The 60,948-nt window shown below is 36.4% G+C and overlaps 3 protein-coding genes across 7 annotated transcripts; all 3 read left to right on the top strand.

The window, feature by feature from the left end:
- The first annotated feature begins 240 nt into the window (after positions 1 to 240).
- LOC127643466 (bifunctional UDP-N-acetylglucosamine 2-epimerase/N-acetylmannosamine kinase-like) lies at positions 241 to 33,136 on the top strand. Of its 3 annotated transcripts, XM_052126250.1 has the most exons (13): positions 6,105 to 6,206; positions 9,024 to 9,047; positions 9,802 to 10,010; positions 18,490 to 18,944; positions 20,244 to 20,396; positions 24,447 to 24,659; positions 25,519 to 25,606; positions 25,730 to 25,940; positions 26,820 to 26,949; positions 27,328 to 27,549; positions 29,826 to 30,008; positions 31,391 to 31,507; positions 31,612 to 33,136. In XM_052126250.1, the coding sequence occupies exons 1-13, from the start codon at positions 6,177 to 6,179 to the stop codon at positions 31,845 to 31,847; spliced, it is 2,271 nt and encodes a 756-aa protein (XP_051982210.1). In that variant the 5' UTR covers positions 6,105 to 6,176; the 3' UTR covers positions 31,848 to 33,136. The 3 variants fall into 3 exon arrangements, with proteins under 3 accessions (XP_051982212.1, XP_051982211.1, XP_051982210.1); XM_052126252.1 differs by lacking the exons at positions 6,105 to 6,206; positions 9,024 to 9,047 and adding an exon at positions 241 to 389; XM_052126251.1 differs by lacking the exon at positions 9,024 to 9,047 and having other exon boundaries at positions 6,064 to 6,206.
- Positions 33,137 to 34,890: 1,754 nt separating this feature from the next.
- Positions 34,891 to 40,411, top strand: LOC127643471 (sialic acid synthase-like). Its single transcript, XM_052126259.1, has 6 exons — positions 34,891 to 35,124; positions 35,677 to 35,892; positions 36,275 to 36,374; positions 38,774 to 38,928; positions 39,259 to 39,525; positions 39,934 to 40,411. Exons 1-6 carry the CDS (start codon positions 34,993 to 34,995, stop codon positions 40,141 to 40,143), a joined length of 1,080 nt encoding a protein of 359 aa, XP_051982219.1. The 5' UTR covers positions 34,891 to 34,992; the 3' UTR covers positions 40,144 to 40,411.
- Positions 40,412 to 41,683: 1,272 nt separating this feature from the next.
- Positions 41,684 to 55,291, top strand: LOC127643472 (clathrin light chain A-like). 3 transcript variants are annotated; one of them, XM_052126260.1, is made up of 7 exons: positions 41,684 to 41,967; positions 43,957 to 43,985; positions 45,937 to 46,054; positions 46,402 to 46,513; positions 50,009 to 50,062; positions 51,862 to 51,897; positions 54,452 to 55,291. In XM_052126260.1, the coding sequence occupies exons 1-7, from the start codon at positions 41,784 to 41,786 to the stop codon at positions 54,621 to 54,623; spliced, it is 705 nt and encodes a 234-aa protein (XP_051982220.1). In that variant the 5' UTR covers positions 41,684 to 41,783; the 3' UTR covers positions 54,624 to 55,291. The 3 variants fall into 3 exon arrangements, with proteins under 3 accessions (XP_051982220.1, XP_051982221.1, XP_051982222.1); XM_052126261.1 differs by lacking the exon at positions 51,862 to 51,897; XM_052126262.1 differs by lacking the exons at positions 50,009 to 50,062; positions 51,862 to 51,897 and having other exon boundaries at positions 41,687 to 41,967; positions 54,452 to 55,289.
- Positions 55,292 to 60,948: the final 5,657 nt, after the last annotated feature.

Raw genomic sequence — 60,948 nt, 5'->3', positions numbered from 1 at the left:
CACTGGATCTTTGCCATGTGAGGGGGGGAGGGACATATCATTTGATATAATTTGATTCTGTGTGTGTATGTTCTGTTTCTTCAATCCTGTTTATGAATCAATAAAATTCTAATATGAAAAAAGAAACGTTCAATCAGAAACGAGGCCGATACAAGCGTTGTCAGTGGGTGGCAGCAGTGAGCTGTGACGCGTCTGCCTCTCCACCAATAGAAACTGAGAAAAAAGATTATCTCTGTAGCATTAGCATTGGTAAGCATTGACACCTGGCTGATCTGCAACTGGCTCCGAACGAATAAATAAATCAGTATATCAACATTTTATGTATTCGATGTAATAAACACCAGTCTGATTTAACTCAAGGGAATGGACTGCAGATAATCACGTGAAACGTAAGTAATGTGTTGACATAGTTTGATAGCATTTTTTGGAACAGCAGCGGGGTGTGTGTGTGCACAAACTCTCACACTCACTCACACAAAGTTTTCGTCAAGTTACCTTACAGATTACTCATATGCTGCCGTTTATCTATAGCTTGATCTTTATCTAGGCACCTTTCTTTTATGTCAGTCAGTAGTGAAATAAGGAATATAGAAATAGAAAGTAATTATTCGTATGATTCTTGTATTCTATTATTATTGTAAACACATGTGGAGGCTTTTAGCTCTTAAAACAAGTATCAAAATCAGCTCATTTTCTTCCCCTCATAAAAAGTACTGTGACGGTGCCGTGTTACAGCGATGGTATCAGATGGTAATGCCATTGTACTAGGAAGTAGGTCATATACCACTGAATGATCACCATTTTATATTTTATGTTATGATAGTACATGTCCGAAACTACACTAGTATTATGGTGCCATGTCCAAAACAAACAAACTAGCAACCAGTGTTGGGTGTAATGCATTATTAAGTAATTAATTACTGTAATTAAGTTACTTTAAATTGAAAAAGTAAAGGATTACTCTTAATTTTCAGTAATTTAATTACAGTTACTTCTGAGGTAGTTGCATTAAATAATGTATAGAATTTAGAAACAATTCTATATAAAACAATAGTGAATTTAAAAAAAAAATTGAACGTCTATTGTTAAAATGTATGTTTTCTAATTTAATGCTGCCCCCTTAAATTCTTTGGCTTGTTCATGAATAATTTATTTGATTTTATATGATTTATTTGAAAGAATTAAAAGAACAGTTTCATGTCTATCCTTGCATTTATCATCTGGTCAAGGTTGATAAGGGTATTAGAAGTAATTTGTAATAAGTAATGCAATTGCTTTTCTGTTATTTGTACAGTAATCTAATTTCACTGAAGATGTAATCAGTAGTTTGTAATTAATTACTTTTTGAGAGTAACTTACCCAACACTGCAAGCACCCAGTATGGTTATTCTACTTCTAGAGAGTTTGAATTATTGCAATGAATACACACCTTTAGGCCAGGTATCGTTTAGAACGTATCTGTCACCTTTGAGTGAATGCTGGCTTATGCTCTTTTGCCTGAAGTTCATCATAACTATAAAGGAGCATTCGCAAACAAATGCGAAGTGAGCGATTCGCATGGCGCAATTACATACAAAGACAATGCAAAGATGTGAATAGACGCAAATTTGCACCGGGCGACGCGAATGAAGTGAATGCCGCGACACGATCACGCAAAATCACTTAATTTGCGTATTTGCATTTTAAACACGAGTGAGAAATCCGCATGACGCGTTGTTGCGAAAGACTATTAGCATTGAGATGGTCCGGTTGTCACTGTAGTAGCAGAAGAAATCTGGAAAAATGGATTAAAAAAAATTTGTAGCTGTGTGTGGGCACCCGGAATTGTATGACACAACGTCATACATGTACAGAGACCGGATGAAAAAGACATCGCTTGGAGGAAATTGAGTGAGGAAGTTGGACTACCTGGTAAATTCGGAAAATATGTGCGTCCACTTGATTTCAGCTATTGGTTGTACTTTACTATGAACCAAGTCGTAGAAGCCCCTAATCCTGTCCTTTTCCGGAAAAGAATGGGAATACTCACTCGCGCGTATGCGAGTTTAAATACAAATTTATAATCCAGCGGTCACACTCGCATGAGCAATGCGAGGTGAAATGTTTCTTCGCGTTGTATATGTGAATGCAGAACTAGTGTGGTTCTTTTACTTATTTGGCGGGTATATCCTATTTAAATAGTATTGAAATTCATGCTTAAAGTAAAGGAATATTATGTGTTCGTTACAATTTATTTAAGCTCAGTCAACAGCATTTGTCGCATAATGTTGTTTACCACAAAAATACATTTTGACTCGTCCCTCCTTTTCTTTAAATAAAGCATGCAAATTTAGGTTACAATGAGGCACTTACTATGGAAGTGAATGGGGCCAATATTTGGAGGGTTTAAAGGCAGAAATGTGAAGTGAGTATGAGTTTTTCGGTGTGTTTTTGATTTTATGTTTTGTGAAGCACCTTGTGCTTGATCGTGAAAAGGTGCTATATAAATATAATAATTATTAGTATTTTTCTCATACAGCTGCTGAGTGTGTGACTGAAAATTTCTGACTGCTGTAATCCACCACTTTATTTATTTCTTCTTTTGGAAAGAGTGTCATAGTGGATTTTTTTTTTTTTTTTTCTGTTGGAGCAAACGGATAAGCAAAAATTTGTTTCACCGCTATACAAGTTTATCCTGCTTTTATTTACTACTGCATTCCATATGTGAGAAGGGCACATTCAACAGCATTCTCATGCTTTGTACAATTCCTTGCTTTGACCTTAACAAAGAGTTTATTGATGAGATGAAATCCTTTCTGGCAGGTCAGAAGTGTCAAATTGCACATGAGCGTTTACTCATCCAGTGCTGTTGTATATGCGTGTCCACTGTCCAGTGTGTTGAGGTGGCACTTTGTTTTGTGCTTGTCTCTTTCTACCTGGAGACTGCACAATTTCTCTGTTTTGATCTAGGCCTAGTTAAAATCTTCTCTGTTCCTCTGAGTGGTTTCAAAGAGGTACTATATTTTATGCTCAAGTTGGTTGTTTCTTACTGCTTTTCTCAAAACAGTTGTCATTCAGATGGGAAGATGCTCTTTCATATAGTGAGGATTATTAGCAGTGTCTTTATCTCTGTGTTTTGTTGCATTATTAACCTTCAATTGAAACTCTTATTAAGCAAATTCTAAATTTGACTATTGTTTACCTCTTCCCTTGTTTACCTTTTCAAAACTATGTATTCATTGTAATTCACTTGCTCCTAAAGATTTACATTATAGCACCATTTCAGATTAATATAAAAGACTGCTTAATATAGTTAGTCTGCAAAATGACTAAATGTCAATATTTTTAAACCTTAACTAGTTAACAAAGATGGATTTCTGTAGTTTTTTTTTTCAAGTTAGTTTACCAAATTAATTTATTTTATTTGGAACTTCCCTGTAGTTGATTTCTTTGTACCTAAGGCATCATCTCTTTGAACAGTATGTAATAAAGCAATAATGTTTATGCAGAGCTAATTTAGCACACATCACTGTAATTTCGGATGCTTAAATTGAATCTTGTAGTTTAGGATGTGACAGTTGAAATGCAAACAGTGACAGATCCTCACCCACCACACCTGAGGCTTGCCACGTAACACTCGGCACACAACCACACCCTTACAGATGAAAAGAGACATGCCTGAATAAAGAGAGAATGCAGACACTTGCATGCACACAAGCCATTCAATCACAGACAGATTCAAGCTTTATCTGCTCATCACTTGTGTGTTGAGGTCATAGAATATGAGGACGTGGCTCTTTTTCTAGAGACCACAAAAAATCTCATCAAAGACATATTCAATCAGATTTTTTTTCTTAGTTTGATTTGCTTATTTGGATTGTTTCAAAGCAAAATAACTCAGAAGTTCAGAGAAATTAATCATTAATCAAGATTAAATCATATTTAAATCATATTTGGCATTAAGATCTTGTAGTAATCTTTTATTTCATTTCAACTGTTTGAGGACAGCTGCATAAGTTTGTCATTAAGCCACAATATTTAGGCTTATTATATTAATAATTAATATTATCAATAAACATCAATAGTTGCAAACATATAGGCTCCAAATAGGTTTATGGGCATTTTGCAGTAATTTTGTAGTCATGTACTCCAGCCCACAAAACACAATAATTGATTACTCGTGATGACTAAATTCAAATGTAAGTTTAAAATAGCAAATATGACATGCACATAAAATTTATATTTTGTTTAATTCAAAAACATTAACGGTTTTAAAATAAGCAAACTATGCTTTTCTTTTGTGGGAAAAATGTAATGAACAATATGCATAAAATAAAATGGCAGCGAGATTTAAAGCCAAAACATATGGCATTAGGGTAGTGCACATATATAAACTCTGAGTCTACATAAAGGCTATAACATTTAAAAAATTTCATGTATTATTCAGAAATTTTTGGAAGTGGTGAAAGATTGCTTTTTATAAAATGCACTCTAAGTTTCCAAGTTTCTCGTACCGCTTCTCATTTTCTTTCCACCATAGAAGCAGTTCCTCACCCGTTGGTTTGCATGACTCCAACAAGAACCGAATACAAATAAGAGTAGAATTCAGTAAGAATTCTAACAAGTATTGCCACACTTGGGCTGCATCTGAAAGCTTGCTGATTAATCGGTCAATGGTTTAACCAACAGCATTTTGAATAAATGGAACTTTTGAAAAAACTGGTTTCAGAATGGTTCGAAAGGCACATTATTTTCATCCTATCTCGGTTGATTTTGCTTAAAAGCACAGACGCAATGATATTTCCTTCTCTCATCCAACACCTCTACGATACACATCCACAGCGCCCTCCAGTGGACTCAGTTGTAACTTCGAGATTTGCTGAGAGATTCAGAGGGACAGTAGTGTAATTGAGATACACTGGAGAAAATTGGTCTTATTCAGTGTTGCCTACAAATCAATTTGCGACATTCGAATAGAGTTTTTATTGTCCACTAGCTGGTGGAGTATGAGTACTCGATTAGTCAATTACTCATGCACATCCCTAACTCCAGAGTTAATACATTTATAAATAATGTTAATATGAGTGATTAGTAATAATAAAAAAAACGACATGTTCAGATATTTAGATGATCAATCATGGTCTTTTGTTGTTACACTTCAGGTCAAGAAATTAATAGGAGTATTGGGTAAAAATGCCACCGAAATTCTAAATGTGAGGGCCAGAAAATGCCCTATAATTGCTCTTTTTATTTAAAATTAGGGATGCATTGATATGACATTTTTGGGCTCATATTGATATTTAAAAAATTTTGTCAGAAAAGGTGCAGTTTTACTGTTCTAACAATACATCATTTCAATTTGGATTGGCTCTTTTGAATGCATTACAGGCCAAAAATTTTAAGAGACCCACAATGAAAGATAAATAATAGGATAAGATGACTATTACTGTCTTCACTTCGAAAACATTTTTGCACTTCTGTTTTTGTAGTTTTAAACACTAGAAATCAAACTTTACAAATTAGGTTTGAACATTACAATTCATACTCCGCATTTTTTGGATTTAATTTATTTTGCTAGGTGTTTCTTTTGTATTACACATTGAATTTATTTTTTATAAACTTATAATAAATAAACCATCTTTGTTACATATCACCGCTTTCGTGATTATGACCGATATGCAGATGGTTTTAATTTGGTCAATAATTATTCTAATTGATCATATTAAAATAGATTTTACTTAATTTATTAAAGTAAATAAAAAATGCATTTAATATGATTAAAAATAAAAGCGATACAGTAAATTTATGGAGAAATGCACATTTCAATGTTCAAAGCGTGTTTTTGTATCACAGCTCTGTAAAAAGTCTTATCACATCCTCTTGATTCTTGTGGTATAAGGAAATTAGATTAAGATTAAAAGTGCACATGCTTTTCATTTTGTGTGTATGTGTATTTTGCTCCGCTCCTCCTCCCCCTTTAAAAACCCAGGCAGCCAATAGGTGCACAAGACCTGTTCTGGCCCCACCCCTTGGGCTGGTTCAGCCTGAGCGGCTTTGTGTGAAGCATGGAGTGGGCCCTTCTCCTCCTCCCTTTTTCTTTAATGGCTGTCAGAGACGGCAAATAGAGGGAAAGCAGACAGAAAGGGGTTGCGTTTGACTCAGAAATAAGCCGAAAAAAGATAACACTGCACAACACCATGCTGCCGGGACATCCTAGAAACCCACACGTGAGTCCTGTGCCATTTTGTTATTTTCTTTTGCTCGTTCTCTCTGCCTTTTTCCTTACTTCCACTGGTTGTTGTGATTATGAGCAGCCAAGAGGGAGAGTCTTGTGATGCCTTTTAGCAGGGATGATGTGTGTGTGTGTGCGTGTGCGTGTGCACGCTGGAAACATGGAGGATTTCATATGAGTTCGATGCACTTGCAATAGCATGGTGTAAGCAACGTGGCGTCTGTTATTTATTTTTATCTAGGGAAAAGTGTAGACATTTGGGCAGGTGGGCTGTGCTCTAGAATCCCTATAGTACATTGCAGGACAACTGTGAGAATGGTGTAGATTTCTCAAAAGGCCTAGCACTGCCTTATACTATGCCTCATGCTGTTGTAACCTCATTTGTGATGGGCATGTGGGAGTTGGCCCTGTGAATGAGCTCTTGATAATAGAGCACAGACACAATGCTGTCATAGAGATAATATTCATGTCATATTAAATGAGTAACTTTGTGTGCGAGTAGTCTTGTTCCTGCCCACTTTTATAATTCTTATATTGAATATCTCTGAATACTAAAAAAATAGTTGAATGTAAATATTGATACATGAATCTAAATTATCATTAGAATATGGTGAGGAAAGTCACAATATATAGATATTTGATTGTATCGACACAGGTTCAAGCATTCACGCATTCATATGTACAGTCTTGCACAATATAACCAGCTTGTGTCATTGTGACACGTCAGATGCTCAAGAGTGACAGATAAACCGGTGCAATAAAGTAAAATTCAAGATGGTGTATAAATTAGAAATATGCTGTTTGTCATAACTAATCAATCATTTATCAATTCGAGAGCACATAATTCTGCATGCCACTTTAAATTAGATTATAAGATTGTTATACACCCACTGAGCACATTATTAGGAACACTATGGTCCTAATAAAGTGCCTGACATTGTCTTCTGCTGTTGTAGCCCTCAAGGTTCGACCTGTTGTGCATTCTGAGATGCTCTTCTGCTCACCACAATTGTACAGAGCAGTTATCTGAGTAACCATAGCATTCCTGTCAGCTCAAATCAGTCTGGTCATTCTCCGTTGAACTCTCTCATCAACAAGGCTTTTGAACCGCTCACTGGACGTTTTTTGTTTTTGGCACCATTCTCAGTAAACTCTAGAGACTGTTGTGCGAGAACATTCCAGGAGATCAGCAGTTACAGAAATACTCAAACCAGCCCAACTGGCACCAAAAATAATGCAATGGTCTGAATCACTGAGATCACCTTTTCCCCCATTCGGATGGTTGAGGTGAACTTTAACTGAAGCTCCTGACCCGTATCTGAATGATAATTTATGCATTGCACTGCTGCCACATAGTGACTGATTAGAAAATCGTATGAATAAGTAGGTGTACAAGTGATCCTAATAAAGTGCTAAGCGAGTGTATTTATATTAATTAAATCTTTAAAATGTAAATTTTACTTTTGGTTTTTTATAAATTAAACAGTGCAATAATACCAGTAAGTACAGTCAGACAATACATTAAAAATACTCAAATATACAGTCATTAAATACACCTATTATGAACATGTTTTTAGATTTTGAAATAGAATTAATTTTGACATTTTATTTGGTTTTTTTGTGGTGCATAAAGTAAAAACATTCTTGGATGTACAGCTCTAACATTGTAACGAAGAAAAAAAAAACTTAATTAAAAAGCTGTATTAATGATAATATTTATGAAACCATAAAACAGAAAATATCACATATGTTGACCCTCATGACAGTGTGTCAAGATCTCCAAGTCTCTGAAATATATCATCAGTAAGTTTGACCTTTTTCTGACACAGCAACTTAAGTTCAATTGAAATACTTTTTACATTGAAAATGTATTTGAAGACTTATGTTTGGAAGTAATGATTAAGATGTGTACCCAGAAAATGCAATTACTTTTTACTTGGTTTCAACATTTTGATTTAAAATAATTAAATCAAGATTTACAGATTAGGATTTTTAAGAATGAGCGTTTTAAACTAGATTTTTAAAAGATTTTTCTTTTTTATAATCTTTGACATTATTTGTCATTGACACAGTTCAGGCCTCACATTTTCCATTTCAATAAGTCTTTAGCAAGAGCTCTCTGGTACGAATGGTTTGTCATACCATTTAGTTGAGCCTCTTATATGACATGACCAGATTTTCCAGTCATCCCCCACTTTGTGTTCTTAAGAAACCATGAATTTGCATGTAACATTCCTGCTTCTTTTAATTAGGTTGTTAGTGTTCTTATGAGTCATGTTTCATAAATATGGTATGCATAAATTACATCAAAAAATGTCTTGCTACAATGTGTACCACATATAGGCCGATGTTTAGTAATTATGATTTATACTTCATACTTAAGGCATATAACATTGGGATACATTTGCCTTAATTATTTCTTAAGGAACTACATTTTATTCCGATACAATCTCTGTGTTGCATCATGTAGGTCTACTTACTGAATAAAGAAGGACATGTAAATATTGTTTGACTTTGGCTGGTTTGGTCATTTCCCTTAATGCAATTGGACTTTGACAACCATAGTCAGTTGCATTGTTTGCTCTTTGTCTGTTTAAGCAAATTCTAAGTATTTGAATAGTCAATAATTGTCCAAATACTGTGCAGAATCAAGTGTCATGAAGTATACACTGGGTTTGAATGAGCGTATTCTAGTCACTAGTCAGGCAATTTGCTCTCTTTCCAGATTCATAGTTTTACTTTACTTTTTAAAGTGACGTAGCTACATCTGCCTCTTCTTTCTTTTCTTTCTTATTCTGCTTTCATGCCTCAGAGTGTTCAGGTCAGGAATACTCATGTAAGTACAATCCTCTCAATTTGGCAACCCTGGCATGAAAGTTATAATCTGATTTAGCCTACTACAAATCTGTTTTTATTGTTTTCATTTTGTTCAACATTAAAATAAATGTTACTGGTCTTGGATGCCTTTTTTGTCAATGCAGACTTCTGGCTGTGATAAAATATGCAATATAGTTATAGCTATGCATAAGAATGGCACTTAATGAATTTCCTTAATATAATGTTTGGAAATTTTTTATTATCATGTACTAACCATTTTATACAAGCAATAAGACACTCCACTGTGTGTCGTCCATGACCGCATTCGCAGTATAGCATGTCTTTGAGTACCTTATTGCTTATGTATAGCACACTTCAAATCAGATACCCTAGTCATAATCCAACAACAGTGAATGTTACTGTGTTGGATTATTTTATTTGGTTGATTCGGTCCACTGCCAAGGTGTGAATGATGATCATTATCTTTGTAGTTTGTGTTTGCCTATCCATATAAATAACCTCTCGTACCTTTTAGACCTCATCTAAAGGACTTTATAACACTTTGTAGGTGTGTTCCAGAGAGATGGGTGAAAATAAATGGATATAACAACCACTTGCAAGTGTTTATACTGTCTAAGTTTTATCAATTGATTTTTTTAAATAAATTAAAGGTGTCGGCAAGCATGTTGTGGGCTCTGAATAGAGTTATACTGAAAGCTGATCTTTCAGAATATTGTACACACATGCTAAAAGTTGCTATTTTCCTCACATAGGAGTTGTACTATCTGAAGACCCGACGTGCACAGGAGAAGATGGATCGACAGGAGAATGGGCTGAAACGTCAGCTACGCGTTTGTGTAGCTACCTGTAACAGAGCGGACTACTCCAAACTCGCCCCCATCATGTTCGGCATCAAGGCACGCTCTGATATCTTTGACCTGGAGGTGGTGGTGCTGGGTTCACATCTCATTGACGATTACGGGTAAGACCTGCAACTGGTTACATGGGGCATGATGTCTTTATTTTAGAATCAAAGTTGAAGTGTCATTTTATTCGAGGTTAACATCCATCCATCCTAGTTTAAAATGCAGAGACCACCATTAGTAAGCCATTCGTGGGTTGATTTTAGAGGTTTGACCGATAGTGGATTTTGCCAATAAGTCAACCGGCAGATAGCTTAAAAATAAATAAATAAATAATTATGGAATGATAAAACGTTTCTTAGTCTCTCCTTACTATAACGGGCACAGACATTTCGGCTACAAAAGTGAAAATGAATGAAATCCCAAAAGCAGTTTATTGTGCAAACAAAATTCCAATAATAACCAGAAAAAATAAGATTTGGTGCCTAACACTGGGCTTTTAACCGTAAACAAGCCCAAAATGACTGAGACTTGGCTCTGTTACAATGCTCTATATGTAGCCTATAGCCAAAAGTACATTTCCCTGGTCAAAAATAAAGTCACATACTCTTAATATTTAGTTGGACCGCCTTTAGTTTTGATTACAGCATGCATTCATCTTGGCATTGTTTTGACAACCTTATGCAACATCACAACATTTATTTCCATCCAGAGTTGCATACATTTTTGGCTGAGATCTTCATGACGTATTTACAATGGGAGAGTCAAACCACTTCGTAAAGTGTTCTCCAGCACATCCCAAAGACTTTCAATGGGGTTAAGGTTAGGACTCTGTGGTGGCAAATTCATGTGTGAAAGTTATTCTTCATGCTCCCTGAACCACTCTCTCACAATTTGAACCCGATGAATCTCGGCATTGTCATTCTTTTCCACGACCACGGGATACGTCTTCAAACATGGTTGTTTAAGAAATGAGAAGCTACACACTGCATCAGTTAGGGTTTAAAGAATTGTTGCCAGCTGAAAGATATTAATCACTGCAAAAATGATCCAATCATAGGCTCTTAATTATCTGGTTATTTTAACTCTTTCCGCCAAACACGGAATTTTCCGTGTTTTATGAAAAAACGCTTCCCCGCCAAACACGGAATTTTCCGTGTTTTATGAAAAAACGCTTCCCCGCCAAACACAGAATTTTCCGTGTTTTAGGTGTTATACGGTAAGGAAGACCCCTGCGCATGTTTTGAAAGAGTATGCAACTCTTTGATCAAAGAAACAGACTGCGATCGTCTCAAACATGAAGAAGTGGAGTATTGAGAAGCTCAAAATATCAGACATAAACATGCCTTTTTATCAGCTTTTTGTCTGAAATGTTGTTTTTTTGACAAAACCTACCTCTGTTCAAGTCGCAATAAAAAAAGAACAAATGAAGATAAAATAAAATCTTTTTTTTTTTGCCTAAAAGCAGAGGCTCAGATCTTTATTGTGATATATAGCATCTTCATATATTCATGGAAGAAAATATTCTGCGGGCCATTAAAATTTAGCGAAAATCGTCAAAAATCCTGGCGGTGGCTGGCAACTTTTTTTAAAAAACGCTGGCGGGGAAAGAGTTAATCCAAATGTTTTTTTTTGGCCAGACAGTGTATACTTCGGTTTTCAGGGTCAGCATAGAGTCAAACGCTAGCCTTTCAGTGTACTTAATTTAACTGTGCACATAATCATGCATGCTACGACTGCTGTGAGATACTGGACTATTCATCTTCAAGAGTTTAGACCCATAAAGATGTCTTTATATTCCTTGAGTAATACAAATGCAGGTATCTCCTCACACACGCGCTCTTGATGTTCATATCCACTGTTGTTGTTTCCACATTCGAGACGAATGTTCTTTACTGGCAAATACATCTTCTTGCAATTCTTCGTGTCAGTAACAGCTCAACTGTGCGTGTTTACACCTTGTAGACCCACTATGTAGTGCAAATAAGAGCACAACTGTGCCCACCCACTTTCTCTGCTGTGTCGGTTCAGAAGTATATTTCACATAAACTTTCCCCATTGACTTTTCATAAAATCCTTCATAAAAGAGTTCTAAACTAGGGATGCACCGATGCCACTTTTCTCTTCTGATTCCGATATATAAAATCTCAGTATCGGCCGATACCGAAGTGATACCAGTGTTGTTGTTTTTTTTTTTGCATAATCAGTTTAGAATATCGTTACATATTACAGAGTATATATATAAATGTATAGCTTATTAAGAAACACTTTATTATTAACTAGTCTACTGAACAGTGGGGCAGCAAAATTAAGAGTAATTCTAGTCTTAAGTATTTATTTTTTTTTTTTTTTTATGTAATTTTAAAATTGTGTCTGGGTTTTAAAGGAATCTGATTTATTTTTTGTTCAGTTTAGTTGTAAGATATCAGTTCACTTTTCATTCAGTTATTTTTATAATAACTAAACAAAATAACTAAATATTGTTATATATTTTTAAACTAATAATAATAATAATAATAAATGATTATTATTGACTAAGAATTTTAAATACAACCGTAATATTTCTAAATCGTGCACCTTTAACTTTGAAACCCTCTGGCTGTTAATTTGACATTCTGAACTCTCCAGGAAGTCCTTTTTGTGTCTGTTTGTTGGCAATTTCACAGTAGTTTAATTGGCTTCTTATTAAAATTTGTTAAAGTCCACCTCCGGTGCATTCTAAATGCATATTATAAGTGAACCGGACTATTGCGCATCTACATCTGAGATGCTGTTCTTGAGTAGCTCTGAAATATTGTGTACCGCTTGAAGGATAAAAATAGCCTTGTGTGTGTGTGTGAAAACGTGCTGGTGCTGCGAGTGCATTTTATATATTTACTTATTAAACAGCCTTTTGAGATTCACAGAGCTATCACACGTCGTTATGTGGCTTTGAATAAAATGCACAAGTCATATGAACTACTTGTTTTTATGGTTCTTTTATGTCATTTTTGGAGCTTTACAGTAACGATCTTGACCAACACACAGTATTGGACTTGGATCGTTCTCGTCGGACCATATAAAAACGTCAGTATCGGAGCCTATACCGATCCAGGTATTGGATTGATCATCCCTATTCTAAACCATGAACCAAATCAAGCAGCTCTGAGTTGATTCGCAACATTAAAACTTTCATTTGTAGCAAAAAAGTATTTGAAAATCGGATTAAAAGACATAAGTTCTCTGTGTACATATCATCTTTCACAAGTGCACAAGCTACAGTTCCATAAAGCATTGCGAATTACTTAATCGGATTAAAAAAAACAAAAAAAATGGATGGAAGCATATAAAACTAAAATTTTAGGTTGTTGATTATAAGTAAAGAAACAATATATATTATGTTTATTGCAAAATATTCCAAAATATGGCCATTCTACCAAATTGGTGCAAACTGCGGTCCCACAATAAAAATAATTATTAAAATAAAATATATGAATGCCATAAGAATATGTGTGACAGGGCGGAGGGTGGGGCCGGGTCGTGATTATACACACCCGGTCCCTTATCAGGCTAATCAAGCCTCCGAGAGGGATAAAGGCCGACTGCGGAGGATGGTGCGGGAGAGAGAGATCGTTTACGGACATGTCCCTCATGTGTGTGTTTGTGTCTTTTGTTTTATTGTTTTTAATGATAAACTGTCTTTTAAGTTTATCATTAAAATATAATTTATTTTGACAAGCCGGTTCTTGCCTCCTCCTTTCCATTGAACTGCTTTACACTGGTGCTGAAACCCGGGAAGGAGGAGGGATACGCCATAGTAGAGTTCTCGCCACTACCGTCCACCCCAAAGGAGCAGCCGCGTCCATCTACCAGGGGGCGAGGAGCACGGCCGCCTGAAAGTGGAGGACAGGCCGCCGACCGCGAGGGGAGAAGGGGCTCCTAACCGACCGCCTGGAGCGGTCAAGGCCGCTGCCAGGGCGGAGGAGTCCCCTACCAGCCGCTGAAACGCACGGGGTCTGAGACTGCCGACCGCGAGCAGGTAGGGGCTCGCTGCCGACCGCCTGGAGCGGGAGAACCACTGCCAGGGCGGGGAGATCCCTTCTGTTCCCCGAGATCGCGGCGGGGCGTTCCGTCCGCCAGGGGCTGTAGTACTGCCTCTGATCTGCACGGCTGTTGTCTGTTAGAGGGTGGAGGAGTGGCAGAGGAACAAGCCATGGTGTATTGGAGAACTGACGAGTAAGGTGTTTTTTTTTTCTCTCTCTCTCTCTCGTTCTCATTTAAATTTTACAGTGTTTTTTGGGGGGTACTACACTGTTACAGGAAGTACCCCCCCAGTTTTATTATTTCTGTTTCCCTCCCCTTCTCCCCACCCTCATCCAGGTAGACAGGAATGACCTGCCGGTAGACGGGGCAAAAGGCATGCCCCTCATCAGGGAAAGAGGAGGGGGTGGGGTGTACGTCATGCCAGGGGCTCCCCAGCCTGTGAGAACGAGGGAGGGATGTGACGGGGCAGAGGGCGGGGCCGTGTCGTGATTATACACAACCCGGTCCCTTATCAGGCTAATCAAGCCTCTGAGAGGGATAAAGGCTGACTGCGAAGGATGGTGCGGGAGAGAGAGAGATTGTTTACGGACATGTCCGTCATGTGTGTGTTTGTCTCTTTTGTTTAAGTTTATCATTAAAATATTATTTATATTGACAAGCCGGTTCTTGCCTCCTCCTTTCCATTGAACTGCTTTACAATGTTATGATCTATTAAAACCAAAGGCATAAGATGATAATAATAATAATCTAAATATTTACAAAATCATAATTCATACAGTAGTTGCTATTAGGAGGTTGCTGTCCAAACCATCATCCTTAAATTTAAACATATCAAAATAATATGTAAACATTTTTTTAATTTTTTTCAATGTTGTTTTTTAAAAGATTTATTTTATTTTAAAGGAAATTATTTGGATTCTATTGATGGTTTAATTTTAAATTAATAAAAAAAAAAAAAATGACATTTATTTAAAAATGTCTGAGTAGTTCAATCCCATAATTTAAGAAAATGTGCTCTAAAGTCACAAGTCACAAGATCAACTTTTTGGGGTTTTCTGTTTTTATGTAGGTACAGCTGTTTAAAACACATGACTATTTCCTAATAATCATAAACTAAAATTAACATGAGCTAAAATTATATGATTATTTTAAGCAGTGACAATGTTTTCTTCAACATCTCATTTTAAGGAAATTATTGCAAACAGCAGGAAACCGATGGAGTGCATACTCCAGGTAGGGAAGGAGGTATTGCCCCAAGTGAAGGAGTTCAAGTACCTCGGGGTCTTGTTCACGAGTGAGGGGACAATGGAGCGGGAGGTTGGCCAGAGAATCGGGGCAGCGGGGGCGGTATTGCATTCGCTCTATCGCACCGTTGTCACGAAAAGAGAGTTGAGCCGAAAGGCAAAGCTCTCGATCTACCGGTCAATTTTTGTTCCTACCCTCACCTATGGTCATGAAGGCTGGGTCATGACCGAAAGAACTAGGTCGTGAGTACAAGCGGCCGAAATGGGCTTCCTCAGAAGGGTGGCGGGCTTCTCCCTTAGAGATGGGGTGAGGAGCTCAGTCATCCGTGAGGAGCTCGGAGTAGAGCCGCTGCTCCTTTGCGTCGAAAGGATTCATTTTAGGTGGTTTGGGCATCTGGTAAGGATGCCCCCTGGCCGCCTCCCTAGGGAGGTGTTTCAGGCACGTCCAGCTGGGAGGAGGCCTCGGAAGACCCAGGACTAGGTGGAGAGATTACATCTCCACACTGGCCTGGGAACGCCTCTGGGTCCCCCAGTCAGAGCTGGTTAATGTGGCTCGGGATAGGGAAGTTTGGGGCCCCCTGCTGGAGCAGCTGCCCCCGCGACCCGACTTCGGATAAGCGGTTGAAGATGGATGGATATTGCAAACTTTGAACAGTTGCACATGCATAAAATATAACAAGTGGGATTAAAACCCCAAAAACCCAATTTTTTTTAAATTTATGCTCAAAATAAGCTAAGTTTGTTATAGACTTTGTGGGATACATTTGTGAACAAAGTACTCCAAGTCAGACAGCTAAGGTTTAATACTAATATATTGGTTGAGCTTTAATATTTTTTTTTACTAAAACCACTTGATTTATTATTTTAAAATACTTTTCATGTGTATGGAATACAAGATGTATGACTATGCAGTCCTTAACTTCAATGACAATTCAAGAGTACTGTTTGTCCTTCCAAATACGAATGATAGAAACAATTGTTATGTCTTTAATAATTAATCACTACATTATATCAAATTTTGTCACGTTTGTGTTTGTAATATTTTCAACATTAAGATTATGCAAAATATTTTAGGGAATATGGCACAACCTTTCAAACAAAATGTCATGTGCCGAAACCGTGAATTTGCCACCGAAAGACCTAATGTCATTTCATAAATGAAGGGAAATTTAGTTATTAACTAAATGTTTATGATAATGATTAATTAAATATATATTTAGTTTCATGAATCATTAACTCAAATCAGTATAATTTTTTTTTTTATGTTTACATTTTTTACAAATATAATATTTTTATTATTTGGCTGTAAAAATATTTTATAAACATTCATAAAAATAATGTTTATAGGGGGAATGGAAACAAATTCTTAATAGATAAATATAATGCTTTTTATTTTGGTGTATTTCTATGTTTTGGTAGTAAAATATTTTGGGAAAAGAAAAACATAACATAAAGTCTGAAACTCTAATATGAAACCTAATTTTTCCTTTACTAGATATTTGTTCCTAAGATATGGTACAATACACTGTATATGTGGACAAAGTTTTCTTAGGAAAAACTTTTTTTACAATTATTTTCCACCTTTGAGCTTGCACCAATTCGGTAGAATATGCCATATACTAATAAATAAGTAGTTTGTGGGTGAAGGAAGATGACACTAATGCGTCACTCCGAGTGCATCATGAAAGTGGGCTGTGTTTTCCAAGATTTTTTTGTGCGCTCGCTTGGCCGTGGTTCTTTGATTGGTGGATCTTTCACTGCTGTGCCATGGGTTGAGTAGTTGTTTACCAGGAATTCCACTGTTAAACGTGCCTTTTTTTTAAACAAAGTTTAAATAACGCTGACTGATGGCTTCAACAGAAGCATATGCCATGGATTAACAACCTTAGAGCGCACTGTAGGTGTGTCTTTAAAGGTTTATAAGTTATTGTTAAAAATGAATGGAATTTTTAACCTGACTGTTGCGCTCATTTCCAGGTGCATGCTCATTCTGCACGTTCAGTGCTTGAGCACTCTGCTGATAATCTTGTATGCAGATGCCTAGAATTTGCCTCTGGACTTGAATATTTACCAAATCTAGCATTTTATAGCCTATTGTGGCAAGGTGGAGGGCGGGGCCGGGTTGTGATTATACACAACTGGTCCCTTATCAGGCTAATTAAGCCTCCGAGAGGGATAAAGGCCGATGGCAGACGGTGGTGTGACGAGAGAGAGATAGTTTATGGACGTCCGTCATGTGTGTTTTGTCTTAAGTTAATCATTAAAATATTTATATTATCAAGCCGGTTCTCGTCTCCTCCTTTCCATTGAACTACATTTAAACATATTCATCAGATAAATAGTTTTTTGTGTGTGTCACCAGATGAGGTATAAAAAATTACCGTCATATGTTTTTGTAGATAATAGATAGCTCCAAAAAACAACTGTCGGCACCGATTAATCATTAAAACTGATATAACAGGCTGCCTCTAGTTTATTTTCCCCAAAACCTGGGAGCTGTGGCCCACTATCAAGACATTGCTCTGTTTGCTGGAGTATCCCAACTAGCTTTACACAGCAATATTATTTCAACCAATGGCAAGAGTTTGGGGCAGAACTACCTGTCAGATGTATGTTCTTGAAACCTGTTTGAAAACCATAATTATTTTTGCAGAGTAATAGCCTGTGTTCTATTTTACTGTTAAAAGTCATAAGCCATAGCTCCAGTAATCATATATCTTTAAGTTCTGGTGTGAGAGTGTCATAACATGAATAAGCACAATATCTCACTGTTGCCATGGAAATGTTGGAATGTAGCTCTTGCTGGTGGGAGTTTTGTCCTCTCAGTGGGCTGCTGCTGGCGGCTAGAAGCCATTGTCTTTTATCAATGAAGCCAAACCAGTCAGAAGTCTTCTTTTTTCCTTGGGTCATGAAAACTGGGATCAATTAGACCTTGTGTTTTCAGTGCAACCTTTACCTCTTCTAAAGGCATATGCAATGCATTCTGGCACTGTTAATGTGTTTATGGGATCAGAGTAAACATGTGTCAAGGAACAATTGTGTTTATCAGATTTCCATCCAAGACTGTTATAAGCGATTATACCTAGTGCATTTTATAAATTTATTTTGAATAGACGCCAGTATGATTCACGATATTGTGAAATGTAGGCAATCTCTTCTTATTCAAGAAGTTGCCTGTTTAAGTACATTTTTGTGAGGACAAATATCTTAATTCTATGTCATACAGTGACATTCTTGAGAATTGCGTGCAATTAATTTTGTTTTAGTGCAAAGTTTTTTCGCTCTGCTTGACCTTTTAAACATTTTATGTTTTTTTTTTTTTCATCCTTAGAAACACCTTCCGTATGATTGAACAGGATGAGTTTGATATCGGCTCCAAGTTGCACACCATAGTTCGTGGTGAGGATGAAGCTGCCATGGTGGAGTCGGTTGGTCTTGCTCTTGTAAAGCTTCCCGATGTCCTACAGCGTCTTGCCCCTGACATTATGCTCGTTCATGGTGATCGTTTTGATGCCCTGGCCTTGGCAACGGCAGCGGCTCTGATGAACATTCGAATTTTGCACCTGGAAGGTGGAGAAGTGAGTGGAACCATTGACGATTCCATTCGTCATGCCATCTCCAAACTGGCACACTACCACGCTGTCTGCACATGCTCGGCCGAGAGACACCTCATTTCCATGTGTGAAGACCATTCTCGAATCTTATTGGCTGGCTGCCCGTCATACGACAAGTTGCTAACTGCCCACCAACGAAATGATTACGCTGATATCATCAAGTCCTGGCTCGGTAAGTAGATGGGGATTTCTAGAGCAGATCTGTGAGACCTGAAGAATACTTAATCCTCTGATCAAAACATTTTGATGATCATTATTATTAATGGAATTGTTAAAATACAACGTAAGGTCTATTGGCAGCAGTTGTGGCATACTGTCAATTTCCACAAAACAAGTAAAAACTACTTTTACAGAAAGGCACTTACAATGAAAGTCTATTGGGCAAGGGATTACACTTTGATAAATGTTAAAATACACAAAATTTCAAAAGTATAGTGTTCCCTCCCTCTCGTCATCATCACCCCACCTCTTTTGGCCGTCCTTCATCTAGGCTCACAACAGGAGTGGGCTAAAGATTAGGAGAGGTGCTATTTTATGAGTCTCATTTGGACAGCGGATAATGAGGCACACCTTTTGTCAGTGGAGCCTCATCAACACTGCCATAAAAATGGACAGATGCCACCGCCCCTCGTGTCGTGGACCATGGAGGGGAGTGCGTGCGTTCATTGGACCCTGTCCACGTCCTGGATCATTCCTGTCAACACTCCCCTTTCCTACACAGAGCCCTGTCACCACAAAGACGCCAGGTTCCCTTTTTTATTTTGGACACTTAATACATTTATGGTCACTTTTATTCCCCTTTTGGACATATTCTGTTTATTATTTCCAAGAAATGCCTTTCCGAGGCCTGACGCCATGCCTGTTCACCCTCACATCTCTTGCTCACCCTGCCGTAATAGCCACAAGATGTAGTCATATAAAGCTGTGAAAAACCTTGGAACTTGCACAAGGAGATCAAAAAGGAATGCGATATAAATATCTGCAAAGTACTTTTTCATGGTGTAAACTTCACCCACAGGAATGGCATATATAATGCATAACCAGAAGTTCATAAGCCATTAATCTGGCCGCTAAGAAAATTAGAAAATTACACAACTCCAATAACACAGCAGAATTTTACAAAGTTATTTAAAAAAATTTGAGCAGCACATTTCTGCTCTGAAACCCTCTGGAATGCCTTGCCCCTTATGCTTCCATCGTAAGTGCATGACCGTAAACGCGAAGAACGAGCCAAAATTATTTTCTGCTGTATTTGACTGCATTTCACAGAATGGTTGTGAAAGAGCTTAGCTTATTTTAAACCTGGAAAACTTGCGTTAAAAACTGCACATTTTAAAACATTTAAAAAATCTGTTTTGATACCAAACAAAGCTAAATGTGTTTTAAAAGTTTGGTACATGGTTACAATTATGAACTCACTCACTGTCTCTCTGTGTATGTGTATGTGTTTATTTTGTTCTTTCTTAAATAGGAGATCACGTGAACGAGCAAGACTACATCATAGCCCTGCAGCATCCTGTTACCACAGACATCAAGAATTCCATTAAGATCTATGAGTTAATGCTGGACGCTCTCATCTCCTTTAACAAGAGAACTCTCATACTCTTCCCCAATATAGATGCAGGTCAGTTGTTTTTTGTTTATTTCTCTCAAATTTTTCTCCAATCCATCTCAAAGACTTCAGAACATCTTCAGCATGCCTGCCATCAACATGTGTCAACAAAGTGACGTAGTAAGTGATGTAGACAAAGCTGACTAATGGAGATAGATGTTAATATCAGTTACCAACGGGGCAAAAGAAAATCTGCTTTCAGTTTGTTTCTGCAGATGTTTATTTCCACAATAAAAGCTTTATGTGGCTTAATCAGTTCATGTCCTGATGTGCAAGATTATTTTGCAAGATTGTTTTGTTGGAATAAAGCCAAAGTCTGTTTCCGGAATCCAGAGGTGTATAGTAATGAAGTACAAATACTTTATTACTGTACTTACAGTATTTTAATATTTGTACTTTTGTATAAATATTTTTTTGTACTTTTACTTTCACTTCAATACATTTTGAAGAGAAAATTGATACTTTTACTCTGATAAATTTCTCCAGACCCTTTTGTTACTTTTGCGACTGAACACCGTAAAACAAATAACAGCGGTACATGCAAAAATGATCGGCAATAGTGATGTGCAATTCATTCAAGAATCATTTGAGTCAAATCTTTTAAATTTGATTCCTTTGAACTGAACAAAAAGATTCAAAAAGTGGTCTGAATGATTCGTTTTGCAAATCAGGAATCTGAATCAAAATCACAATCGAAGCGCGCAGCAAATTACATTTTCCGTCATCTGTCTCCACTGGGGAAAACAAGAAACTGCTCATGAGAATTTAATAATTTATTTTTTTTACTAATTAATTAGCTTTTTCTAGGCTTAAACATTATGAAAGCTGCTAAATAATGAAGTTATGTGGGATCAGTCTCCCACCTTTATAGGAGACCTGTTCATATAAAAGTCAAACACATGCTTTTACATTTTACATTTAAACAAGGTATGATGCTTCTGAATAATTACCAGTGTCCAAAAATATTTATTTTATATTAAATGTGAATGGTTTTCCTAAGCAAAACTATTTTTCTGGTGGTTGCTTAAGTATTATATTTGCTTTGTAGCACATTTATGCTACAGTATGTGGTAACTAGGGTTTTCTGGATGGTTGCTAGGGCATGCTATGCAGTTGTCATGGTGATCTCGGCGGTGTGTTTTGGCACATTGCTACAGTATGTGGTTGCCAGGTTGTTACTATGCTGTTGCTAAGTTTTTTTCTCTGTATTTTGCACATTGCTCTGCAGTTGACAGTGCTAGGTGGTTGTCAGGTTGTTGCTATGCTATTGTTAAGGTGTTTTAACTGTGTTTCAACACATTGCTATGCTGTTGCTAGGGTGTTCTGGGTTGATGCTGGGTGGTTGTTTATTGGCCCAAATGAAAAGAGCCCACTCCCACAATTCACTGTTCTGGTCACTAATATGACTCAACCCCCTCCTTCGGTGTTCACATTTTTATGGAATGCATCATTTAAAGAGATAGTTCATTTAAAAATGTAAATTCTCATAATTTTTTCACCCTCATTTGATCGAAGATGTGTATGACTTTCATTTTTTTTCTGCAAAACACAAACAAAAAAAGATTTTCAGAAGAATATTGCTGCTATGTAGGTCGATTTAATGTAAGTGAATAGTGGCCATACCTTTTGAATCTCCAAAAAGCACATATATGCAGCATAAGTGTAATCCATATGACTCAAGTGGTTTCACCAATGTCTTTTGAAAGGATCCAATTGGTTTTGGGTGAGAATAGACCAAAATATAACTCCTTTTTCGACTATAAATCTTGACATTAACAGTCTCTTTGGCGATCAGGATTTCAAGCTTGATTACGCATCCTATAGCACCATCTAGGGCTCTGTGCATGCGCCAAGCACTAGAAAGTGAAATCAAGCTTGAAATCATGATCATGTCTAGAGATTGCAATGGCAAGATTGCAAAGCTCCATCCCCTTTCCACCTATCATTTATTGAAACTAAGATGCAAAATTGGGATTAATCAGAATTATTCATGGTTAAAGTCACAAACAAAATTATATCTAATATAATTTGTGCAAAGACTGCTTTATTCTCAGGGTCAAATGAGGGCAGATTATGTGGTTAAGCTATATTTTGACGTTTTTCTTGACTGAAACTTTGAATAACATTTTAAGTGAGCTTTTGGGGCGAAAAGTACAACAGGAAGGCCTAATTACTCCAAATTCATGACGCATTTGCAAGATAAACTGCCGACGGAAGGTCTATTCATGTGGAGCCAGAAATATGCCAAAACAATTTGAATTTGAATTGTGTAAATTTGAATTATAGACTTTTGAATTTGAACTATAAGTGTGATTTTTGCCAAATGTAATATTACGTTGTATTTTAAATAGGTTTGAATTTATAATTTTTTAAACTCTAATCCTGAACATTTCATATTTAACCAAATTGAATTTTTATGGCACAGTTTTATAAATATGTATTTTCAAACAGCAAATGTTTGGTTCTGAATGCTTACACTGCAAATATCCCGTTTAAAAAAATACAGCTTCAAGTTTTCAAGATGAAGAAGAAAGTCAGAACACCAAATTCAATATTCTAAATTTCAAACCTCAGAAATTCAGATCTACAGAAAGTGGGTCAGAGATCAAGCTTCCGTGTTCCACAGGGAAGAGTAGAGGGTCTCGGAAAAGTCGAACGGAGCATTTTGGCCAATTACAAAATAATATTAAATTTGGTGAAAATCACACTTATAATTCAAATTCAAAAGTCTATCATTTAAAATTACACAATTGAAATTGTTTTGGCATATTTCTGGCTCCATATATTCACGGCAAGACCGAAAAATGTAAAACAAATTCACCCATGTATAGTTGTTGCCTTTGTTCTACAATCATTTATTCTGGTGCATGGATCAATGGTCATTGCATGAGATTTATATCTTTAACCTAGTTAAGGCATTTATTTACCTTATTTGGCATAACTTTCATTGTTCATTTCATGTTTTGATGCATTTTGAGAAATATTGAATCTGTGTATTTTGTGTGAGTGAGATGAATAATGATTGCTGTTGCATACATCCTGTGTCTTCTCTCTTTATATTTATACACATGCATTTTGCTACGAGTATATTCCAAACAAACTCTCCAGCCCAGCTGTTCTTTTTGAATGCCTGGATAATGTAACACAAAGTCCAGTTATACACACATTGTACAATGTTCATTTAGTAAAACATTTTTTTCATAAAATATGATGCATGATATTAAAAATAATATAAAGAAAAACAGCCTTATGGTCTTTTTTAATTATTGCATATTTGTAATGATTTCCGGATTTCTTGTGCATGGTGAGAAAGAGCACTGTTACATGAATACTTCGTGCTGTTTTATCCTTGCAATAAAAATAGCAGTTAGGGTCAGCAATTTGTTTGGCTACACTCGTAGTGAAGTATTGCATGTAAAGAGTCTTTTTATGTGATATTTTACTACAAGCTTAGTCCAAACAAACTGACGATTCTCACTATGTTAATGCCAGGATAAAACAACAGGCACAGTGATATAAACATGAAATAAGGTACATTAAAACAAAACACCTGATATATTATATGAGTTATTTGCACATAAATATGTAAGTACATTAATATTATAAAAAGAAAAAAATTGGATTATAGCTTCTATATTATTTATGTACTGCATATTTTCATTGAATTCAGAGTTTTGTGCGTGAGACAAGTAAAAGAGCACAGCACCTCTGTGTTTGCCTGTTGATTAGCACCACCAACACGCTGGATTGTGCAGCAGCGCAGTGACTGGAAAAATTGCAAAAAGCTCTTATCTCATTGGTCAGTCAGTTTTCATTGCAGTCCAAAGAAAAAAAAAAGTCTGACTGCTCTCTGTTAAAAAAAAAAAAAAAAAAGATTGTCATCGGATGATTTGTCGGACCCAATGTGAAAAGCGCCATGGGAATGAATTGTTCCTAAAAAAAATTGTGTTCAGAACTAACATTTGCCCCGAAAATGTGGGTCTTTGTGTGAATAGTTCTGTAGACTGGAATATGGCCCTTTCAACATTAACACCTAAGCTGCTCTGTCTTTGTCTCATGAAGGCAGTAAAGAGATGGTTCGTGTGATGAGGAGAAAGGGAATCGAACAGCACCCAAACTTCTGTGCAGTGAAGCATGTTCCGTTTGATCAGTTTATCCAGTTGGTTTCCCATGCCGGCTGTATGATCGGGAACAGCAGTTGTGGAGTTCGGGAGGCCGGAGCATTCGGGACTCCTGTTGTTAACCTGGGTAATCGCCAGACAGGTCGAGAGACTGGTAAGATAAGATATGAATAATACCTTTTTGATCTATAAAGAGAAATTTAGGTGTTACAGCAGCTAAGATTTGATCATATGTTCAGTGCTCATTATAGTGTTTATTCAGTGGTGTGGAGAACTCTTTCAGTTGATAATTCTGCTAATGGATAAATGAATTGCTGACAAAGGTGAAACTTGGCTAAGTGTAGAACTTTCTATCATCATTTAGTTACCCTCACACTAATGTTCCAAACGTATATAATTTTCTTTCATCTGTGGAACGCAAAAGGAGATGCTCTTATTCATACAATAAAAGAATCACATGTGCATTCATTCCAAAACATTCAAAACGCATTGTGTGGCGATCAGTTGTGAGATGTGCGAGAACAAATAATGTTTGACTTCATTGACATTAAACGGGTTTGATGTCAGTGATGTCAAACATCTCTTATATTCCCATGTCTTGTGACCAATCGCGTTTGAATGTGTGAAGATTTGTGTAAATGTGCACAAATGGGATTTAGATTATTTTAAACTATGACATGGGGGAAGAATTTGAGCCAATAACGACTCGACTGGTCAGTTTAGCAATATAGTGCAGAAGTTGTATATAGTGCATTCTAGTAACTTTTGGTGTGTTAATATATCTATAAATCATCTTCCGCTTTTGTTGTATGGAAAAGAGCAGTGTAAGCATTCTTCAGAATAGTTCCTTTTGTGTTCCACAGAAGAAAGAACATTAACGATGCAGCTCAGTTTGTATTCATGAAATCAGTGTAAGTTCATACTTCAGAAAAAGTACAGACTGCTTTTTTGTGTAACTTAGTTTTCATGTCTTGATGAACCAGTTAGACCATTGCATGTTGTTGTTACAACAGGGGAAAATGTTCTACATGTGCGAGACGCAGACACGCATAATAAAATATTCCAGGCCCTGAAACTGCAGTTTGGAAAACGCTACCCCTGGTAATAAGATCTTAAATGTTTCTGACCAACTGACCGATCAGTATCAATTATTATAGAGAGCCATCCTATTTTGGGTCTCAGTCACCCTGAATGTCCACTAAACATTCTAACTCTATCCACTAGCTCAAAAATCTACGGTGACGGAAATGCGGTCCAACGCATTTTGAAGTTCCTTCAAACAATCGACCTATCTGAGCCACTTCAGAAGAAGTTCTGTTTCCCACCAGTGAAGGAGTGCATCTCTCAAGATATTGACCACATTCTGGAGACCCAGAGTGCTCTTGCTGTAGACCTGGGGGGGACCAACCTGCGTGTGGCCATTGTCAGCATGAAGGTATGCGATGGCAGACTTTTAAAATTTAAGCATAGATATCCAGATCATCTTCTGGACATGTCATCAAAGGAGTAATTGAAGAGCATCCTGAACCAAAATATGTAGAACAGGCTGAAACATCACAGCTGTGTTTGGTTATGACAAGATGTGTTTGCTTATGACGTGTGCATGTATGTTTTATTCAGCAGGATATGGAAGCACATACAGTGTCAACATTTTATTTCAATAAAACTTAAAAGCTCTGCTTGTACAACAAACAGAAGTAAGTTTGATCAGAAGGGTTGCATAATCTCTGTTCCTACTGTGTGTGAAGTGGACTTAAAAAAAAAATTCAATTCAATTTTTATATTTTTGCTCAGTGAAACATTACTGACTTTGGTAAACTTCTTACTTTGAATTTAGAAACAAGTTTGCATAACACACTTTCTGGTGTGTAGTCAGCCGAGAAAACAACCAACACTTATCTGTTTTTGAATGCAGTAATTTTACTTGGTACATTATTGGTTTAGGTGTATAACATTCACATGGATCATACCTCCAGTCAGAGTGATGAAGAGGTACCACCTCTTACCAACTGATCAAATAAACAATCAAAGAGCTGCAATATAATAAACTGTGGTAAAAATGGGATATTATTGTAAATCCACTCAGAATGCATGTACTGGTTCAGAAAATATTTCTTTATTATTAAAAAAAAAAATAGAATTACATTATTTTCAGCATGATTTTTGAGTGTTTAATAAGTGCCTGTCTGAAATTCTGGTTTTCCTGAATTTTTTTCTCTACCGCTTTGCAATTCAGATTTTTCCCTCCATTATTATTTTTCATGAGATTGGGTGTTTATTTATTTAATCATGTATGTGGATGTTTGTGTTTCAGGGAAAAGTAGTTAAGAGGTACATTCAGCTGAATCCTAAGACCTTTGAAGAGAGGATAGAGCTGATACTGACCATGTGCAAACAGGCCATGGCTGATGCTGTTCACCTCAACTGTAGAATCCTGGGTGTCGGTACGTTTGCGCTCAGGTCTATTTGTTCTGTTTATCTGTATATCATGTTTTCCATGTTTCCATTCATTCTAAATTTCTAAAGAGACCATTTTATTGGCTCTTCTCTACAATTTTTCATTATCTATGAAAATATTTCAATGATATTGGTCTTCATAAATCCTTCTGTAGAGTAAAGCTTGCCGTCAAGGAACCGTGAACCATCAGTCTTTTTTTCATTGAAGGCCTTATGAGTGACTTTTGCATACTAAACTGTTTTATTCTGTTCTGTCCAGTGATCATAAATGACTGGAATGATCATAGAAATGTCATGGAAAAGAATTGGTAAAAAAGCTTATCCTTTCATCTATCCATTTATTCAAAGATTTTATTGTGTTTCAGGTGTAAGCACAGGGGGCCGTGTGAACCCTCAAGACGGGGTGATCCTCCACTCCACAAAACTGATAAACGAGTGGAGTTCAGTGGACATCCGCACACCCCTCTCAAGCACCCTCCACTTGCCCGTCTGGGTCGACAATGACGGGAACTGTGCCGCCCTTGCTGAGAAAAAGTTTGGCCACGGAAATGGCGTGGAGAACTTTGTCACTATTATCACTGGAACCGGTTTGAATAATTTGTTTTTTTACAGATTTTACTATGTGGCAATGGGGTGGGGTGGCAGAAAAGACAATGAATTTTAGAGCTGTTTGACTGGTGTTACTAGTTTATCAAGTTTCCACAACATTTTCAAACAGCTCTTTACTCCCTTTTCATAGACAAGCCTTTCTTAGGAAACCATTTTCCATTGTATGTATTTTTTTAAATAGACATTGGGGTACGCATGCTCTCCAATATTATGATAAGTGGTCATAAAATATGTTTCTTTTTTCGTATCAACACGGTTACATTCGATTTCGGGGCTGAATGTTATATGGGTAGAAGTCATTGTACAAATGGCAAATAATGGCCTTTATTTGATCAAATATTGCACCACACTACATTATTTACAGTGATTATTCTTGTGCTATATGTGTACACAAAGTTAAAAATGGATAGAGTGTAAGAGAAATTTACATCTGTTTGATTCACGAGGTCAAAATAATTCACACTCTTAAATCAAATTTAGATCAAACCATTATTTTTAAAGGGGGAATTTTACAGATAAAGTCTGCATTCTCACAAAAATGAAATTTGTATTCAGTGTAACGCATTAAAATGAAATGAATGAGGACATGCACATTGAATTTTCCATTTTCCAACACTTAAATTTAGCATAGCACCACACTAAGCAGGACACAAAGAGCACTTAGACCAAATATGACACGCAAAGCAAACAAACTCCACTTTGCAAGTCACCCTAGGGCAGGATTGAGCTGAAGGTCAGCACAGCTAAGCATAGCGGGCACTCCAATTAATTGGTATTTGCGTAACTTTTTAACAAAGATGAAAATCTAAATTCTGTTCAGTCATTTCTGTTAGGTTTGGTCAGAAGATCATCTGAGACATATTTTACAGGAGAAGCAAAAAAAAAAACTCTGCCACAATCCAACAGAGTTATAATGTCAGTGCTGCATTAAAAAACATTTTTAGAACAAACAGTTCAAAATTTACAAGAAAGAAATGTACATTTTATTAGTTCTGGTAATGGCAGCATAGAGTTTGGCCTAGAGACCACAAACCTGGTCTGGGGGCTATTCATAACAATCCCTATCAGTTTGCCAAATATTATAATTTTCCTAGGTATGCTTCATAGTGCTGCCTCAAACTCCCATTAATGAGAAAAAAGAAGAACGATAAGAATACCGGCAAGCAAACATGATCTGGAATAAACCCTGCAACTATTCTGTAAGCACAATACAAAGATCTCCAGTACTACATAAATTCAGTTGTAAGACCTGTGAAGGTGGGGATCGAACCTACGAACTTTGGAATTAGAACAGAATTTTACACACTGCACCACTCAGTGGATATTGTCCATGAATGGCCAAGAGACAAACCATGAGTCAGCACACAAAACTGTTGGTTGTCTTTTGAACTATAGGTGGCGCTGTCTCAAAAATGCTTGGGTACCCTCTGTACATTGTCTATAAGGCATACCAATTTTGTTTTATTCGACAGCGCTCAAAATATACAAGGAATCCATACACCAACCTCATGATTTTAGGATATACGATTCAAAAGTTACAGGGATAATTGACATTTTTCACATTTTGGATTTTACGCATTTGGATTCTGATAGGTGGCGCTGTCACCACACTTCGCATGTACCCTCAGGTCACGGTTCTGATGAAGCATACACATTTTCGTTTCAATTGGACAAAGCCTCGCTAAGATACAGCATCACATCCTGTTTCAAGTAGACCTCGTTAAATTTGCGATGCTGTAACAAAGGCGAAAGTAAAATACATAATGGAATTTAATACATAATGGACACATGCAATTAACACAAGTAAAATAAAACATATTTATATTGTTATAACGGTTTCAAAAACTGTTATCAATGCACGCTTGCAAATCCCACCCACACTCATGTTATATAGTGGTTTATAATCAGATTTATATTCGGGGACTATTTTTATCCGTTTGAGAGAGATTGATACCCCAAAGTTCATACATATTCAATAATTTTATGTGATGACAACAGCACGTGGGCCACAAAAAGATTTGGTATCACAAAAATGTTGAGTACGATGGCATTAAATGAATGCTTTTCCTTCCTATGGATACAGATGTGTAGATGCATATTAGAAATAACGGTTTCTCCAGCTGCTGTTATTCTCGATTCCTGATTGATCACATTTATCTGATGAAGTGTAGAAATACCTGCATAAAATTAAGCCTGAATCTAAAACAATCAACATATACACTCAACAATGGAATTTTGACATTTGTGTGTGTAGGAATCGGGGGCGGTATAATCCATCATAATGAACTAATCCACGGCAGCACATATTGTGCAGCAGAACTGGGACACATCGTAGTCTCTTTGGAAGGACCAGAATGCATGTGTGGCAGCCATGGCTGTATAGAAGCTTACTCATCAGGCCTTGCCCTAGAGAGAGAAGCCAAGCGACTGCATGATGGTGAGATACAAATATGCATACACACACGCACACACACAGACATTTGCACTAAATCATATTTATCAGCCTCGCCCACCCTGACACAAATGTTCCTTTCAGTTGACACAAAACATAAATCGTATTGCGTTTGTAAAATGTCACAGTTAACATTACGTTAATCATCACAATTGTTTTCCACTTGTCTACATAATCTTTGTCATCTTTACCATACCAAAGCTAAAAAAGCAAAACGTGAACTTGCACCCACTCTCAAATGTTGGTTTTGTATTTGTCCTCATCATATCTCATATTGCACCACCAGCCATTATCTATTCATTCTTTAAAGACAAACACGGACCTAACCCTGATATAAGGAAGTAATAATCACACTGCATGCTGGTCTGCAGTGTTGTGCAGTAAGAGTATTGACGCTACTCACCTGACCACATTATTCTAAAGTATGACAATAGAGCGTAACATTCTGGTTTTGGAAGTAAAATCCCATTCATTTTCTCCATAGGGGTGTAGACTTCTAACAAAAACATATAAACCTTTGTAGACAGACCTACCGTGAGCTTTCAGGTTTTTAATTGATGGGTATATACTTCTGTTGAAGCCATCAGCTCGTGCTCTTTCATCTTCATTTTTCAAAAATAAAGTTTTGTTGAAGAATTTCCCCACGATATTAAAGAGAATCGATCCACCAATTAGAGAATTACAGCAATCAAAATATGGCAAACAAGCTCTGTGAATGATACAGTCGAGTTGATCTCACTACATTCTCAAACTACTTTTGCAATAAAATAGAAATATATTGTTTGTATACTTATCAACAATTTTAAAACAGTAGTTTTATATTTTCCTATAGTTTTTAATTCGATTACATCATTTGCATTGCGTCATCCAAGTAGTTCATTCCCTCATTAAAGATGTTAAGTATACAGTCTTGTACTTTTTATCTCATTTTCAAGTACTTTTTTAGCTTCAAATCAAAGTTTGTATTGTTGTGATTCACAGTTTTGGTTGGTTTGGTTCATAGTGTTGAACTCTTTATGAAGGAATTTATGAAATCCTTATGGAAGAAGTGAATGGGAAAAATTTTATCCGAATCAAGACGGCTGAAAAAGTGGGTGGGCACTGTTGCGCACTATATCACAGCAACATAGTGTTGCTGTTCTAAGAACAAGCTAATTACCAATGTGGGAACACTGTGTGTTTTAGGGTTATTTCATTTCATTTTAATTCTTGGTTATGGTTCTAATGGAAATGTTGTGATTAAAAATATGTTACAAAGTTTACATGTCTTATTAACATGTAACTAATATGTAATTACATAATATGTCTGCTTTTTTTTGCAATGCATGTAAATGTTATAATTACATGTTTTTCCATTTTGATGACAGAGGACCTGTTGATGGTGGAGGGAATGACTCTGAAGAACAAAGAACAGGTGAACGCTATTCATCTCATCAGTGCTGCACATCTTGGCAACTCTAAAGCCGAGAGCATACTTAAAACAGGTAAAACCCACCAGCACCATTCAAGCACCAAATGATTATTTTCTAACAGGTATGTGCTAAAGAACTCCTCTAATGGTCTGTCTGTCTCTCCTCTTCTCTCACAGCTGGCACTGCTCTGGGTTTGGGTATCGTGAACATCCTGCACATGGTTAACCCGTCTCTGGTGATCCTGTCTGGTGTTTTGGCAAGTCATTATGAGAATCCAGTCCGTCAGGTCATCAGCCAGCGCGCTCTCCTCTCTGCACAGGAGACTAAGGTCATGGTGTCTAAGCTTGAAGATCCTGCCCTGCTCGGTGCCGCCAGCATGGTACTGGACTACACCACCCGCCGTACCTACTGAAACCAGGAACATATCAGTTACAGACTTTGGGACTGAGGGCCAGTCGTGTGCTTGGTTTATATATTAAGTCAATAGTGGCTTAAAGCCTGACCTGAAAAGTTCTTTTTTTGGGGTGTAGCAGCATATACATCAGCACATGTTTCAAAACAGAAGTAGTTGTATTTTTCATCTGCCATCCAGAGTTATAATTTTTTTTTTTATCTTTTTTATTTTTTACATAATACCAAAATGAAAAGAGAAAACTAAACAAATAATGATTATTAAAAAATAAAAAACTTGGGGGATGCAAAGTGTGTACATAATAGTCCATACTGAAGATTGGTACTTGGGGATCCTTGTGTGGTAAAGTCTGTGGGAGAGAGCGAATAAGTTCCCAATGCATGTTAGGGAAAAGGTGTGCAAGGGTAGAGGAAAAAAGGTATGCGGGATCTCTGGCTGTGTACGGAGTATGTATTTAAGCGCGAACACACAAACAAGTAAATAAGCAAACAGATAAGATTACAACAACCTTAGTGTAATTTGTTCAATACTTCACTAAATCTGGTTGCAATGGCCTTATATATTCGACCAACATGGTCCAGAATTTAATAAACAAATTTTTCTGAAGACGAAGGGAAAAAATAATATTTCTTTTTCCCATTGTTCTTCAATGTGTTCAGCTGAGTGAGATTTATTTTGTCCTAATAGCTTTATAAAATGTAGATATAACACCTAACTAAGATACATTTAACTATATAAAGAATTTATGAAGGAGGATATAATTTGAATGTATGCACAGGGAAAATATGAGTATTTAATACATGGTGGATTCTGTAAATATACTGATGTGGTTTTATCTCCCTCTCTCTTTTAGTGCTCTCTCTAAGTCTTTCTTATTTTTTTGAGCACCATATGTTTAAATTGTTTACTCCAATCATCCAGCCTGTATGAATGAAAGAATGAATGAAAATACAAACAAAATGCTGTTTGTCCAATGTTTTCTATAATATATTATTTGATCATTAAAACCATTGAACGCAAATGTTATTATATTACCAGTGAATTGCTTTAATTTATAACTGGACTGCATACATGCTGTTATTCACTCACTTCATATATAAGCATTATATTTTACAATTAATGAGAGATTGTAGGACAACTGCGTTCATAGTTTTTGCCATTAAAGTGTATGTATAAACTTGTATATAAGTTTATATATATATCATAAATGCTGTCAAAAAATGCTTTACTTGTAGAATTGTACACTGAAAAATCAGTGGTTTCACATTCATTATTAAACTTTTTCCTATGCAATGCTTTATTGATGCATTTTAGTTTTTGTTTTTTTTTTTCACAATTGAATGTCTTTTTTTCTCCGTTTCTATGAAAATCATCATCATTTTCTCACCCTCATGCTATTCCAGATGTGTATGACTTTTTTTTGTCTTCTGCTGAACACAAATTAAGATTTTTAAAAGAAAATCTCATCTCTGAAGGTCCTTTCAATGCAAGTGAATGGTGGCCAGAACTTTAAATGTACATAAAGCACATAAAGGCAGCATAAAAGTAATCCATACAACTCCAGTGTTTAAATCCATATATTCAGAAGCAATACTCTTGGTGTGGATGAGAAACAGAAAAATATTTATGTCCCTTTTTAACAATAAATTCTCACGCTGTAGATGGTAACATACACAGAGAATGTGAATTGCAAAAAAAAAAAAAAAAGAATTCAAGTGGAGATTTAGAGAAATAAAAGTGTTTCTCACCTGCACTGATCATGTCGCTTCTGAAGATATGGATTTAACCACTGGAGTATAGATTACTTTTATGCTGCCTTTATGCACTTTTTGGGCCTTCAAAATTTTTTAAATGGTCACATTTACATGAATTGTGTGGACCTACAGAGCTTGATTGGTAAGTTTGCTATCCTGTGTGAGCCATCTAGAGGGAAAGAAAAGTGTCCACAACTGTGCCTCCACAATGAGCAGACTTGGGCAGTAAATATTAAAGGGCTCATTCCTTTAACAACAACAACAACAAAACTCATAAGTACTAGTTGTGTTACAGCAATGTGCTCCATGCTAATCGGTTGCAGTACTTTTATGTATTAGGCGGAGGGACATTTTCATAATAGAAATAATCAAACCAAAATAGTGCTGGAGTAATCAGTATTTTGGTCTTTTTCCCCACGAAAGATGAAGGCAAAAAAAATTATGTGTATCTGCTAAAAGTGAATTAAATATAAAGAGTATGAGTACACTAGTTTATAGATGTCCTTAAAGCTAACAAACATGGACTAAATCCAAAATTCTCTTGTTTGATCTTTCAAGCTATATTTGCAGATAGAATTGAAAACCATGAGCTTTTTCAAAAAGGATTAGCAAATCAATCAATGTACCTTAAAATGTATCTAAAAAACAGTCTGTGATATAGACTGTGTGTATAGATGTTAATGTGTATTTTATTCATCCCAGAATGAAAATGACAAATTCAACTCTGACACTTGGAAAATGTTGGAATGAATGTTCATAAACTTCATGTTTATGCATGACAGTTGAATTTGTATTTGAATTAGTGTGAGCCATTGTTTTGTATGTTCCCCCTTTAAAGGGTATTTGAATTCTTATTTTAAATCAATGGGATAAATGGGAACGCTCGGTGGTTGTAGAAAAGGAAGTCCCGCCTTACAATTAAAAGAGATAATCAGCGTTTAGAAACAGAGATCACCTGTCAATCAATTCGAGAACACGCATGCGCACTAGCACTAGTTTTTGGCGTGTTCTGAGGTGAAGAAATACAACATATAACACCATTGTTGTCAGATTTTACTGCTGATTTTAAATATATTCTTTAACCTTAATCTTGATCAACTGTTTTGGAGATTTCTGTCTTTCCCCTTTCAAGTAGATAGGAGTTGTACATTATGCCGCCTGTTTACATGGAAAATAGCTTTCGAGCCTGTCCGAGAGAGTTCCAAAGATACTTGACTGACTTGTCTTTGATAAAAATTAACCAGTGAGGACTTTTATTTTGAAAGACGTGCGGGTCTTATGAGCTCTCACATATCGGTATTTGAAGAAAGCAGTGAGCACTTGTGCAAGTCAAACTCACTACCTGCCATTTTCGTAGCACTTCTGTCACTTTTTTTTTTTGTGCTTATAAGATGCCTCTTAAATTTGAGCTGTGTCCCGGTCGCATGATCGGAGGAAACAACCCTTGTTTCATTATTGCAGAAATCGGACAGAATCATCAAGGAGACATTGAAATCGCCAAGAAAATGATTAAGATGGCAAAGGTATGATTTATTTTTTGGCTGTCAGCATCATTCCATAGAATTAATTATTTTTTTATAAGGCTGAAAGTAATTTTCTTTTTTTAAACTGATCTTCTGAGTTTTGCAAATTTTCTGGTTAGTAAATTAGAATTAATTTACTACTATAATTCACTATTCTGTTGCAAACAAACTCGTTTACTATGAAATGTACTTTTAAAATTGTTCTATCAGCAGAAGTGCAGTAGACAACAGGTGTCGTGTCCTCTTAATCTGATACTGTAAATAAAATACTTAATTCATAGGTGCTGCGTCTCAAGTCACCCTCTTATGCTTTTGGAGGTTTTCCATAGAGTAATGTTTGACACTAACTTAGAAATGGGTTTAATTTAACTATACATGTAATAAACCTGTTTTTACATATTAGTAATACCTGAAAATGCTTTAAACATTACCTAGATTTGTACTGACTAATTTTGAGCACTGTTCATAATTTATATTTAATTACAAACGCATTGAATAGTAATACATTTTGCTGTCATTACTTAGGAGATATAACTAACTATCATCTTCTAGGACTGTGGGGCAGACTGTGCCAAGTTTCAAAAGAGCGAACTGGAGTACAAATTCAACAAGAAAGCGCTGGAGCGACCGTACACCTCTAAACACTCCTGGGGAAAAACTTACGGAGAGCACAAGCGCCATCTAGAGTTCAGCCATGAGCAGTACAGAGAGCTGCAGCAGTACGCCAAAGAAGTGGACATTTTCTTCACTGCGTCAGGAATGGACGAGGTAAGCGGGATTTACGCATGCGCACATAACGCAGAGTAGACTATACCTTTATATTTACAAACACATACATAATGTTTAATAGAGGAATAATAATAATAAAAAAAAGCAATGTTAGTCTTTCCGGTAATAATAATAGATTTGGCCCAGATGTTTAAATATATATTTTGACTGTTTATTAGAAATAGAAATTAATATATGACAAAGAGTCTGCAACTGATGTCAATTGTTCATGTTTTCAAATATCAATTCATATTGCTCATCATATTGCTCATATTGCTTTGTTGTGTCCCCAGCACTTGCTCAGCTCCAATAACTTGTTTTCACACATGATGATATTGGTGTTGATTGTTGTGTTCTTGTCCTCTTGTGTACCTGCTTTAAGATGGCTGTAGAATTCCTTGATGAGCTTAATGTGCCTTTCTTCAAAGTCGGATCCGGAGACACCAACAACTTCCCCTACCTCAAGAAAACGGCCCAAAAAGGTTTAATAGTTAACAACATATTGGTTACAGAAGGGAAATGGACAGTCAGTCATCATTATTGCAAAACAAACCTCTATAGGGAGTTTAAGATCCTGATGCAAATTGGAGGGGTTTTGTCTTTAAGGGATTTGCAGTAATAATGACCTGTTGACTATATAATTATCTCACTTATTATATCAAATAAGTAAATGAATGCTCATGAAATATTATTTGAATGTTGAAATTATATATGTATAGGAGAAGAAAGAGACAACAGCACTCACAGCAACGAGACATTAAACTAGCACAGCTACAGCATGTAGGAAATCAGTAAAATATACTGTTTAGTGGTCATTATATAAAAATATATATGACCACAGGGGTAAATTCCAAGGGTAAATGTACTGAACATTTATGTTGGCATCATATACTTTTTAGTAAAAAAAACAAAATATTAATTAAAGAACAAGTTCAACATAGCTCAGTCAATATATTACCATCACAACCCAGCCCACCATCCATCCCTTAAAGATATTATAAATGGAAAAAACAAAAAAACAACCTTGAATAAAAGAAAGCTATCAAAACTAAGTAAACAAATAAATATATGCTATCTATAAAAATAATGCTCTAGTATAATGCAGTATCATTCCTTAAGATATCAAACAGTAATGGCCACTGCCTCCTATATCATTAGGGAGACTTTTTAAACCATCTATCACTGAGATTACATACAGTAGCTCCATTTGGTCCAAATCAAATGCAAATATCTTCTACTTGTGTTTTTTTATTTTCACTAAGCTCATTAACAACATAAGTTCACTAAGCCATTATGATGGTTTAAGTTTTTTTTTTCTGAAATCACATATAATTTATTTCTTTAAAATAAAAATGATAAATAAATTAAATAAATAAAAAATATATTTTTTTAATAAAATGTACAACATTTTTTTGATTTAATTTGTTCAATTATTACAAAAGAAAAACTGAAGATACTACCAACATATAACATATGAGGTAAGACAAAGGCATACGTGTACAATAAATACAATATTAAGAGAACAAAAGGGAGGAGCTTCTAGTCCATTCAGAGGCTAAGATATTCAGTGAAACAATGAGGGTGGTGCATGAACTGAAAATTAGACTGAATGTCAATGGACGAGCACATATGTGAAAGCTAAAATACATTATAGCACCATCTACATTTCAGATCTGTATTGTGATGGAATCAAAGGTTGCACTAGAAAAAATCTTTATCTGTAAATCTGACGGACTGAGTTTCCGTCATGGTCTATTTTTATCCATCGTACGTTGTTTTAATTTTTTAAGTACTACATTCTTGGGAAATGCTTAGCGTCTATTATAATGTCAAATACAATACATGACAGTATATAGGCTTAAATACTAGCTATATATTTTTACTCCCCAATTAAGTCTGGTGAAACCAATAGGTCCTTGGGTGAAATTCTACTTGTCAATCAACCGCTGCGCTAAGACAAGATTTTACACTTTGCCGGTTATGTGTGGCTTTTAAAGGAAATAAAGGTTCTATCAGAATATTTGAAAATGCGCATACAGTACTTGCATGCACAAGTTTATGGAACTTTTTTAATGTGCTTGATATCACAGATCACACATTTCTGAAGCTCTAATGCAAGTAGTGATCTAAAATAACTGACAATTCTGCTCTAAATGTCATGTTTGTGATTATATTAAATGCAAGTAATTGTTAGAAACAATGCACTACTTTATCACGCTTTCATTTTGTTACTATATGTTTTGCGCTTTATTGTAATAAAATAAAACACTAATCATGCATTAACACATTTAATGCAATTACTGATGTAGGCAGTCAATAATTCAGAGACCCACTTCTCGAAATCCAAACACAATTGGTTAATAGAGACTCATATTACCAGGTGTTAATGTTGATTGTGCTTGTTAATACACCTCTTAATACCTGGCAATAAACAGGACACACACACACGGACATTTCAAAACGGCGGACAGCGTTTGAATTATCCGTCAATGTTTAAAACAGTCGGTTGGCTAGATGACAGAGGATTTCGGTTTACACAACCCCTGGATGGAATGTGATAGAGAGAAAAAAATGGTTATTCTATTGCTTGCTGTCATCAAGTGGAATAAAATAAGACCTTTGGAGGGAGATGGAGTGAACATAATGAGATTATAAACACATACAATATTATTTATGAATAATTGGAGTCTTTTTTTTTATTTATTGTATTTGTGGGAGGGGGGTTCAATTAGTCTAGTGTATGTGTGAATGGTGAGCATTTAAATTTGAGTGTGAAAAATGGCAGGCAACTGCCCCAAAAAGCACCAGAATTAAAGGGGTTAAGCAAAAAATGGTAAGACATTCATAGAAAACACTGACATCTGGTGCTTGTGTGTAACAGGACGTCCCATGATAGTGTCGAGCGGGATGCAGTCAATGGAGACGATGCGACGAGTTTACGAGACAGTGAAGGAACAAAACCAAAACTTCTGCATCTTGCAGTGCACGAGTGCATATCCACTAGATCCGGAGGACGTCAACCTGCGAGTTATCACAGTAAAGAGACCACCTCCTGCTTTATTTATATCAAAAGGACCAGCACACATTTATCAACATCACATTCATTGTGTTCAGCACTATTAATGTTTTTTGATCTTCATAAAAACATGTTTTATAGACTTAAATGTATTCTACTCAAAACAATTTGAATGGAAAGTATCAGCTATAGGCCTCTTGACTAGAGATCATTTTAAATCATAGATCACATGCAGCTCAAAAGAATAATGGATTCTGTTTACTTGAATTACAATTAGCTAAATGAATCCCGCAAAATCATGAACTGCAAAGTAACATATATATTAAACATGCTTGTTTCCCAAACAACAGGAATACCAAAAGGAATTCCCAGACATTCCCATTGGTTACTCAGGCCATGAAAGTGGGATCAGCATCACTGTGGGGGCAGTTGCACTGGGAGCAAAGGTCGTGGAGCGCCACGTTACCTTGGACAACACCTGGAAGGGTAGCGATCATGCAGCATCTCTGGAGCCCGCAGAGCTGGCAGAGTTGGTGCGATCCATCCGCACGGTGGAGAGAGCTTTGGGCAGCGGAGTGAAACGCATGCTGTGCTGCGAGGTGGCCTGCCATGATAAGGTCAGAACAAATCCAGTACAAAAACTTGCTGCAAACACTCCAAGCAGATTTTGTACTGAACCTGCCCTCTGTTGAAGGGAATAGTTTGGTTAACTATGTATTTATTTTATAATTTTTTTCCTAGTTAGACTCAGCATTGCATTCCTGCCACCACTGCATTCCTGTCATCTCTCCATTTCCCTTATACTTCCTCCCAAAACATCGTCTTTCTTTCCTCCTATTTACTTTCCACTCCCTCTGTCCATTACCCTTTTAAGTAGGCCTCTAATTTTTAACTGGGTTCTCTGCTTCCCTCTGTGTTTTATGTGGGACATTTTTTTTTTTTTTTTTTTACAAAGACATTGTTTTAAAAGTAATCTGCACAGTCAGACCATTCCTATAATTATTTTGTCTTCCACTCCTCTCTAGCTGGGAAAATCTGTGGTGGCAAAGATAGCCATCCCGAAGGGTACAGAACTAACCCTTGACATGCTGACTGTGAAAGTAGCAGAACCGAAGGGTGTAGCTCCAGAAGACATCTTCCAGCTGGTAGGGAAAAAAGTGACTATAGATATTGAGGAGGATGAGAGTGTCACTAACAATGCAGTCGACAACTATAGCAAGAAAGCCAAAGCTTAAGGAACACTGAGTGTCTCTTCAACATGGGATTCTGACTGGAATGAAATTGACATACAAAATATGCATGATTCCAGATCCACAGTTATAAAGCCACTACATTTTGTCTTGTCTGGCAGAAAAATACAAATACAACAAAACAAAACAAAAAATGTTTTTTTTTTTTTTTTCATAAGACCTGTTCTTGCTTTTGTGTTATCATTTGCCAAATGCTGTTGAATAAATAATGGAAATGAAAACAAATTATGCCATATCTGTAATCTCATGCTGTGTGTTGTACATTTTGTTTATATGACTGAATTAAAAGGAATTATTTAGATGTATTGATCAACATGTTAGGGTTATAATAACCCATTAAAGGGACAGTTTACCCCAAAATGAAAATATTCTCATCATTTACATAACTTCATGCCATCCCAGATGTGTATGACTTTCTTCTGCTGAACACAAATGAAGATTTTTAGAGAAATATTTCAGCTCTGTAGGTCCTTAGAATGCAATTGAATGAATTAAATTTTGAAGCTCCAAAAAGCACATAAAGGCAGCATAAAAGTAATCCATAAGACTGGTTAAATCTATGCCATCAGAAGCAATATGATATGTGAGGGTAAGAAACAGATCGATATTTAAGTCCTCTTTTAATATAAATCTCCACTTTAACTTTCAGATCTTCTTTTGTTTTTGCCAATTTTCATTCTTTGTGCATTTCGCCACCTACTGGGCAGGGAGGGGAATTTAAGGTAAAAACTGACTGGCATATTGATCTGTTTCTCACACACACACTTATCATATCGCTTCTGAAGATATAGATTTAGCCACTAGTCTTATGAATTACTTTTATTTTGTCTTTTCGTGCATTTTGGAGCTTCAGAATATTGTACCCTTTCACTTGCATTGTGAGGACGTACAGAGCTGAAATATTCTTCTAAAAATCGTCGTTTTTGTGTAAATTATGAGAATTTTCATTTTGTGGGTGAACTATACCTTTTAGCCTTCAAACTAAAAAGAATATTGATCTCTTAAAGTCAAGTTTTCACTAATTGCAAGTTTGTGTTAAACAAAAGTACCATGATACTACCACGCTTTTTTACGACGTTTACCATGTAATATGACGACTGATTTTGTATAGAAATCATTGAGTAAAATAGCATTTTTCAAAGTACTATGATATTTTCATCTGATACCATGATCACCTTCATACTACCCTGTGTTCCTGGCGAAAAAGTAAGAAAAGCTGGCATGTTCTTTTATCACATATAATAGCCGTAGAGTTTCAATAGTATTGAAGTAATTGAGAGATTTTCTATGATAAAGCGCATTTATGTTCGTTATAAATTGAATTGAATTGAATTGTTACGTATACAAACCATACTGTTGCAACGCCCTGTCAGGGTACGCTGAGGATCACGGGACTTGTATAGCCACGGTTTAGTCATTTCATTGGTGCACAGCTCAATTCCTGCTTATCTGTATAGACAATCGAACTGCCAATCAAAAATACCAGCCTCTGAGTGGCTAACTGGTTCCTTCGCTTCCGCTCTCTCTTAGGCACCTCCCCTACTGACATTGGAGCCGTCGACGAGCAAGACAGCAGGACGATTTGTGTTTTCAACTGTTCTCACGTTAAAAATAAATAGCTAGCCATGGACGATTTTGATATGCTTAGCGCCCCTCAGGGAAGCGCAGGGAACGGTGTGGGGGCAGACGAGGACCCTGCGGCGGCGTTCCTGGCCCAGCAGGAGAGTGAGATCGCTGGCATCGAGAATGACGAGGGCTTCAGCATCCTGGACAGCGGAGAGGTGCCTTCATTATTCAGCCAAGAAGACGGTGGGTTTACACCGCTGATTGAGCCTTCGACGGCAAATAAACCGTCTTAAAATGTTACTATAGCACTATTAGATTAAAAAAAAAAAAACAACCTGGGAAATGGCTGTTTTACCTGCTGGTTAGCCAGCTAGCCTCCACACAACGCTCTACATTAAGTATCGCAATGTGTCCATAATAAAGAATTACTGCTGTACTCTAAACAGAGCACAGGTCTCAGCGCCCAATATGTGTCTAGATATTCTAATGGTTTAACACAATGGACTGGTAGTTAAAAGGAAGCAGGAAACATGGCTTTCTATTGAACTCTGCTCTTTATGAGTCTCCCTCTTTAGATGAACTGGAATGTTTTTTATTTAATCTAATCACATTCGCCTTCAAAATGGATAATAGTCGTTTTGAATTAGATTGCGCACCTTTATAAATTAATAACTAGCTGTATCAGCAAATATCCAGTTTATTGAACGCTGAGGATTTTTATTATATAATGACCGTTGGACTGGAGGCTGTGTGTGCTTAAGGGTGTGTAAACATTCAATTCCTTTTGTCTTTATTCTGTAGTGTCTAAGTGGCCGTCTTTAGGTTTGGTTGAGACCGAATTCGGCTGTGTCTCAAAATCTAGCGTGATACCTACTTAAAAAGCGTTTGGAATGTTTGAGTCGAAGCTTTGAACGCTCAAACGGTTCGATTACAAGGTCCGAATTCACCCGCAATGCCCCCGAATCTTCGAACGTTCTATTCAGACGTGCTCAAAATGTTTGATTCGAACGTTCGAATAAACCACATATGTCTACATTACAATGTTCGATTCAAACGCACCTATAATGTCTGAATGTGTCTGGGTCGAATGCTCGAAAACACACGTGACGCCCAAAAATGTATGATTCAGACTTTCGATTAGAGAGTTCAAATTAATCTGTGACGCCTCAGAATTTTAGAACGTTTGATTTCAAACGCACCTAAAAAGCCTCAATGTTTCTTTCAAATGTGTTAAAACATCTGTGGTTGTTTATTACAAGGAATAAATGTTATCAATGAATATAAGTGCCTGGTTTTCCCTTTTTGGTGGCCATTTGTTCTAGAGGTCAACCGATAGTGGATTTTGCCAATACCGGATTTATAGAATGTAAAAAAATTAGTATACTTTAAAAAAATAAATAAATTGTATGGTGGGCAAATAGTCCACAATGAATAAAATCCCAGATGCAATTTTTTTGTTCAACCAAAATCCCAATAATAACCAGGTGCATGGCATAGGACATTTAAGTACAAATAAGCACAAAACACACCAGGGACTCTTATTTTGTAATGTTGAAAAAACCATTGGCATCTATCTGTATAGATTTTTGCTGATAACCGATAGTTCCAAAAAGCAACTATCGGCACAGATTAATGGGTAAAACTGATATATCAGTCGTCTTCCAGTTTGTTCGAATGCTGCTCTGGCAGAAAGGTTTGAATAAATTATGACGAGGATGTAGTTTCACAGGCACAAAGGCGCACTGACTTGGATCCTGTAGACAGCAGTCTTGGAAACAACATGCATTGCAGTGTGCAGAAAAAATACTTGGGCTTGCATGTTGTATGCATTGCATCCATTAAGTGTAGATATAAATTAACTCAATGTGCTAAAGACCGATTTCACCTATCATTAGTGATTATTGTGTGCATAATATGTACTGCATATGTATTCATTGATTAATCAAATTGAAAACATTTAAATGTTGCTGACCAAAACATCCCTAGTAAAGAAATGTTATATTGTTTTTTTTTTACTGATTCAGGAAGAAAGTCAGCAAATTCAGAGACTTTGGCAGTAAGAAAAACCATGTATCCTGTTTTTTTTCCATGTATCTTATGTCCCTTTTTGTCCACTCTAAATTTACTTAAACAGAACTGAGGATGATACATTGTAAATGGACAATACTGCAAGACAGTCTGACTGGATAATGTCAATTTTAATGTGGTGGTCTTTTTTCTTTGTCCTTTCAGGTGGAACAGTGAATGGAGATCTGCATGGGGTAAGAAAGCTAAAGTCCTTGAAGAAACCTTCCCTGTATTCTATCTGGCAAAATATGTTTTAGTATTTTTACATAGTATTTATTATTTTACATTGTCTTCTTGTGTATCTTCTTTCAGTAGCTGATTGTGATTGTATTTAGCTTTAGGAACCGTTTGTGTAACTCAATAGAAACTCAAGAAATTATGTATTGTTTTGCCATAATTGTTGTAAACATCACATATCTAAAAGGTTATACATATACATATTAGATAAAGGGTTTGTTAGCTTTGTCTGTGAGGCTATAAACTAGTATTGTTAAGTTTTTGTAGAAAGGCTCACCTTGCTGGCACAAAACTGAATCAGAAATCATAGATTTAATATGAGTTCCCCAATACCAAACGTTACTAGGGATGTACTGATGAAAATACTGATTAGCTGATAATTAGGGATGTACCGATACTGGTTTTGGAATCGGTCCAATACTGCACCCATGTACTTGTACTAGTAAAAATGATTCAGTCTGACTTAAGAATCTCATTGCGCAAACATTCAGCACACAAGTGAATATCACGTTGTGTCCTATTGTGATTATAAAACCGCAAAGACAGCGATTTAATGAGATAAATATATAGTTTGCATGTTCTGCATGCTTCAAAGTAAATAGACCTTGATTTAAGAATGTTTGAATGTAAATTTGAAGCTGGCAGCTCATACCACCATCATAACATCACATGCTTTTTTTTATTTTTTTTTAGCAAATGACAGCGAGCAGAGTCCTAATTAACTATTTAGCACGTAGCACTTACAGACTATATAGTTATGTTATGATATATAAGGTTTCCGTGGATCCTTAAGTATTTAAATGTCTTAAATTCAGTTTTCCAAAATGTAAGGTCATAAAAAGTCTTAAATGATTCATCAAAAGTACCAATTATCATTTAAAGAGGTCTTCAATTTGGAAAATTTAAAGAGCAGCTGGAAGCAGTGAAGCGCATACATTTCAAAATGAGAGTCCCTGGTGTATTTCAGCCTTTAAAGATAAAAGTTCTGCACTATGAATCACATATTTCTTTTCTCCTGGTTATTGGTATTTTAGTTGCACCATAAACTGCACCAGGAATTTAATTCAATTTGGACTCTTGTAGCCTGTGTGAGGCCCTCCTGGAAGGAAAGACTAGGAACATTTAATATGGGCTACCAATTTTAAAAACTATTGGCTGATTAATTGCCTTTCTTTCCGCACATTGTCGCATTAGCAAAATCCAGTATCAGTTGACCTATAATTTGTATTTATATAATGGTACATAAACCAAATTTATTGTGATACAAATATGAGGAAAACATGCCTTAAGTTTTTTAAACTCGCGTATGTCCTACTGTTTTACTGATAAGCATGGTTAAGGCCATGTTGAATGTGTGCCCCTGTATGAATGTGTAACAGTCTATGATACATGATTTATTTTGAGATTGTGTGGGTTTGTTTTGGCATGGGGATACAGTATTCATTTTTATTTGTTCAGGTCTTGAAAAGGGTCTTAAAAAGTCTTATATTTGAATTTATAAACTGTGCAGCAACCCTGCAACCAAGGTGGGATTTCAAGAGTTACAATGGATTTTAATGATTGTATGGTATTATTCAAGAGAGTTTGTGTGTGGTCTGAAACATATTTGGTAAATATGCAGTATGTGGTGTAAACATCATATATAATGCACTTATAACATTTGTAGCCCTGAACTGGCAAGGCACAGTATAGGACGCAATATGAAAAAAAGTGCTTTGGCTAGCTGTACCGATGGATAAATGCATTAATATGAGATAAAGCATATTTTACAGTAAACCGTAAAGGTAAAAAAAAAAGTACACACTAGTATAGTTGCTATTTGATCTCTTGCTTGTGTACTGTATTCTATATAGTTTTCTAAAAGAGCAGAGTTTAGAACCCCCAGTTTTTGCTGTGTGTGTTCTAAAGGAGAGCAATGGTCCTTCAGACGTGTATGCAGCCATCTCCAGCGTAGACCGGTTGCAGGCCGAGCCAGAGAGCTTGCGGAAGTGGAGAGAGGAGCAGCGTGAGAGGCTGGAGCAGCTCGGTAAGTTACCAGTATCCATAGTGATCACTTAAAAAATATAGTTCCACTAAAATTAACATTGTCATAATTTACCCACTCATTTCAATCCAAACCAATATCAATCTCTCCTCTGTGGAACACAAAAGGAGATGTTAGGCAGTATATTAGTCTGTCACCATTAGCATTCATTGTATAATTTTTCCATATGGTAAAAGTCATGGTGATTGAGTCTGTCATTCTGCCTAACAAATCCTTGTGTTACATGGAAGAAATTGGTTAATGATGACAGAATTTTTATTATTGATTGAATTTTCTAAAGCTACAAAGGACACGCAAGTATGAAAGATGTTCCCCTGTGCTGTTTTCAGATGCTAATTCGCGTACGCAGGAGGCAGAATGGAAAGAAAAGGCAAAGCTGGAGTTGGAGGAGTGGCACACCAGGCAGAACGAGCAGCTGGAGAAGACCAAAGTGAACAACAGGTACACAACATTGTGGAAGCAGCTGAAATCTACAAGAGAATCTTAGTGGGTCTGTTCCACCTCTATAGCCAGTGTATTCTAAATAAGAATCAGATTAGTATGATTTCTTTTTATAGAAGGACAGCTTCTTTTATTCTCTACCTATTTGGTGCCAAAAGCACAGAAGAGGTGCAGGAGTGCATCTCACTCTGTCAAAAATGTTTGCGGGGTCACTGAGTATTCAAAGGGGAAATAGTTGTTACCACGTTGTGAACAATTGATGGACCTTTCCTTAAAGAATGGTTCATCCACAAATGAAAATCCTGTTATTTTCTCACATTTATATTGTACCAAACCTGTGACTTTTCCTTCCACGTAAAACAAAAGGAGACATTTTGCCAAGTGTGTCGCAGCAGCTGTTTTCCATAAAATGGAAGTGGATTATTTTTTTTTTTAAATGCCAAGTTCCAAAAAAAAAAAAAAAAAAAACTCCTCAAAAGGCCCTGATATACATTCGGAGAAGTTTTTCTCTGTCAAAAGAATCAGCTGAGCAACGGTATAATGTTTGCAAATATTCAGACATTAGAAGTACATTTAAATATGAGGACACTCAGCAAAACCTTAACTAATGTGACATTAAAATTTGTTATAAATAGGAATGCCATAAAATTAAAATATATAAATTACTGATTGGCACATTATTTTATCAATATATTTTTGAGGCATCAACATTTTAAAGTTAGCCGACTATTAAATTAGAAGCCCAATGCGCATGCTTTCAATACACTCAGTTGGCCTCTGTTTAACAGTCTGGCGTTATAGCATTGGGAGACCACAAGAGGGAGATATAACATGTATCTCTCACACACACACCTGCAGCTCAGGAGGTAGCAGTCCAAAGTGATGAATGTTTTTGTATTTCTTCAAGATTAAATAGTGACATTGATGAACAGGTTAGTTTATGAAACTGCTCGAACTGAACGATCAGAAATGATAATGCTTATTATGCAATTTCTCTGTATGTAACGTTAATAAAGTTTTTCATTCAAGCTGTCAAACCACAAAACAACATACTTGTACCTGAAAATAGGCTCTGTGAAAGATGCGTTCACAATAGATCATCCAGTGATGGCTTGAGTAAAAAATCGTTGTCCTTTTTGATTATAATTGGGTCAAATTGAACGTAAAACTATACGAGTTGCACTCCGTGGCACTTCAGAATGTTGACGCTGAGCATTGGTGGTGTGTGCGTACGTTTTATAGAAATAAATAATTGTTTCTAATTTTATTACACAACGTCATTTATCAGATGCATCCGGTATGTGGTTCCTTTAATATACCCTGCTGCTCACACTTTATTAAAGTTGTTTTGAGAAATATGTGTGAAGAGAGATATAACGCTGATCATCGGGAAAATCTTCTGATTATCGATGCGTGAAAAAGGCATTGATCCCAAGCCTAGTTATCAATAACTTTATGCCTCATTCTAGGAGTAGAATTCACATTAGATCAGTAATAGATGATTTTATTAATCACTCGATTAATATATATGGAGTAGAAAATGTACAATTTGTCTTGTTTACATTCTGAATTCATGATGCTATGTGCTAACACGCTATATGCGGCCAGAATATTCACGATTACACTCTTATTGTAAATTATGATGACACTGATACTACTGTAAAGATGAGTATATAAAAGTGTTAACGGCAGAATAGAGACAAAAGAATTATGAAAGCATTATATGTCCTTCTTTTGGCCAGATTTGGTTTGGAACCTTCGATTTCGAATGGAGTACATCGCGGCCTTAAGAATAGTCAGTTTAACTTGTGCACTAATTCTAAGTTATCTGAAGCCACACAATAGCTTTGTGATGAACTGACCAAAATTGTGATTTAAACGGGATTATTTACAATCTTCAAAATATCTCCTTTGTGTTCAGCGAAAGAAATTAATACAGGTTTGGAACTACATGAGCGTGAGTAAATGATGAGTTAATTTTTGTTTAAGAAAATTAGAGTAATGGTAACCATTTTAGCAGTAGGACTTGCTATAAAACAATTACAGAAATGTACAGACATTTTGAGAAGTGAGCATGAATGGGGAATCTGACCTTGAGGAATGATCACATGACTCTTCTGCAGTGTTGATATGGTCACATGATCATGCCTGGCCCAACCTTAAACAGTTACTGTATCCATGTTATTAGGATGGATTAAAGCACTCTTTTTCATTTCACTGCACCAGTGCAATTGTTTTCAAAACATAAATTTTCATATTTTTAGCAGTTTACATTGTTGTACATATAAATAGTGATGACACTAATAATCTGACTTTAGGCATGTAGTGCTGATTGTCATGACATCAGCAGAGTACATGTTGGCTCTGATGCAGCATTTCATTTTCAAAAAAACAAATTAGCATCACAGCCGTCTCTTAATATTTGGGGTTGTGGTAGTTCAGAGACAACATATTTTAGAATTACTTATATGCGTCATTGTATCTTTACTCTGAATCGGGCACAAGGCCGGCTTAAAGAGAGAGTTCATTACAAAATCCTCATTGTTAATTCCAAGAAACACTAGGCTGAATGTTATTGACTGACAGCCTCAGTCAAGGGGCAGTCACACTACACATCGCGCTCCACTCATTTCAATTCAAATGCATCTGAATACAGCAGACTGGAAACGCAAGCTCATGCTAAGAAATTTTGCACTAAGCTGTGGACCAAAGTTCGAGCTTATTGAACTCTGAAACGTGATTTTGTAAGACAAGAGGACGCGCGACCAATAGGAGTCTGAAATTTCATACAGTGACCTCTTGGCTCAATTCAAAAGATGCATATTTCAAAGCTGGGAGATTTATTGTTGCAGGAAAGTGAGTAGACAATATATTATTTAAATTCTTTATATAATATTACTTTTGTTACTTTTTTTTTTTTTTTTTGTGATTCGATTATTTACTTACACCAGAAGTCCTCCCACGTGACTTCATATCCTGTTCAGATGCGTTGTACGAAAAAAATTGGCATGCTCAAAGCCTAGTGTCACCACCCCTTCACCCTTAAGATAAAAGTGAATGGTTACTACTATTGTTATACAGAAGAAAGTCATATGGATTTGGAACAACATATAAAAAGTAAATTATAACAGAAGTTTTATTTTTAATGAACTGTCCCTTTAACTCCGTAGTGCAATGAGGCCTTGAAACTGTCCCCTTCTCTCTCTCTATGCACGGTGCTTGTATATCTGTCATCATTCCACTATTAAATCAATGCTCTCTATATTCTTTTTTTTTTTTTTTATGTCCCCGTTTGTTTGTCTGTCTCTTTCTTGTGTGCTTTGCATGTGTCTCCATCTGTATGTCTTTGTGTACGCGTTGTTCACTTTTATATGTGGCTTGTTAACACTTGTATGGTAACGGCAGTAAGTTTTGGCTATGTATGAGTGTGTGTTTCTCCTTTTTACCACTCTCTCTGTTCTCTCCTACTTCGCTGCTCTCCTCTGGGACTACCAGGGTGCTGGATGAGGATTTCTACAAACAACCCTTCGCTGATCTGATTGGTTATGTGTATGTTGCTAAACTAACATCCTTTCTTTTCACATGCATCTCTCATTAACACACCATCTTAACTTTATTTCATCACCTGCCACACATTTCTAACCAATCTCTTGGTTTACCTAATATCTAAAGTAAGGGTAATCGTATCTAATGATTTGATGAATAATTCAGCATACTCTGCATGTCTTCCATTTTACCCCTTATATTTAAATTGGAAAAAAAAAAACCACTGTCATTTCTCACTTGTGTCAGTTATTTCTGAAACGTGTTGCATATATTCATATTTATTTTCGTGGCAATCTTTATTTGCTTTTCATGTCCATTTATAACAAGTTTTACTCATTTTTATTTTGTACATTTGCCATTGTGTGCATTTTGTTGACATTTAAAATTTGATAAATGTATAAATTGTGAGATTAGATTCATTTATTGTCTAGCATTAATATTAAGATGATTGAAATGGTAGTGCTTTAATAGTAGTGAAGTAGTCTCTATAATACAGCAGTAGTTTATTTATAAGCAACTATGTCTCTGGGTGATATCAAAGCCAGGTAATAAATCAAAACTAGCCAAGATCATAATTGCCATCAATACAAATCCAGTTTGTATTCTTGCACTTGTGGACTTTTTTACACTTATAATCCCAAAGTTTACAAGATACGCTTTAAGCATAAACAAAATGTATGGCTTGGTCAAAGGTGCACCAAGTAATTTTTGTTTATGGATCGCTGGTCGATATGACAATGGTCTTTGGCTTTTTACTGAAACCTATTGAGATAAATGCAACATTACACAAAACAATGTTTTTTGTTTCCGATACCATTGTTAAAATACCCTATTTGCAGGCATTTTTATCACCCATGATAGATTGATTTATTTGTATAAAATTATACGGGTATAATTATACGAGTATATACGTAGTATTTGGCTGGTCATGAGATCTCAAAGTGGTGGCCACCATGAGGAGCGACCATATCTATGTAGAATTAAACACCATTTAAAATATAATTGTCAAAAGTACTTTTTTTTTTTTTTTCTTCTATTTTACATTTTTTGTTTTGTGCATCTTTTAAAGGTGATTTTTATTTTTGTGGCAATCATGACCACTATCATGAGATGAAGACTTCAGTCACATCATTAACCTTATAAAAGCTGATTTATTCTACATGGAGAGGTGCCATGTTAGGATCACATGACTGGCCAAATACTACTTGCTTAATCTCAGTAACCACCCTGTTATTGGACACTATCACTCCTGTATTAAATTAATCATGGCTGACTGTGTATATTGAAGTTCTACAATGGCATCGAAAACTGTAAAATTTAAATTTTGAAGTCCAAGATGGCATGCATAAAAAATGTTGTGCCCATGGCTGGTGTTTTGCCGGACACCTAGTTGCTTCTTATGCTGGTGTTGGAGTATTTGAGAGTATTGTGTGCCTAGGTTGAGCCAAGCTGTCCCAGGCTAGAACTGTCCTCTTAGTTCTGCAGCCCTCATGCCCTCCATGGATCTCTTTCCGCTTCTGCCTATTCTGCAGAATTATTTCAAATGTTAGCTGCTTTTCTTTTGCTTGATAAATGTCTCTCAATTAAAGCATTGGTTGAGACCGCCGAATGCCGCAAGCGGTGCATACATCAATGACGGCTGCAAGCTAAGCGCACTAGAAACATTCCTTTAAGATGACATGGGATTTGAACAGTGCATGCCTGCTTTGGTCATCTGCATAAATCTCATTTCTTTTGGTTTTCTATATATCTGACTTGTGATCTGTTTCTCCTTGTTTTTCTTTTCTCTATGCACCTTTAAGCACTCACATTAACCATCCTTGCTACCGCCTAGACCAGTTAAGTAAAAAAAAAAAAAAAGACAAGAAAACCAAATAGACTCAGGGATCAAACAACACTTTTTTTGCCAGTTTCTACACCAATGAATTGCTGTCTTTTTTTTTATCAACATGTTTCTGTTAGAGTTAAGATTCTGGGTGTCCTTTTGTGGTGATGTGTTAGTGCACTAGTCCTGTGCGTTGATGTAGTTGATGTGACAGTGATGACCTCATTGGCTTTTCATACCCATTTTGCTGTGTATATTGTGTGATAGTGGAGAGGCTATTGCAACTCTACTGGTCTGAGTCCACGGCAGCAGAAAAGGGTTTGTAATGGGACGGGTTGAAACGGTAATAGTTTACCATGCCAAATGGTTCAAATGTAGTCATCTTTATGACTGTGATAGCATTAGGACTGGGCGATATAGCTGGAAATAAAATATATAATGTTTTCAATATTTATGGATTTGCATTGTTGGCAAGTACAAATGGGAATCGTAGTTTAACGTTTCCGGTTCCTTAGTGATTCCTTTCACGAATCCACAAATTAAATTGAGTCGCACACTTAACGCATCGAGTGGAAGACATGGCATGTTCTAAAATTCGAAACTATTATATTTTACGAAGGTGCGAACCCAAAATGCAACTGCTGCTACTCACCGTCTCCAGAGGCTGTGCGAAATTCTGCCGCGCCACAGAGCTCAACTTGCATAGTTTCCCATTAAATTTGACCCTAAATCACAAAGGACAAAAATTATTGAATCTAGCCATCAGTGGATGACATATTGTGTAGATGTATCTTTCATATAGCCCAAACAATGTATTTTCATTTACAAATGTCTTTTTGTGGTTTGACAGCTTGAATGAAAGACCTGTTTAAGGCTACATACAGAAATATTGCATAATAAACATCGCCAATTCTAATCGGTCAGTTTGTGCAGTTGCTCCAGTTTCATAAACTAAACTGCAAACTCACCAACGTCACTGTTTATTCTTGAAATACAAAACCTGCCATATGCTATGTCACATCGATATGTGTGTGAGACACTTTCAACCCATGACCGACTTCTGTAAATGTTATATCACCCTCTTGTGGTCTCCCAGCGCTATTACGCCAGACTAACTGAGAAGCCCAGGCTAACGTTAATATGTCATTGTTTAAAAAATAAAATAAATTTTTACAAAACAACTGAATCAATAATCAAAATATAGATGTTTTGACATCCCTAGAAATAAAAAAATACATTCTTGTCACATTGGACATGGTTTAGCTATGCAGGAAACATTGTCAGAGGATTATTTCACTACGTTGTACTGTCCGCATAGGCAGAAGAATGCTCATCCAAGAATTGTTAACAGAAAATCATATAAATAAAAGCCACGCCGTGGCTGCCATAAACATTTGCAAGTGATCGAGAAATTGAATTGAGTTTCGAAACCGTTCATAGAAGCTAAAATATTTGATATATCGGATTCATAGAAATAACTAAATTACAACTCAAATAGTTTTACAACTGAATTTAAATCATAGACGTTAAGATTTATTATTAACTCACATTCTTGTCGCAAGGCATGTGATCACAAACCTAGTCTAATGACATGGTCTAAGACAATTGCGATACTCGCGATATTGCTTAATTTTATATCGCCATAAGAATCATCGCAAATATAGCGTGGAAATTCTATGTATCGCCCAGTCCTACATTGCACTGTCTGTTTAACCATTGGACAGTTTAGAAAATATAAAAGAACACTTCTAACATTCTGTTATACGTTATGTGTTAGTTGAACTGATTTTTTTTTTGGATAATGTTTTGTTTATTCCAAACACTCGAGTGTTTGGCAGGCCAGAAAACTGGTTTAGCGCCCCCATGCTCCGCAGAAGGCCCCGCTTTTGGTCACTGCCAGCACATGGCATGTTCAGCCTTTGCACAATGATTTATTGGCTAAAATGAGCTAATTTGCCTGTCAATCCACCATATTGAAGGCTCATTAGCATACTTGATTACTTGGCATTCCTTTGACCATCAAGAGATGAGGAATGTCCAGCATAAAAGGATTTTCAAGTACAATTAATTGTTTTAACCAACTGAATCATTGTAAATGTATTAATTGTGGCTGATATGGAACCTTTTCCAGCCTTCAAGATCAACACTTGTTCTGGTAATGGTGGGTTGGGGCATGATGAACTACCATCTGTTTTGGATGTGGTAACCTGAAGAATGTCTATGGATGTACTATTGTTGGATGGAAATGACCAATGTTTTTTCATCAAGACACAATACTGCTTTGGTGCACTTGCCTCTTGCCTCCTAAACTTTTCTGCCATTCTTTTGGACTTTCACAACCCTTGTATTGTGGTTTTGCTGAGACATTATCTATAGTAATTGGTCATCAAGACGTTCATGTCTTATATGGCTCTGCCAATAAACTTCCAGAAAGCAGTATCCCTAGATTAAGCATCTTCCAATAGGATGAGGTGTAAAGGAGGTCAGCGGTTGTGTACTGCAGCAAGATGTGTCTGAGATTGTCTGCTGTATCTGTCCAAGGCTGATTGTGCTTTTATTTTCGACAGGGCCGCCGAGGAAGCCATGGTGTCTGAGCTGGATGAAAACAGCCCTGGCACAGAATGGGAGCGTGTGGCACGCCTTTGCGACTTCAACCCCAAGTCCAGCAAGCAGGCCAAGGATGTCTCCCGCATGCGCTCTGTCCTTATCTCCCTTAAACAGTCCCCGCTCATGCGCTAAGCTCCGTTTCTGATATCCCACCAAATTCCCTGCAGCTATTGGGCCTCACGACATTCATTTGTTTGTGAATTCTTTTGGCTCTGTTTCCATCCCAATGGTTTTGAGATCATTTCAGTGTATAAATAATCTATATTATGTTATTGCATAAGATGATATAGGTATATATATATATATATATATATTCTCCATCTATAAATGTATACATAATGATATTCAGATTGTTTTTATTTTTTGGTGTCTATTTTAAGGACCAAACTCCATAACTGTCTTCACTTTCTTTTCCATGTAGAAACAGTGTGTGGCATTGTGACACTATAAATCTATGCATTTCCCTCCCTAACCTCTTTTGGGAATAAAGTACTACATGTCTTGTGTATGTTGTATACAGATGGTGGATATATCCTATGTGTGTGTAACTATGTACATAAAGACTGGTCCTCTGTACGCTTCAGTAATGGCACACATTGTGGAAGAACAGAGCTTTGCCACAGTAAATGTTGCCTCTTGTTGTCTATTGTTTCAGTATGATTAAACCCAATTGAAATGTGTTTGTGAGAGTGTCTAGCCCAATAGAAAAAAGGTTAAACTTTTAAGATGTATTTGTTAACATTAAAACTAAGCAATACTTTTGTGATGTCCCACTTGTCAACAAATCTTTTCTTTGAGTGAATTATCAGTCAAATAGTTGAAATCAAATCTGTCTAAATTCAAATTAATATAGCAAAATTGATTGAATTATTTTAAATAAAAATAATAAAAAAAACTGTATCCAGTAACCAAAAACACCTTACAAAGTCATGAAAATTCACTGATCAAAAAAGGTGGTAACTCTGATCATCTAAATGTAATCTTTAACATTTCCACAATGTTATTTTAGCAATGCATTCCACAGTAGTGATGGTGTTCTACAGTGGCAAGAAAAACTATGAACCCTTTGGAATTACTTGCATTTCTGTATAAATATGTCTTAAAATCTGGTTTGATCATCTAAATTACAATAATGAATGAACACAGTCTGTTTGAAATAACACACATGATTGTATTGTTCTCATTGAACACATCATTGAAACATTAAGTGTAGGTTGTGAACCCCATAGGGTTATAAATTCAGCCAAAGCTAATTAGGAGTGAGATTGGAGGTGTAGGTTAAAGCTTCTTTAACTATATGAAAAGCACATTGTTTGCTATTCACAAGAAGCATCTGCTGACGTGAACCATGCCTCATAAAATAAAAAAGAGATCTCGAAAACCTACGATCAAGAATGGTTGCTTTGCATAAAGCTGGAAATGGTTATAACGTTATCTCAGATAGCTTAGATATGCATCTATCCATAGTTGGGAGATGGAGACGATTTAGTACTGTGACTACTCCTTAGAAGTGGCTGCCCAGCCAAGACGACTCAAAGGGCACACCGCTAAATGCTCAAATGAGTTAAAAGTACCATTGGGTGACAGCTAAAGACTTGAATGAATCATTGGAACTGGTTAAAATCTCTGTTCACGAATCTACTATACATAAAACATTAAACAGCCATGGTATCCATGGCAGGACACCACAAAAGAAGCTGCTGCTTTCCAACAAAAACATAGCTGTGCACCTGAAATTTGCTATAGACCACCATAACGTTACAGGTCAAATGTTTTGTGGACTGATGAAACCAAGGATGAATTTTTTGCGAAGAACATGCATGGCGTAAAAAGGGCACCGCATACCAACATGAAAACATCACCCCAGTGGCGAAGTACAGTGGTGGGAGCATCATGATTTGGGGCTGCTTTGGGGCCTGGACCGCTTCCCATCATCGAGGGAAAAATTAATTCCCAAATTTATCAAGATATCGTACAGGATAATGTCAAAGTGACTTTGCGCCAGGTGAAGCTCAGTAGAATTTGGGTGATGCGACCTTACACATCAAAATTAATCCACTACAGAATTACTTCCCAAAAGAAAATACATCTTCTAGAGTGGTCAAGTCAGAGCCCAGACCATAACCCAATAGAGTTGCTGTGTAATGACCTCAAAAGAGCCGTTCAGACTCGACATCCCAAGAATATGACTGAGCTGAAGCAATTATGTTCAATTCTTCTGAACGTTGCGCAGGACTAAACCGCAGCTACCGGAAATGCTTGGTTGATGTTATTGCTGCGGAGTTATTAAATACAAGGGTTCACTTACTTTTTCCATAGCACTGTGAATGTATAATGGGATGTGTTCAATAAAGAGATGAAAGATTATAATTGTTTTGTTTTGTTAGCTGAAGCACATTGTGTTTATCGATACTTGTGACTTTGATGAAGATGAGATCGCATATTTTGGCCAATTAATGCAGAAAACCAGCTAATTCCAAAGGGTTCACATACTTTTACTTGCATGTGTGTGTACAGGTAAATTAATATCATGGCACAAGCAATCCAGTATTCGAGGAAAACCCATCAAATTATGAACGTGTGCTTCATGTGTGTTTTATCTGTTGCCATCAGACATCAGCCATTTATTGAGCCTGAAAAAAAATTATAATTTATTTATTTTTTTTTAAATAAATAATGGTCAACAAATATCATCTAGGTGTTACGCCATTCAACAAAAAAAATCTGACTATTTCCAGGTTTTTCTAGAGCAGAGGTGCCAAACTTTTTTTTTTTTTACCTACAAAGGTATTTTTTTCTAACCTTGTGATGCTGTCATCTTTTTAAGTCAAATTATTTAATTTAAACAATTCAATTTGAAAATGACATGTTTCAGTAATTACAAAAATGCATGATCTCTACATAATGTGCACTGTTACTGAAACAAAACTTTTTTCTCTTTCACATATTTCCAAATGTTTTTGCTATAAAATGAAGCAAAAATAAACATTTAACAATGAACATCAGAGATATGATTCATACACCAAAAGTTAATGTTCTGCCAAATTATCGTATCATTAATAACGTTTTATTAACAGTATGGCTATTTAACACATCCAGATATTATTTTTGTTGATATTATTATTATTAATAATAATAATAATAATAATTATTATTATTAATTGTTGCATTTGGTATTTTTAGTGTGTGAGCACAACACCGAACTGATGCAGTGTGTGAGAAGCAGAATGCCTGTTTGTGGGTGTCAATGGCACGAGCTTCCGCCAATGACTCAGCAACATCTGCACAATTCAAATGAAGATTGCGATGGATATATTTGGAACTATGTCAGATTGCTGGGGAATTTGCTGAGTCTCCATTAATATCTGACCAGGATGGAACTAGAGATGGAGATGAGAGGTGTAACAGATGTTTAATTGTCTCTCTTCACCATGCAGCTGGTACATTACACAAAGCATTTGTAATTTTACACTTGCAAATGTGCTGCATTATGACTTGTGATATTTAAGGCACTTGCCATCATGCACATGCAATGTTACCAGCTTTGTTGATTATAAACAGGAACGATAAAGTTTTATCACGTCGCTCACATACAGAGATACGGTATAATGCCATTTGCATGTTGAATTAACAGGTTTAGAAAGGTTCATACATCTGTAGCATCTTAAGTTCAATAACTATGTGATAAAGCACTTCCTCACTGCACGCACATGCACTCAATTCAACAAGTGCTCAAATGCACTGCTGACAGCTGCATGAGACTGATATACTTATCCACTTATTTAGTCTGGGCCTTCCACATCCTTGTTAGAGAAAGTTGTCCTTTGTCTTTGAAGACTGTAGTGTACACCTTTGTATCAAATCTTCAAGCATTCTATAGCCTTCATTCCTCAAAACAATGATTGACTGACGAGTTTCTAGAGAAAGTGGTTCATTTCTTTGCCATTTTTGACCTAATATTGATCTTGCCAGTCTATTTTATACTGTGGCAACTCAAAAACAAACACAAAAGACAATGTTAAGCTTCGTTTAATGAACCAAATAGCTTTCAGCAGTGTTTGATATAATGGCAAGTGATTTTCTAGTACCAAATTAGCATGATTCTCAAGGTGTTGGAGTGATGGCTGCTGGAAATGGGGCCAATTTCCAATCCAAACAGCAAAATCTGTACATTATTCCAAACTTTTGGCTGCCAGTGTATTTTGAGGCCTATCTTCAAACTCAGTGCCTCTTTGCTTGACATCATGGGAAAATCAAAAGAAATCAGAGAAAAAAAAAATGTTGTGGACCTCCACAAGCAATTTCCAAATTCCTGAAGGTACCTCGTTCATCTGTACAAACAATAGTATGCAAGTATAAACACAATGGGACCACGCAGCCATTATACCGCTCAGGAAGGAGACGCATTCTGTCTCCTAGAGATGAACGTAGTTTGGTGTGAAAAGTGCAAATCAATCCCAGAACAACAGCAAAGGACCTTGTGAAGATGCTGGAGGAATCAGGTAGACAAGTATCTATATCCACACTAAAATGAATCCTATAGCAACATAACCTGAAAGGCTGCTCAACAAGGAAGAAGCCACTGCTCCAAAATTGCCATCAAAAGCCAGACTACTGTTTGCAAGTGCACATGGGGACGAAGATCTTACTTTTTGGAGAAATGCCCTCTGGTCTAATAAAACAAAAATGTAACTGTTTGGCCATAATGACCATTGTTACGTTTGGAGGAAAAAGGGTGAGGCTTGCAAGCCGAAGAATTCCATCCCAACCGTGAAGCATGTGGATGGCAGCATCACATAAGCTAAGCTAAGCTGGGGTCAGAGAGCAGGGTCAGCCATGATACAGCACCCCTGGAGCAGATAGGTTCAAGGGCCTTGCTCAAGGGCCCAACAGTGGTGTCTTGGTGGTGTTGGGGCTTGAACCCCTGACCTTCTGATCAGTAACCCAGAGCCTTAACTGCTGAGCCACCACTACCCCTTTAGAGACTATTAGGGGTTTTAGACAGTTTAGGACATTATGTAACTTGTAGCGAGCTGTGTTTACGAATAGAGCGAACTGACAAAGCAAGCTATGTTTTGTCTCTCACACTGTTGTTTACTGTTAATATCTTGCAGAATTATTTTGACTCGTCATATTTTTGTCATTAATTCGTTCGACATGTTGGGCGTCTCGTCTTTTGTCCTGTTTTCGTTAATGTTGACCCTGTTAATGAACATTTTTGTCAGTAATTTTGTTGACGAGATTAGCACTGGTGTGTTCTTACTCTTCTCCATTTTCTTCATCCTGTTTTTTGTGCTGTTGAGTGAGAGCAGTGTTTCGTACTTCAGCTTCCTCAGCTCGGGCACTCCAACACTACCCTCTTTATACACCTAAACACACACACAGCTCACTCCATTAGCTCAATCCAAATGCAAAAGACAAGCTCATAAAACTATTCAAACTCTCTAAAGGACTGGAGCTTTAAATAAAAGTGTGTTAAATCATAATTGTGCCAGGGTTTATAATTGTGTTTTTACAATTGTGTTTTATAATTTATATATTATTTTGGTAAGAATTATTTATTAGGGTATTTATAATTAATCAATGTAATTTATTAAAGAAGACTTTAAATGACTGTTGCAGCCATTGTATGAAAGTGATAAGTCACTCGAGCCCATCATGACAGCAATTTTACTGCATTAAAAAAGGGGGTTTAGGTTCTATGCCAAATATAACCTCTTAATTGTGGTAATAAAAGAGCAATGCTTAGCCACGGGTGGCTTATTGCTTTATTTAATTATATGCAAGTGAGAATGTGCATTTATATTCACCTTTTCCAGCTCCTCTTCCACAGCCTTTCTCTCTCGATGGGCTCTTTCAATCTGTGTCTCTTTATCAGCACATTCCTGCACACGCCATCAGATGACACGTTTAAGTTACACACTATAAATGGAGACTGTCTAACTCACCTCTACATATGCTGATGAATGTCTCACCAGTTGCAGGGCAGACAGCTCCTCAGCCAAGCAATGAATCTGAACATTACGCTTACGCATACTCTCCACCTACAGAGGAGTGAGGGACAAACACATTCCAACTCATGTAAACAAAGCATAATCAAAATTCTGATCGGAAGAGCAATGTTAGAAACAGGCGATATACTAACATGTGTGTGCATCCATTGAATATCAAAAATATCTGAAAGGGATATTAAGAAGTTAACATGTTTGAAATAATGGAAACGTTTTTTAATTTGCCCCCTCTAGTGGCAGATAGTGGGAGTAGGCTTGATTTCTAAGAGAAAGCATAAAAAAACTCGCCAACATGAAATCTAAGTTAATCGTATTTTCTTTCTTAAAACGCATTCCTGGTCTTATAGTGAATGGTGATATTCCAAAGAAAAATAATTTGGTTGGTTCATAATCTTTTCTCAAAATGAAACAACTTGCACAGCCTCTGAAATGACATTAAACACAGC

This window comes from Xyrauchen texanus, chromosome 5 (assembly GCF_025860055.1).
Source record: "Xyrauchen texanus isolate HMW12.3.18 chromosome 5, RBS_HiC_50CHRs, whole genome shotgun sequence".
Taxonomy (NCBI): domain Eukaryota; kingdom Metazoa; phylum Chordata; class Actinopteri; order Cypriniformes; family Catostomidae; genus Xyrauchen; species Xyrauchen texanus.
Note: the sequence above shows the minus strand (reverse complement) of the source record. Positions and strands in the feature narration are given on the sequence as shown.

Bases quoted from the DNA above. Each gene is read 5' to 3' on its own strand.
- LOC127643472 (XM_052126260.1), top strand. From the start codon at position 41,784: ATGGACGATTTTGATATGCTTAGCGCCCCTCAGGGAAGCGCAGGGAAC. The intron at 43,986-45,936 runs GTAAGAAAGCTA...TGTGTTCTAAAG, and splicing joins TGAATGGAGATCTGCATGGG to GAGAGCAATGGTCCTTCAGA. The intron at 46,055-46,401 runs GTAAGTTACCAG...TGCTGTTTTCAG, and splicing joins TGAGAGGCTGGAGCAGCTCG to ATGCTAATTCGCGTACGCAG.
- LOC127643471 (XM_052126259.1), top strand. From the start codon at position 34,993: ATGCCTCTTAAATTTGAGCTGTGTCCCGGTCGCATGATCGGAGGAAAC. The intron at 35,125-35,676 runs GTATGATTTATT...ATCATCTTCTAG, and splicing joins AAATGATTAAGATGGCAAAG to GACTGTGGGGCAGACTGTGC. The intron at 39,526-39,933 runs GTCAGAACAAAT...ACTCCTCTCTAG, and splicing joins AGGTGGCCTGCCATGATAAG to CTGGGAAAATCTGTGGTGGC.
- LOC127643466 (XM_052126250.1), top strand. From the start codon at position 6,177: ATGCTGCCGGGACATCCTAGAAACCCACAC. The intron at 6,207-9,023 runs GTGAGTCCTGTG...TTCATGCCTCAG, and splicing joins GACATCCTAGAAACCCACAC to AGTGTTCAGGTCAGGAATAC. The intron at 18,945-20,243 runs GTAAGTAGATGG...TTTCTTAAATAG, and splicing joins TATCATCAAGTCCTGGCTCG to GAGATCACGTGAACGAGCAA.